At 37.9% G+C, this 72,089-nt stretch overlaps 4 pseudogenes; all 4 read left to right on the top strand.

Annotated features, from left to right (window-relative positions):
• The first annotated feature begins 38,310 nt into the window (after positions 1-38,310).
• LOC137235029 (probable elongation factor 1-beta) lies at positions 38,311-44,038 on the top strand (annotated as a pseudogene).
• A 71-nt stretch (positions 44,039-44,109) lies between these two features.
• On the top strand, positions 44,110-44,973 carry LOC137235028 (nuclear pore complex protein Nup205-like; annotated as a pseudogene).
• Positions 44,974-44,999: 26 nt separating this feature from the next.
• LOC137235027 (nuclear pore complex protein Nup205-like) lies at positions 45,000-46,002 on the top strand (annotated as a pseudogene).
• A 6-nt stretch (positions 46,003-46,008) lies between these two features.
• LOC137235026 (nuclear pore complex protein Nup205-like) lies at positions 46,009-46,785 on the top strand (annotated as a pseudogene).
• Positions 46,786-72,089: the final 25,304 nt, after the last annotated feature.

Raw genomic sequence — 72,089 nt, 5'->3', positions numbered from 1 at the left:
GAGAAAATGCAGCTTCGATAAATTACTAAATAAAAGTGGGAGTATACACTTTGGCCTGGGCCCGTATTAACTGTTACGATCAATGACTGAAAATCATATTCACTGAAGCGATAACTATGCAACTGTCAAACTATTTGTAATAATTATCAAAAGTTATGAATCTAACGAGCACTATTTGTCGCTATCTCGCATTTATCATTTATCCGATCCACCATTTCAGAGCTATGATGATTTAAAAATGATCACGGATTGTGACACGTAATATGGGCCTTGTCTTTGCTCTGGGCATTCCGCCCAGTATTGTCGGTTTCTCAATAACTTATAGTTTGCCCGAGTGTGTACCTTTGTGAGTCCAAGGCAGGACTCTGGACCATAAAATGTTGCTATAGCAGCCATTGGATTTTACACTAAGTTCTAACTAAAATAATACATTTATAATATGGTGTTTAATCAGTACAATTACTGTTTTCGTGCACTCATTCACCTTTAGTTTGGTAGTGAACAGCGCAATTACCCATCTCGTTTCGTATTTGGTTGTGCCTAGAAAATTTTCCAATCCCGTGATCGCACCCCGTTCATTCGAACCCCTTATTAGCAATGTGCAAAATACCCAACAACGGACTTTTGTTTACATTTATACAAGTCCGAAGGATTTTAAAAGTGTTGGGGGAAAAAATAATATTATAGGGGATATGAAACAGTACGTTTGGGCAATAGAACTTTTAGGTAATTGTCCTACTAACCCATTTTCCTTTAGCTAAGAATTGCAGGTTTCTGCCGCAACAGAAAAATCACTACCGCTAAATATTAAACTAAATAGAACAATACGCAAGTTAGTGCAACAGAAAATACACTACTGTACCGATAACATCATACCATGTATGATATAGAATCAGTAGTTTACATAAAAAGTATGGTCCTCTTAAAACATTGTCTATCTATCTATTAACCATTATCAGAAACCAAAACATTGTAAGCAAAGATAAGATTTCTATTTAAACATAAACCAAATACAAACATAAACAAAACATAAACAAAACCAAATAAAATATTATCAGCGAACAAAAGATTCCTATTCAACCATTGTAAGCATAGATAAGATTTCTACTTAAACATTATCAGCAGCCACTAAACAAAAGAAACCAGAGCATTTAAATAGACGATTAAGCATAGAAATAAGTTAGTCTTCTATTACACTGAAGCATATGAACTTCAGTCTAGAATTCATTAAAGTACATATAGATACAAATAAAGTATATTGTTTTATTTAAAATCGAAAGTACATACTTAACTGGGGGCTCAATAAGTGAATAAGTGAATAATAAAAGGAACTCCCAAAAAATCAAATTCCACACGTCCTGAAAAAGAGGACAAGGAGAACCAGAAAATAAAACTGGACCTCTTCCGCAAATAACGATTACAAGTGTTTGACCAAAGCAGGGGAATCATTATGGAAGCAAGGTTAGTAACCTTGGAACAAGCTCATGCCGCTATAGAAGCACAATTAGCCCAGCTGCGGTAAGCGCAAGTACCTAATATCGAAGAATTCCAAACGATAAGTCCCAGGATAAACAATGCAAATGAAATAAATCTGAGACTATTCGAACGGCTACCAGTGTTCAACGGAGACACATCCAAATACAGGACATGGAGGGCAACCATTATATCGGCAATGAGTCCCATAGAAGCCTTTATTAATACCAAATCATATTACGATGCATTATTTATAATACGTCACACGAAGATCGAAGGAGAACCAGCAACTCTTCTACAGAATCATGGCACAGTGTTCCACTTACAAGCAATACTCAATCGCCTAGATTACAGCTACGCCGATACTAGAAGCTATAACGCCCTCATAGAGGAAATGAAAAGACAAATACAAGGAAAACAGACGCTATCCGAATTCCACAGTGTAGCATTATACGTCACACCCACTGTATTGTATCATTATACGTCACACTTACTGTAACATATTCGCGACATTACGCATAACAAACTCCAAATATATTTTCGTAATAATCATATTACAATATTTTCCAACATAAATTATTGAACTAACCCAGACGGCTAGCCAACATCAATGGAATGCCGAATATGAGACCCATATCCATTCACAGCTCATAAACTATACATACAAACATACAACCCATGGTGGGAAAATATTAAAACACTCAAATTGATCTGCTGACGCTGCTAAATGTACAAAACTACATGTATGGAGTTATGCATAAAAAACTACATGTATACAAAGACTGTATACAAACGTACATGTATGCATAACCCATTTCCTATGTACTTATTTTTAGTTATTAGTATTAAGATATTTATGAATGTATAGGTTAAGTAAATTACTATAAAAGACAAGAATTTATTTAATAAAACAAGATTTGATGTTGGAACATTGAACACTAAACATCTTTTCCTTCTAAACATTTCATGGCGATCCTGCCAGCTCAGATCAAACATCAGCACAACTGCTAAAACGATCTGACTGGAAAAGATCCTGCCAGTTCAACCTTTAAGCATAAAATTTGCTGAATAAGCGGAAAATTGCTAAAGGCGATCATCTTGAAGGAAGAGCCTGCCAGATCCTGCTAAAGATCTGAAAGGCTAAAGTAATTAAAAGTAATTATCAAAATCCCAAAAAGGATTCAAATGAATTTTTTCGAAAACAACTATTTAATTGTGGCAAGAATGCAAGTGACCCCATTTCACAAGAAGTTTGTTTGCAAGGATGCAAGTGATCCCATTTCACAAGAAGTTTATTTGAAAGGATGCAAATGATCCCATTTTACAAAAAGTTTATAACAACGGGCGCATGGCAGCGAATGCATAATCGAGTGGAATATACACTTCGGATCCAAAAGGCACGCATGGCAGCGAACGCATAAGAAGTGGAATAAACCAGGACAGGAGAAACATAGCTACATCTAGAGACGATACATTAACAGTCAACGGAGCATCGGTTATATGAACAAAAACTGGCAGCTTATATTATAAATAGGTATAAAATTTAGAAAACAAATTGGGCGGCTTTTATGGACGCTAAACAATGAGCAAAAACGAAAGTTTTTGCTTAGGATTTTTTTTTGTCTCTCTAAGTAGGAAACAAAATAAATAATATGAAAGAAAACTAGTTGAAAAAAAATTTTTTGTTTTAAACGTTGAACAAAAATTTGTTTGTTGAAAAAAAAAAAGGAAAAAAAATTATAGATAGATTAAAATTAAAAAACAAGATTAGAGAATTGAGAAAGAAAAAATAAAAATTTTTTGAGTAAATTGGAATGTCATCTAATCACAAGAAACACCCCAGTACATGGGAAGATAAAGATATTAGAAATAAAACAGAGGTAGATTATGAAAAACAGCTCCTATGGTTAAAAACATTTTGGAAGAAAATAGGCATGAAAAGGGAACCTACAGTAGAAGATGTAAAAAACCCTACAACAACAGAGGAAGAAATAGCTAGGATGATAAGAACGGTCTTCCCAAATGAAAAATAATTTTTTTTTAGAATTAAAATCTAATACTAAATTATATACTGGTTGACAAATAAATGAATAAATAAATAAATACAAATTTTCTTAGTAAAATTTTTTAAAAAATGGCATGGTGGAAAACTATACTAATAGGTATCGCAGGATACGAAGTTGGTAAGGAAAATACAGAAAAATAGTATAAAAAATTATTTTTAAAATATCGTGTAAAATGAAAAAAAAATTTTTACATTAAAATGCTAAAATTAAACAAATTTTTCCAACGAAATCTTTCTTAAACTTTTATGTCAACTAAATAAGGAAAAATAATAAAAGTAAAATGGAATGCATAGGATACAAGAATAAAATCGAAAAATTTTATTAAAAATTAAAATTTAGTTCATTACTCATAGAAGCAGGAAAATAGCCAAAATGTCTTGGTGGGCAAAAATAACCCAAGGCATTATGATAGCCATAGCTGGCTATGAATTCGGCAAAGAAACCTCTGAAGAGGAAATAGTTGACAATAAATTGGTAAAATATGAGCCACAAGCCCAAGTGGACACAAAAACTACAGACATTTGGCTAGGTGCTTTAATATGCACGATAGGGCTATTAATCATAGCGATAGCCGCTATTCTTAAAAACTACATGAAAATCAAATATAGGCAAACTAATAACGTGCAACAACGCGTATAAAATTTTTTTTTCTTCTTCCCCTTCTACCCAAATTTCCAAACTCAAAGCTGAGAAGAGCAGTAAATAATTGAAGTAAAATCTCAAATAGTAAGTCTCAAAATGTCACAATCGACAGTAAAGGTAGCTCTGCCTAATGCGAACAGCAAATCCAAATTTCGCATAATTCCTTCGCGTGCCCCTCTCAAAGATGGCCAGGAAGCAATAGGAAATTCTAGGACAGTGAAAGTAAGCAAGACCTAAAGAAAAAAAAATATATACTAATATTTTACAACCAGCTCATAACAACAAGCATGAAGAAAAAGTCACAACGAGAACCTATATATATATAGATATATAATAAAGCGCTATATAAATTTGCAAGAAAAGACTAGTCGCACTCGTTTTCATCTTAGGATAGAAAAATGGTAGTGTAGAAAAATTTTCAAGCAACCAGATTGTTGAGGAAGTTATTGACTTAGGACAATATTCGACCAGGCATAAAAGAAATGCCGGCAATCCAGAACTTGAAATTTATAAGGAAAACACATTTGTCCTGAGGGACAAATTGGTGAAAATAATTGAATATTTACTGCAGTAGGCGAATTTATAAAATAATAATTGGTACCCAAGTTCTCTAAGATCAAATAATTGCACTAACCAAAGAGGTTGTGCCTGTGACAATCCCGGTATAAAAATAAAAATAATTCTTCATAAAAGTCATGACGATTCTGTCTTGGTGGCCGCCGCAGAAATCGCATGACTCATAAGATCAAAGATGTTGCTGGAAAATAGGGAAATTATCGAAAATATAAAAAATAACATTTAAAAGATACGAGACATTCTTCTTTGCACCCACTGTACCTTCCGCTTATCCATAACAGAACTACTATCAATACATAGCTACCCCGCTCTTCCGTCAGCAACCCCTCTATTGTATTTACCTTATTATGAATGAAAAAATAAAAAAAAAAATGACAAGTGAAAAAAAAATCTTTTTCCTTGAATAATAAACAGAATTAGTTTAATAAAATAAAATAAATACAATCATTTATTGCCTAGGTCTAAGGTCATATTTTTACATATTAGGAAAATACTTCACTTTAACCCCAATAGATAGAATAGGAAAATAGTTTGCATAATTTACTACATAATGATAGGAACAAAAAAGATATGGAATTAATAATCCATAAGAATAGGCTTAAACGCATATGAAATAAGCATTTCATGTTACTCATTGCACATTAAATATCTAAAAAATCGAAAAAAAGAATTTTTTTTTCTTTCTCAATTTCACATTTACATAAATTATTATAAATATATAAACATTAGGGAATATATACCGACAAGCGGATTTTAATTGGGTGCACACATTTAAAATCCGACTATAAAAATGTATAAAATAAATAAAATAAATAAAATAAGAATAATAATCATTACACAAAAAAAAAAACTTTTTCTTTTTAAAATAATAATAATGTAAACAATAAATATAGAAGTAATAAATATATCAAGGTCAGCAAATCAAAAACAAAAAGCAAAATATCAAAATATTAACAATACGACAAAGAGTCTTATACAATTTGTTCACACAACAAATGTATAACACTCTTTTTTCTAAGGTGGATGGTGTAGCATTATACGTCACACCCACTGTATTGTATCATTATACGTCACACTCACTGTAACATATTCGCGACATTACGCATAACAAACTCCAAATATATTTTAGTAATAATCATATACAATATTTTCCAACATAAATTATTGAACTAACCCAGACGGCTAGCCAACATCAATGGAATGCCGAATATGAGACCCATATCCATTCACAGCTCATAAACTATACATACAAACATACAACCCATAGTGGGAAAATATTAAAACACTCAAATTGATCTGCTTACGCTGCTAAATGTACAAAACTACATGTATGGAGTTATGCATACAAAACTACATGTATACAAAGACTGTATACAAACGTACATGTATGCATAACCCATTTCCTATGTACTTATTTTTAGTTATTAGTATTAAGATATTTATGAATGTATAGGTTAAGTAAATTACTATAAAAGACAAGAATTTATTTAATAAAACAAGATTTAATGTTGGAACATTGAACACTAAACATCTTTTCCTTCTTAACATTTCAACAGCAAGATCTGTCAAATCTTTAATTTAGCAATGACTAAATGTGAAATTGATTACCCAGGGAATACTCACTCTCTACAGCAGGTCACAAAAGAAATGGCCATAGATTGCTTCCGCAATGGCATAAATGATGAATTTACTCAACACACATTATATGCAGCAAAACCAAGAGATTTAGAAAGTGCATACGCAATTGCCACGGAGATTCTTTATAAAAAGCAGAATAATCCGATACGACGAGAAGCGTATAACTACCCTAAACAGCCACAAAATGAAAGGAGGTATCAACCAGGAGTTCAACCTATTCCCCATATGGGAAGATCAAACCCGACACCAATGGACGTGGATACATCAATAGGAAGATTCCGGCAATCCACGAATAATCAGCATCAACAACAGCAATCGTATCAACAGAATCCTTTCAGAAACAACTATGAACGACAAAGAGCAGGATATGCACCTTTTAATCCCAATAGAGGAGAACCATTTAAACGAAACCACCAACCAACGTCATCAAGATATAATATAGTATCGCAGAAACTACAAAGGATCAATCAAATAACGGATAATAATAGTGATCAGTCATTAAAGGTAAATATAGATGAAAGTGAATTTGAAAATAGAGCTACTTTTTTAGACGAGTAAATAATCTGCCGTGTCTTCAGATTATTTTACATGATAATAAAAAACTTTTAGTTTTAATAGACACAGGCTCGACATTAAATTATATTAGGAAAAATATTCCAAATGGAAAGACCTTTCCAGTTAAACAATTTGTTAGTAGAACTCTGAATGGTTCAAACACAATAAACTCAGCTAAGAAGATAAGAATGCTAGGACAAGAATTAGTATTTTTTGAAATCGAAGAATTGAAAGAATTTGATATGATATTAGGAGAACAATCCTTGAGAGAAATGAAGGCTAAGATAGATCTGTTCGAATATAAAATGATGTATGTCAGGAGAACAGAGCAGAAGAAAAAAGAAATGGATGTCAGTCAAGTAAATTTCACAATAGATGAGAGCAAATATAAAAAAGAGGTTGAAGAAATTATGAGAATTAATGAGGAAACAAATCCTATTTTACCATTTACAACAACAATTGAAGCCACGATTCGCACTAAAACTGAAGAGCCAATATGGACGAAACAGTACCCTTACCCCTTTTCAGACAATAATTTCATAAATAAAGAAATAAATAAAATGCTAGAGAATAATATAATTAAACCCAGTAAGAGTCCCTGTAACTCACCCGTTTGGACTGTACCAAAGAAAGGAACTGACGAGTTAGGAAACCCTAAGAGAAGAATGGTCATAGACTTCCAGAAATTGAATAGCGAAACCATTACCGATAGATATCCCATACCTGATGTCAACATGACAATACAGAATTTAGGTAAAGCAACTGTTTTTACAACCCTAGATTTGGAAGCAGGTTTCCATCAGATAAAAATCAAGGAGTCAGACACCGAAAAGACAGCCTTTAGCATAAACGGAGCAAAATATGAATTCTTAAGGCTGCCGTTTGGACTAAAGAATGCACCTTCAATATTTCAAAGATGCGTAGATGACATATTAAGAAATTACATAGGAAAATTCGTACATGTATATATAGACGATGTGTTAATATATTCATCCTCACATGATGAACATATGGAACACATAAGAATTGTTATAAATGCACTGCGTCAAGCAAATATGAAGATTTCATATGAAAAATCTCATTTTTTCAAAGACAGCACTGAATATTTAGGACATATTATTAAACATAACAGCATAACTGTAGACCCACAAATAATTGAGACCATAAAAAACTACCCTGTGCCTATGAATCTGAAAGAATTAAGATAATTTTTAGGGCTAGCAGGATATTATAGAAAATTCATCAAAGACTACGCCAAGATTACCAAACCCCTAACATTGTTTTTAAGAGGAGAAAACGGTATCGTAAAGAAAAAGCAAAGTGAAAGAATGCAAATAAAATTAGATGAGGAAGCCATAAAAGCGATGAATATATTAAAAAAGGAATTACAAGCACAAGTCGAACTCTTTCAACCCGATTTCAATAAACCCTTTGATTTATCCCAAGGTAGAACTCCCATTTGTTTTATATCCAGAACACTAAGCGAGACGGAACAAAAATATAGCACAAACGAAAAAGAGTTATTAGCCATAATTTGGGCACTACAAAAACTCAGAAACTATTTATATGGACGATCAGACCTTACAATCTATACGGATCATCAGTCCTTAACCTACTCTATTTCAGAGAAGAACCCTAATAATAAACTAAAAAGGTGGAAAAACCAAATAGAAGAATACGGTGCCAAATTGGTATACAAACCAGGTTCTCAAAACATCGTTGCGGATGCACTAAGTCGGCAACAAATTAATCAGTTAACCGACTCAGAATCGCAGCACTCTCAACTCAGCTCACCCACTGAAACCATAAGAAGAGTAGGCACTAGCTTAAACCATTTTAATAATCAAATTATTATCCAAACTAACAATGGATTAGTAAGAATAGAAAGTAAAAATATATTCGGAAAATTTAGACATACCATATACTTCACAACTATAGAACAATTGATAAGTGATATTAAAGGCGTACTACACCCAAACAATATTAACGCCATAATCACTACCGAAGAAATTCTATACAAAATAAAAACTACACTAGTACAAACTTTCCCAACCACTACTTTTGTAATAACAAATGCATTAGTCAGAGACATCACTGACGAAAATGAACAGAATGAGATAGTTGAACAAATACACAGAAGAGCACATAGAAATTATAGAAATAATATAAAAGAACTGTCTGAGAGCTATTACTGGCCTAACATGCGAGATATGGCAAAGAAGGCAGCACAAATATGTGAGATATGTAAAAAATGTAAATACGACAGACGTCCTAATAAATTATTTTACGGAAATACACCAATACCAAATGAAGTAGGTACACATCTGCACATGGATACATTTTTTATGGACAACCAAATATATATAACTATAGTAGATAGATACTCAAAATTCTGCTATATAAGAAAAATACCAGATAAGAAAAACTCATACATATATTTGAATGAAATACTATCCCAAATATTCCCATACGCAACGAACCTAACAACTGATAACGACCCGACATATGTTAATGTAGTAGCAAAATCCTTATACGATCGACTACATATACAGCACACAGCAGTGCCACCACAACATTCGACAACGAACGGTCAAGTAGAGCGGACGCACAGCACAATAGTGGAGCTAACTAACTTACTAGTAAAGGTAAACAGGAAGAGGTAATATTCGAAGCAGTACGACAGTACAATAAAACCATTCACTCGGTCACAGGACATAAACCCGAGGACGTTTTTTTCAACAGGGGAGGATACGACTATACAGTCATCAGAAACAGAATTCGTTATAAGAAAAAAGAGATATCACCCATCAGAAGGCACCGAACAAACAAATTATTTACGAGAAAGGTGATATTATTTACGTTAAGAGAAGCCGAAGAAATAAAAAACACGATAGATTTATGAAAAAAATAATTGAACAGGATAACGGTAAAACAGTCACAACAACTGATAAAAGAATAATACACAAAGATAACATCCGTACGAACTAGAAATGAATCTCACAATAATAATAATCTTGCTGTGCATAAACAGAATTAGTTCAGACACAAGTATTACAGACCTGAAAGGAAAAGATTATATATTAATAGAAACGAATCCAGCTTTTATATTTGATAGCTATGATTATTTATATCATATTACAAATTTAACTAGAATATTAACATCTTACCAAAAAATATATTAAACTCAAAATATAATTTAGATTCAAATCCTGAAGTGAAAATATTACACCGAAAAATTGAAATAGTAATAAAACAAATTAATCCAGTTAATAGATTTAAAAGAGGATTAAACGCTTTAGGGACAATATTAAAATGGATAACAGGTACACCAGACCACGATGATGAAGTAGAGATACAGACAAGAATCAATCAACTAATTGAGGGACACAATAAACAAAAAATAATAAATAGTAATTTCGAAAAAATTGTAAACAAATTAAACCCCAAGGATTTCTCTGAAAAATTAATACTCACAGAAGTCTACAATGAACTTAATACTCTCCTAACTACAATTAATTTAGCAAAAAATAACAACTTCCTGTCAACTTCATTGGACTTAGAAGAAATTACAGAAATCATTGCGAAAGAAAAAACAAATGTTTTAACCATAAATATTTTAGAATATGCAGAAATTAAAATTGTTAAATTCAAACAAAACTTTGTAACAGTTTACAAATACCCAAAAATCAAAGAAAAATGTGAACAATTCTACATCCACTCATTAGCTTCAAAAAAAGGAAAATTAGTTGTGGATAAAAATATTGCTTTATGTAAAGGAAATCAATACATAAGAATCAATAAATGTAAAGATTTTATAGATCAAACTATATGTAAGCAGAATAAAAAGGACGGATGTACAATACAAATATTAGAGAATAATAATGCTCAATGTAAAATGATAAAAGAAAAGAATCCACCCTTTATTAATTATGGTAACGGAAACATTATTATTAGCGGATTGAATATATTAAACAACGAGATTTTAGATGGAGATTTTTCAATTTATTTCAAAACCAATATAACATTAAATAACGAAGTATATGTAAACATTAGGGAAACTATGGTAAAAATACTCCATAAAAAGCATAAAGAAAATCTAGATATATTAGAATACTTAGAATCTCAATCAGAATACAAGTTCAATAATCTAGAGGAAATATTATCCATATTTGTACCAATTGAACAAAATCCAATCAAGACTACATTTATAACTATATTAATTATAACCCTACCAATCACAAAAACCTAACTATTATTAGAATTTAGAGTAAGGAGAAGGAATATACTTTATCAAAGAGCACCAATACTATGTCAAAAAGACCATGAAGAAAGAAACCAAAAATTACTAGAGTCCAAATTGTAAATGAGGATATTTAATTTTAAGAGGGAGGAGAGTTAGTGCAACAGAAAATACACTACTGTACCGATAACATCATCCCATGTATGATATAGAATCATTAGTTTACATAAAAAGTATGGTCCTCTTTAAACATTGTCTATCTATCTATTAACCATTATCAGAAACCAAAACATTGTGAGCAAAGATAAGATTTCTATTTAAACATAAACCAAATACAAACATAAACAAAACATAAACAAAACCAAATAAAATATTATCAGCGAACAAAAGATTCCTATTCAACCATTGTAAGCATAGATAAGATTTCTACTTAAACATTATCAGCAGCCACTAAACAAAAGAAACCAGAGCATATAAATAGACGATTAAGCATAGAAATAAGTTAGTCTTCTATTACACTGAAGCATATGAACTTCAGTTTAGAATTCATTAAAGTACATATAGATACAAATAAAGTATATTGTTTTATTTAAAATCGAAAGTACATACTTAACTCGCAGCTGGCGTGCTGTTTGCACGGATGGCCCTATCGACGCCCACAACAGCCGATAAACCAGATGGGGAAGTATTATATGCCAGGGTGAATAAAGCCAGTAAAAAGCCCAGATCGCTATATTCATCACCACCGGTACCAGCGACACCGATTGCATTGGGCAAAGAATTGCACGATTCACAACGTAGCTTTAATTCCGCCTTCATATCTATCTCAATTGCTAACTTTACCGGAGCTATCTGGCAGCGATGCTTCGCAGATGTCACCGCCACAATCGCACCCAACCGATTCATCAATGACCCTATCGCCCTGCCAATCGTGAAATAATGCATGACCCTATAGCACTGGCAACCGTGGAGCACCCTGCACGACATTAAATAAAAGCCGGTACCGTCTCGATATTAGAATTCCGAAATTATTTATTCGAACGACACATTTGCCGCATCAAAACAATGAAACACCAGAAATACTAAATACTAAACGCATGCTAAACCTTCTCTTTTCTACACTGCGGGAAATTGAATTGGTCAAATTGGACACACAAAGGGTGCACTATCTTGCTGGAGTTCGTTTGCGCTTTAGAAGTACTACAAACATGTGAAATTGCAATGGAACCAAACGAGTTAGTGTGCTTTCAACACTGTGGGCCAATCTAGATTTTAGCCCAAGATCAATTGTACACCCACTTCTGAACAATTGCATATTGTGGTACAACTCTCTGCTGGCATTGGTAATACACCGCTGGAGCAGTCATAGATCTTAAATCCAACACCGCAAATTTCCGAGCAAAACTTAATCGTTCACCCAATCGTCGTCGGAAGAAATCTGCTACAGGACAATTCGAAAAAGCATTAGGCTCCAATCAGGCAGTTCAAACCCTTATTTAGAACTGGCAGAATTGGTAACAAGCACATACGAACATGTCCCACGTCATCGTTCAGCATGTCTCATGTATAACATTTATTGTGCTCTTAATGAACCACATAAAGCTCTTGGTTTCTTCACTGATTTACTACGCGAACTAAAATCTAAAATTTGACATACACTATGCCCACAAACTCGACTGGAACTAGCCATCGCAATGGGTGATTCGCTGGCCGATACTAAAACATGTAGTGCTATTTCATGTTGTCAAAAATTGGAATTATCGGTGCGTTCATCTTACTTCGACGAATTTCTTAAATCAATAAAAACCTTACAACTACGTTATAAGTGCAATTCCACAGTGGCCTACCTTTGAAAACAGTATTTCAATCTATACCGAATGACAGCTATACATCAAATAATGGCTCCAACTAAAAATACGCCAAATATGATTTTTCTTGCATTTGAATCTCAACGCTTCGGTATGCACACGAAATGTAGTTTGGAAGTATGCACTGAACGAGGGCAGTGGTGGGCGATGTCCACGATGTAGAATATCATTATCTTGCAGCCGGTGCTACTAATTCTTCGGTTAGTGGAACGTCAGCCGCAGAGTTGCCCGAAAAAAAAAAAAACAAATGATTAGTTCTGTTTCTTTTCAAGCTGTATTTCAATCAAAATAACTTGTTCATTTTGCGAGTTATAAGGACATGGTACACGTCTCTTTACGTACATATGCCTGTATACAAGAAAAAAAGTAGAAATCCAAAACACCAACAGTAACCTAAGAAATGATGCCATAGTTTGTAAGAGCATGCATATTAAAGCTGAATATTTATAGTTATTTATTTACTGTTCACCATTGTAACATTTATGTTCTGCTTTCATTTACATAAAGTTTTAAATATTCCTTTTCATTCTTGTAATGTTCTGGACTATTCAGTCTATGTGCGTTGCGCACATAGCTTAGTTCACTTACATACAAAACACGTTTGTTTGAAATCTTTGACTACATACCAAGAATAAATCGAAGCCAAATTACCGTCTTCGTGTAAATGAGAACAAAACCGAAATCTCATCGGGATCATGAGCAATGTGATCAATCCGAAGTTGTAAACGGCGCCAACGCATTTTTGTTTTTCTTCATTCACCACGATTGTCGATGGCGTCAGAACGTATATTTGGATTATACGTTTTTTGTATAAATGTACGGAACGCAGGGTTCCCGCTTTGGTCCTCCAAATTTGATAAAAGTTGTCATAAATAAAGCATTATCTGTGTAACGAACTGTCTCATACATGCCGAGAAACGATTGCGAGAAACCCACGTAGCTATGACGATCACCCGATCATTCATAGCTATCGCTCTTACAGCGATTGTACGAATCGATGCAGGGGGCGCCTCCATTTGGTGCGCACACTCCTTGATCCCTGCGCGCCAACGTCCGTGATTGACGCACACTTATCCCACGATCTCCGACTCGAATGTAAGACATACGAAGTGTACCTTAGTGTTGCGCGGCAAATATGGAGTTACGGCTAGAATCACGACACAGGCTACCGTAGTAGTCCGGCATACTCGTCTGAACCCAACCGCGACGATTGACTCCTCGGTCGCTGCACCGTTCCAATTCATGAAGCTCGCTGGCCCGACGTTTTATCGATCCGCGCCGGTTCTACCCACACTCGGTGCCGACGTCTACGCCACCATTATGGTCAGTGGCACAACCCCGGCAACGGTCAATGGGCTTCTCATGCAGCCCACTGTCTTCGCACTGGTAATATCCGGAGCATCCAGCAAAGATGTTTTGGCATCGCTCTAATTTACAGTTATTTTTAATTTCTTACCAATTTCAAAATTACATCTAATTAACCAGGTGCATAAAAAAGCAAGCAACCGCACGTACTTGAACACTAACGCTTTTCTCTTTCATCCACAATGCCGTTCAGACAGGCTGCATCATTGGAGACAGGGATGTCCACCGGAGATCGTACTTAGCATACATCCATACATATATATCATACTTGCAGCATTTAGTATCTCGTGCCAGGGGACGGTTCCTGGCGCAACCGACGGGTTCTTTGTTGCTCGTCGCAAGGGGACCGTCATGTTCAGGCCACCAGCCTTAATATTTTGGGCCACGCTAACGCACACATTAATTATCTTATTATTACCGTTAACGGTTAATACCTGCCGTGCGCTCACTTCGAAGGGGAAAAACTCGACGAAAGTTAGCTATCGGCAGGTGCAGCAGGCTTTTTCGCGAGTTGAGTTTTTCTTCTCTTTTTTTGGACGTTCGAGCGCAAGCAGCTATCCCACAGGTGAGTTTCCTAATATCTTCTCCATTTATTAATTTTACCGATTTCACAAGTGTATTTTTATACTCAGTTGAGCGGAGCTCACAGAGTATATTAACTTTGATTGGATAACGGTTGGTTGTACAGGTATAAAGGAATCGAGATATATATAGACTTCCATATATCAAAACCATCAGTATCGAAAAAAAATTGATTGAGCCATGTCCGTCCGTCCGTCTGTCCGTTAACACGATAACTTCAGTAAATTTTGAGGTATCTTCATGAAATTTGGTATGTAGGTTCCTGGGCACTCATCTCAGATCGCTATTTAAAATGAACGATATCGGACTATAACCACGCCCACTTTTTCGATATGGAAATTTCGAAAAACCGAAATAGTGCGATAATTCATTACCAAAGACGGATAAAGCGATGAAACTTGGTAGGTGAGTTGAACTTATGACGCAAAAAAATCAATATATCTTTACTAAACTTAGTTCACGTACTTATCTGAATTCACTTTGTATTGGTATAAAAAATGGCCGAAATCCGACTATTACCACGCCCACTTTTTCGATATCGAAAATTACGAAAAATGAAAAAAATGCTATAATTCTATACCAAATACGAAAAAAGGGATGAAGCATGGTAATTGGATGGGTTTTTGACGCAAAATATAACTTTAGAAAAAAACTTTGTAAAATGTGTGTGACACCTACCATATTAAGTAGAAGAAAATGAAAAAGTTCTGCAGGGCGAAATCAAAAGCCCTTGGAATCTTGGCAGGAATACTGTTCGTGGTATTACATATATAAATAAATTAGGGGTACCTGACAAATGATGTTCTGGGTCACCCTGGTCCACATTTTGGTCGATATCTCGAAAACGCTTTCACATATATAACTACAACCACAACCTTTTAAAACCCACATTAATCAGGCCTGTTCTGAATTCCGACTCGGAATGAAAAGTAAAACGACATTGATTCCGACTCGGTTTCTATTTGGTGTTCTCAATTCCGATTGTAAAAAACCGATTCGAAGTCGATTTCGAATCGTTTTCATTCCGATTCGGTAACCAGTTTAATTAGCTGTTTTTGTTTATGTGTTTTGGTTTAAGTATCATAAAATTTTATTTTAATTAAAAAATGCCTGCAGATATTGTTTTTGATGCGCAGACGCAAGAATACGTGCTATTGTGCGTGCGAATCGTAAAAATGCGCTGGATCGGAATTCAGAACAGGTCGACTTCATTTCGATCAGCATCGATTTGTTTGCCTAATAGATTTCTTGATAGAAGTTTTTAAAGAAAGATTTATTATGCCAATTTAACTCAAATTTAAACCAAAAACACACACAACTCTTCCAAATAAAATGAAGAATTAAAAAAAAATTATTTGAAAGACAAATATCGCAACATTTGTGTATAATCTGCCAATTAATTTTCATTCCGACTGCTCAGAGGCAATACTTTTCAAACCGATAATTTTTGGTCGGAATCGAAATTGAGAACACCAATCCATTTCGATTCCGAAAAAATTGATCGGAATCGGAATCCAGAACAGGCCTGAATATCTACCTTTAATTTGATACCCACATCGTACAAACGCATTACAGAGTCACCCCTGGTCCATGTTTATGGCGATTACTCGAAAAGGCGTCCACCTATAGAACTAAGGCCCAATCCCTTTTTAAATATTCATTATCACCTTTCGTTTGATACCCATATTATACAAACGCATTATAGAGTCAACCCTGGTCCACCTTTATAACAATATCTCGAAAAGGCGTCCACCTATAGAACTAAGGCCCACGCGCTTTTAAAATACTCATTAACACTTTCATTTGATACACGTATCGTACAAACAAATTCTAGAGTAACGCCTGGTCCACCTTTATGGCGATATCTCGAAAAGGCGTCCACCTATAGAACTAAGGCCCACGAGCTTCGAGCTTTTAAAATACTCATTAACACCTTTCATTCGATACCCATATCGTACAAACATATTCTAGAGTCAGCTCTGGTCCACCTTTATGGCGATATCCCTAAATGGCGTCCACGTATAGAACTATGGCCCATTCCCTCTTAAAATACTCATTAAATCTTTCATTTGATACCCATATCGTACAAACAAATTCTAGAGTCACCCCTGGTCCACCTTTATAGCGATATTTCGAAAAGGCGTCCACCTATAGAACTAAGGCCCACGCCATTTTAAAATACTCATTAACACCTTTCATTTAATACCCATATCGTACAAACAAGTTCTAGAATCAACTCTGGTCCACCTTTATGACAATATCTCGAAAAGGCGTCCACCTATATAACTAAGACCCACGCCCTTTTAAATTACTCATTTACACCTTTCATTCGATGCCCATATCATACAAACAAATTCTAGAGTCACCGCTGGTCCACTTTTATGGCGATATCTCGAAAAGGCGTCCACCTATAGAACTAACGCCCACGCCCTTTTAAAACACTCATTAACACCTTTCATTTAATACCCATATCGTACAAACAAATTCGAGAGTCACCCCTGGTCCACCTTTATAGCGATATCTCGAAAAGGCGTCCACCTATAGAACTAAGGCCCACTCCCTTTTAAAATACTCATTAACACCTTTTATTTGATACCCATATCGTACAAACAAATTCTAGAGTCAGCCCTGGTCCACCTTTATGCCGATATCCCTAAATGGCGTCCACCTATAGAACTATGGCCCACTCGCTCTTAAAATATTATTTAATACCTTCCATTTGATAAGCATGTCATACAAACACATTCCAGGGTTACCCTAGTTTCATTTTCCTACATGGTGATTTTCCCTTATTTTGTCTCCATAGCTCTCAGCTGAGTATGTAATGTTCGGTTACACCCGAACTTAGCCTTCCTTACTTTTTGAACTTTGTATTGCCCATTTGGTAATGTGGAATTAATTATTCTTCCTTTAAGTACAGCAATTAATCTCTCTTGTTTTTATACAGTGAATAAAACTATTGTTATTAGTTACTAATTCTGTTTTCTATTTCTTTTTATTTGCGTGCACCGCGCCCGACTACCCGGGTGCCACATCCCCCGCAAACAATTATAATCCGTGGATGTGTGCACGATTTTCTGGCTTGTTGGCTTCGCATAAATCATTCTCGAGCCTTTGAAACTGATCAGTAAGAAATTTAAGACCATAAAGCGAAAACCCTGAAAAGAAAAGGAAAATTAATTAATGAAAAGATAACCAAACCTTCAACTAGTTTACTCACCACCGCGTGTTTTAAATTAATGACATTTTTTCCATTCAGGAAGTGAAAAAGCGTAGCAAACGCCAAATTGCATTGTGGTGGCAGGCCACTTGTGGTACAACAAAACACACCACAAATTATTTACTGCGAGACCCATCGACATCTACCGACCAAAGGCCGAATTATGTAATGTAGAATACCTAACGCACCATGTAGATGTGCGGGTATTATAATCAAGACTTTCACCTTTTTCGGCTAATTCGATAAAATGATTATTTTTGTTGTTGGAAGGGGGCAGGAAATTTGTTGGCATTTTACCACCAACACCAAAGTCATAACTCACCCATTAGGGATTGGCACATACCCCCACTCACACTTTTACCTGTTCCACCCGGTACCGAGTAAGCACAATTTGCCCGCGCAATCTGTCCACGAAACATATAATTAAAACATATTATTCACCACCACACAGGCCGTCCGAACGTGGTCAAGTTTCTAACTTAGGTCGCAGTCCTATAGTACCTTTTACAAGTAGCTTTACGTTGGCGCTTTTGACAGCGTAGTAAATTAACAGCCTCAATATGTATCGTTTTATTTACCACATTATGGCCGTAACTCTGAAAAAGGCGGCAAAAGAGGAGGATATACCTCACCTTATCAAAAATGACCACTCGCCCTGCACTTAGAGAATTACTCGACCAAGTCAAACATATTGCACTTCTTTCAGGAAAATTGGTCGTTTTGCCGCTATGCAAAGAAATGCTGCCAAGAACGTCATGCGTTATACGTCGGAATGCCGTGTGTTTAGGCCACAGGCCTAAATATATCTCCCCCCCCCCCCCCCTCGTTACATAATTTTCTGTAGTTTATTTTCTTTCGTTTACTACCACCCACATATACTTGTGATCACTAATACACACAGGCATCTGTGAGTGGTAGTACGTATGCGTATTAGATTTTTACCGCTGTGAGCCCGCGGTATAGCAACTTTATTGCCGGAAAACCCAACGAAGGAGCTGTATCGTGGGTTCATCGGCTTATGTTGCAAAGAGGCTCGTCCTCTTTGTATCCAGCAGCCAGCGAAGGAACACGTCATCTCACGTTCACGTAAGTGCAAATTTGCAGAATTGTTATCATATACCATTTTCCACAACATTTGTTAAACCATTTCTTAATATTTGTTGTGTTTCCATTTGTTAATAAAAACTATTGTATTTCCTTTCACTAATAAGAAATTTTTGGTGTTTTCTTATTTCCTCCTTTTCCCGCCTAATCCTATTCTTATACAATTCCGTGGTCGCGCGCCGTTGCAACCACGCTTTTGTACATGGTCCTTACCATGCCGGTAAGGAGAACCAGTCACCTATAACTACAGTTCACTCAACTCCCGAGGCATTAAATCAAGAAATCATCTAAACAAATCTAGTGATAATACACCGAGGAGAAGACATCCCATATCAACAACAATTGGTACACGTTCTTGGAGATACAAGCAGTTTTATCTTGGAAACATACAACAACGACATCCACAAACAGATGTTCACTCCGGATCAACAATTAATTAAAAGGTACGTGGTTAATCCGTGCGAGGTTGTGTTTTTTTGGTATTAATAAATACTTCAAAATAAAATTATAAATAGTTTATTTCCCATCAAAAGAGCAAGTGAGTGTTAAAAATTCATATTTCGTGCAAAAATATAAAAAAAGCGCTTAACGCAGTTATTTAAAGTTTGTACATCACGCCTTGTGACTATCCGGAATAATCCCCCACCCGCGGTAAGATTTTCCGGACACAGCGCAAGGTAGCACAACACTGCTCTAAAAGGTTAACATAACCTCAACACCGCTTAGCGCCACTTTTACTTTCGCTTTTGCATAATTTTCATTTACAAAATATTCACATAATTAAATTTTGATTTGTTAAGGTTATTTAAACAAAAAATTTAATTGTAATTTGCGCGCACATTCTACATAAAAATTACTTGCGGTTATTAACACGGGCAATACGATGGCAATTTATCTTGTTGCTATAATACAAAGTGCACATATTGTTGTTGTTGTTTGGGTGGCCAATAGGCTCATTTCTTGTCGAATTTTTTAAAATTGCAATATTTTTTTTTTTTGTTTTTACTTGCGGCAATACGCAAATCAGTTTGACTGATCTATTTTTGGTGATATAAAAACACTGATCACTTTAAAGTCTTAATACAGTCCTTGGTTAGGCTCTCTAAAAGTCCATAACGAGCGTTCATACATATTTTTTTATTTTTTCACTAACACCACTTTTCACTAGCCATTACTTATTGGCTTACACAATTCATTAACAATTACGTGGGTGCGCGCCATTGCCACCACGCAATTGGACCTTCCTTTAAACTACTAGCTTTCTCGCAAGCTTCGAGGCCACTTCACCGAGAAATCTCTCTCGAATACAGTCCTGTTGGGAGTGAATGCGGTAGCTCCATCAAGGAACTGCAGCGTGAAATAAATAATTGCATCTCGGCGCTCCAATGTCATCATATAGACATATCAAACTTGGATGCAATTATAACGTATCTCTGTTCAACAAAATTGCCAGAAACCACGCTGGAACTCTGGGAGCAAACAATCGAAAACAAAACAGAAATTTCAAAATGAGCTGATATGGATAAATTCTTATCCAATCGTTTCCAAACCCTAGAAACCGTGAGTGATTTGAGAGGGGACACAGTTTCCAAACCCTCAAAACCACAAGTATCTCGTTCGACAACAGATACATCTGCCAAAAAATTAGGGTCCTATCAGGCAAGTGTAGCCAAACCTACGTGTAAGATGTGCAAAAGTCCTGCACATCGAATTTCAAAGTATGAAAAGTTCTTACGTTTAACACCCAATAAACGGTTTGAATAAATTAAGAGCAGCCGTGGGTGTATAAACTGCCTTTCTGCTGGCCATTCGGTAACAAAGTGCACCAGTCAAATGAACTGTGCTACATGTCACTTAAGACATTATACGCTGCTTCATATTTCGAATCAGCCAAAACCCAAGACTACTTCTGATGCGACCGGAGCATCAACGTCACGATAAGATCAATTACGACGCAATGCTGAAAAAGAAAATGCTCCGATTAATAATGTGAACCCATGTTTTGCTAATACAAGTAAAGGGGTATTACTAGGAACAGCTCAGGTTAATATTCATTTTAATGGTGTTGACTATTCGGCGAGAGCCCTAATAGACTCGGAATTTCAATGATCATTCATTACTGGGAAGCCCAAGCGCAGAATTAATCTGCCATCCAAATCCCTGCATGCCCAAATTTCGGGCATCAATAATACAATGTTTGCACAAGTAAAAGAAGCGTACAACATACAACTGCGGTCACCAACCGACCCATTAATCGAGATCAATACGATCATGCTGGTTTTACCACAATTAACAGGGAATCTTCCAGCCTGCCAAATAAACGCAATGACTAGGCAAGTATTCTCTGACTTAGTACTGGCTGACAAAAGATTCTTTGTCAATGAGCCAGTCGATCTAATTCTGGGCGGAGACATATACACCCAAATTATGTTAGACGGTATTAGGAAAGATGTGCTAAACACATTACACTCAGAGAAAGAACGCATTGTAAAATTAAGTATTATCATACTTAATCCTACAATGCTCAATTTTAACTAAAACAATGTTGTTTTAACTATGAAGAACTTTGAATTAAAACTGGCAATTTTGATTTAAAAATGCATTTTTAATTCAAAGTTGTAGCCATCTTAAATTAAGGTTGAGCTATTTTGATTTACTAGTGCGCAATCTTAGATCAAGTAGATCGTGCTTGATTTAAAATTACCATGCTCAAGCTTGCTATGTTTTGGATAACGGGACATTCTGTGCAATTGTCATGTTACTGATAACACGCAAACAAACCATACGGAGTGAAATATTTTAATTATTTAATATTTGAATATAAAAATGGCAGAAATACAAAATATTGATGATATTGTATACAAAAGTGAAGTACTGGAAATTGATACCGAAAATTTGGTCGCTGAGGAAAGCGTAATAAATGAGGATGACCAAAAATTGGCACGTCTACTTAACGAAATCGACATGGAGTTGGCAACTATTATAAAGGTTAATTAGATATACATATTATAAAGCTTTACTAATCACTTTATGTATATTTTTTATATGTTTTAATTGTATAGCGACACAGACAACTTATAGAATCCTCAAATATTTAAGCGTCGATGACATAAAGGAGGAAAAAGTAGGTAGGTATTGATCATATGGATTATTCCGTCGCCAGAAACATGAATGTGTAAAAATTAAAATGTGGAGACTTTAAACTTAACACAGGAATACTATTACATTCCACGGAATGGAAAAAAATCCTAACGGTAAGCTTTATGAAAAGTACGTCAACTGTCGTGCAAAGCTACGGAAAAAATCTGGTTATATTACTAATACATCAGCCGCTTCACCAATATCAAATCAAAACAAAAATTTAAAAGAGGTCGAGTTTTTAAATGCTTGGCCCAAATACTCAGACGCCCGAGCGTCGGAATTGGTAATAAACAGTAAACAATTATACTTTTACTAGAAGACCCGGCAGACGTCTTGCCCTAAATTTGGCCTATCTGCATATATTTTAATAAGATTTTTCCGTCTGATTCTGCCCTCCCCCCCTCTTCACTTTTTCCTAATCCTTTTATTCACTCCTCCCTCCGTCTTTTTCGTGTCATCTATCTCCATCTTCGTCTCATTCTATCTCTTTCTCAATCTCCTTCTCTCTTTTCTCTTTTCTCAATTTCTTCTCATTTTTATGCATCCCTTATTGCCTGTCCCAGAGGCTGGTATGTATTATATTCCAGTCCCAGTCCCACTCCGAGTCTCAGTCCCAGTCCTAGTCCTAATCACAGTCCCAGACCTTACTTACTTACTTAATTGGCGCTTAACCGTCTAAACGGTTATGGCCGTCCAACAAGGCGCGCCAGTCGCTCCTTCGCTCCGCCAACCGGCACCAATTGGTCACACCAAGGGAGTTTAAATCGTTTTCCACCTGGTCCTTCCAACGGAGTAGGAGCCGCCCTCTACCTCTGCTTCCATAGGCGGGTTCCGATAGAAACACTTTCTTGGCCGGAGCATCATCTTTCATTCGCATAACATGACCTAGCCAGCGCAGCCGCTGCGTTTTAATTCGCTGGACTATATTGATGTATGCGTATAGCTCGTACAGCTCATCATTAAATCTTCTTCGGTACTCGCCATCGCCAACGCGTAGAGGTCCATAAATCTTTCGAAAAACTTTTCTCTCGAACACTCCCAAAGCCGCTTCATCTGCTGTTGTCATGGTCCATGCTTCTGCCCCATATAGCAGGACGGGTACGATAAGTGACTTGTAGAGTATGATTTTCGTTCGCCGAGAGAGGACTTTACTTTTCAATTGCCTACCTAGTCAAAAGTAGCATTTATTGGCAAGATTGATTCTTCGCTGGATTTCAGTGCTGATGTTGTTGCTAGCGTTGATGCTGGTTCCCAAATAAACGAAGTCTTTTACTATTTCGAAATTATGGCTGCCAAGAGTAGCGTGGTTGCCAAGGCGCATATGCGCTGACTCTTTGCTCGATGACAGCAGGTACTTCGTTTTGTCCTTACTCACCATCAAACCCATCTTTACCACTTCTTTTTCCAGTTTGGAGTAAGCAGAACTAACAGCGCGGGTGTTTAGGCCGATGATATCAATGTCATCAGCATATGCCAGTAATAATATATTACTCTGTACTAAAGCACTCATCAACTGCTTTTATTTGATATCCATATTGTATAAACACTGTCTAGGCTTTCACTGGCCCAAGTTTTGGCCTATATCTCGAGACCCTAGTGTAAAGAAGGTTAAACAAAATGATTGAGTGACGAACGCAGATGAGTAGCGTTGGATAGCAATTGTTAATTGTCCTTTATTGACGAAATTCTTTACTATTTATACAAAAGTTCTTAACCTATACATATATACTAAGTTACATTAATATTTACATACTAAAGATGCATGACTGAATAGTGAGGAATGGTTTGTCAGAAAATTATTATATTGACCTACATATTGTCAATATGATTCCCGCTTGAGCAGTTTGGTATGACGTATCAATATATTGGGCGACTTGGCGAATGCGAATGAACTCATGGTAGCTATCTGGGTCAATGAATGTATATTTGTAATGTTAAGCGTGTTTGAAGTGAGGTGAATTCCACGCGATACTACACCATCGACCTTTTAAGTGAGCGTATATAATTTTATGCTTAATCATAGACGGTCACTCTTATGTCACTGTAATATGTGTGCCGTGTTGTCTCATTTTACCTTGAATGACCCAGTCAACTTGCTTGGTGTTACCAAATAAAATTGTTTGAATTTAATTGTAATTATTAATTATGTCATAGTGGTAACTTGATATTATGAGTTTATGTGTTTTATTTTTGGTTTTTATTCGTTTGTATTTGCTTTACATACAGTGCCTGTTATGCTTAATCTTGCTTCATAATATGCTGATTTTCGCTTTTTCGTAATAAGCAGACTTTTGCTATTTTTTTTTTTTTTCGTATATTTACTATGATGAGTAATGCTTTGCACAGCCGACCCTTAAGAGCGTCGACTCACTTAAAAATCGGAATGTGTTTACAAATTAACGTTTGTGAATTAATGGTAACTGGATACCAATATGAAATTTCTGGTTTTGTTTGATTATTGACGAGTAAATTGGAAAGTTATTGTTGAAACTGTTTTTTATTTTTTTTATTAAATAATTGTGAGTCATTGGCATATTTTTATACTGCGTAAGCCTATTCTTATGGACTATTATTTCCTTATTTATTAGGTAGGTTAAAGTAGAAATGTTTCCTCTTACTATTTTCTAAACTATTGGGGTTAAAGTAAAGTATTTTTCCAAATATGTAAAATTATGACCTCTTGGATTGTGAGGTTTTCTCAAATGAAACCCGGGCAATAAATGTTCGTATTTATTTTATTTTCTTAAATTAATTCCGCATATTATTCAAAAAAAAAAAAAAACATTTTGAGTTAACCGGGGATTGCCCATATCGCTTTAAATGAAAACGTTTATTTCAAGCAATTTTTAATTTTTTTATAATTTATTTAAAAATTTTGGGAAAAATTTAAACAACGTGACATCAGGACTGACAAGGCGACAGCTGTTTCCATTATACCTTGTAAATCTCTTCAAAGCCTTTTCTCCCGGGAGTGGGAGGCGAACCCGCACTCCTACGATAGTTGAAATGGTTACAAACGCATTCAGCTACGTCATGCCTTAGTTGTTGTAAAGTTTTTCCCAATTGACTTCTTTCGCATATATTATCTTCTACACATCACATAATTCGTATGTAGTTACGTGTTGAAGTTATGCATGTTTGTAAGGCGGTTTTCAGAGAAACTTGGTATTTGTTGTTGTTTTTGTTCTATTTATAGAACTACAACGAATTAAGTTATGTTGTCTACTTATATGAGTTAACCGGGGATTGCCCGTATCGCTTTAAATGTATGAAAACATTTATTTCAAGCAATTTTTAATTTTTTTATAATTTATTTAATAATTTTGGGAAAAATTTAAACAACGTGACATCAGGACGGACAAGGCGACAGCTGTTTCGATTATACCTTGTAAATCTCTTCAAAGCCTTTTCTCCCGGGAGTGGGAGTCGAACCCGCACTCCTACGATAGTTGAAATGGTTACAACCGCATTCAGCTACGTCATGCCTTAGTTGTTGTAAAGTTTTTCCCAATTGCCTTTTTTGGCATATATTATCTTCTACACAATTCGTATGTAGTTATGTGGTGAAGCTATGCATGTTTGTAAGGCGGTTTTCAGAGAAACTTGATATTTGTTGTTGTTTTTGTTCTATTTATAGAACTAAACGAATTAATCAAATGTTGTCTACTTGTATGAGCTGACCGGAGATTGCCCGTATCGCTTTAAATGTATGAAAACACTTATTTCAAGCATTTTTTAATTTTTTTATAATTTATTTAATAATTTTAGAAAAATTTAAACAACGTTATATCAGTATATCAGGACGGACAAGGCGACAGCTGTTTCGATTATACCTTGCAAATCTCTTCAAAACCCTTTCTCCCGGGAGTGGGAGTCGAACCCGCACTCCTACGATAGTTGAAATGGTTACAAACGCATTAAGCTACGTCATGCCTTAGTTGTTGTAAAGTTTTTCCCAATTGCCTTCTTTCGCATATATTATCTTCTACACATCACATAATTCGTGTGTATTTATGTGTTGAAGTTATGCATGTTTGTAAGGCGGTTTTCAGAGAAACTTGGTATTTGTTGTTGTTTTTGTTCTATTTATAGAACTACAACGAATTAACCAAATGCTGTCTACTTATGTGAGTTAACCGGGGATTGCCCGTGTCGCTTTAAATGTATGAAAACATTTATTTCAAGCAATTTTAAATTTTTTTATAATTTATTTAATAATTTTGGGAAAATTTTAAACAACGTGACATCAGGACGGACAAGGCGACAGCTGTTTCGATTATACCTTGTAAATCTCTTCAAAGCCTTTTCTCCCGGGAGTGGGACTCGAACCCGCACTCCTACCATAGTTGAAATGGTTACAAACGCATTCAGCTACGTCGTGCCTCAGTTGTTGTAAATTTTTTGGTTAATTCGTTGTAGTTCTATAAATAGAACAAAAACAACAACAAATACCAAGTTTCTCTGAAAACCGCCTTACAAACATGCAAAACTTGACCACATAACTACATACGAATTATGTGATGTGTAGAAGATAATATATGCCAAAGAAGGCAATTGGGAAAAACTTTACAACAACTAAGGCATGACGTATCTGAATGCGTTTGTAACCATTTCAACTATCGTAGGAGTGAGGGTTCGACTCCCACTCCCGGGAGAAAAGGCTTTGAAGAGATTTACAAGGTATATTCGAAACATCTGTCGCCTTGTCCGTCCTGATGTCACATTGTTTAAATTTTTCCCAAAATTATTAAATAAATTATAAAAAAATTTTAAATTGCTTGAAATAAATGTTTTCTTACATATAAAGCGATACGGGCAATCCCCGGTTAACTCATATAAGTAGACAACATTTGGTTAATTCGTTGTAGTTCTATAAATAGAACAAAAACAACATCAAATACCAAGTTTCTCTGAAAACCGCCTTACAAACATGCATAACTTCAGCTGTCGCCTTGTCCGTCCTGATGTCACGTTGTTTAAATTTTTCCCAAAATTATTAAAAAAACATTTTTTTTCACTTGACATTTTTTCATTGATAATAAGGTAAATCTGTAATAAATTGCATAGACAATTGAGGGTTTGCTGACAGAAGAGCGGGGTAGCTATGTATTGGTAGTAGTTCTATTAATGGGTAAGTGGAAGTTACAGTGGATGCAAAATTTTTCATATCTTTATACTTTTTGTTTTTTTTTTTTGTTGTATTTTCCAGCAGAATCGTCATGACTTTTGTGAAGAATTATTGTTATTTTTAACCGGGATGTGTCACATGCACAACCTCTTTGTTTAGAGCAATTAATTGATCTTAGAGAACTTGGGTACCTACTTTTATTATTTTAAATTTGCCAACTCGAGTATATATTCAATTATTTTTCACCAATTTGTTCCTCAGGACAACTGTGTTTTCCTTATAAATTTCAAGTCACGGATTGGCGGCATTTGTACAACGTGTGTACATCGTGATAAGTAATTGGCCTAAATCAATTTTATCATCTACAATGAGGTTGCTTGTATTTCTTACGCTACCATTTTAGGAGCGCGACATGTGTTATTGCTGCGAATTTATATAGCGCTTCACGTATATTTTTATATGTTCTCTTTATGAATTTTCTTCATTCTTGTTGTTATGGGCTGGTTTTTTAGTATTTTTTTTTTTTTTTTCGTTCTTAGGTTTTGCTTATTTCCACTGTCCTAAAATTTTCTGTTGCTTCATGGCCATTTTTGTCAGGAGCATTCAAAGGAATTATGCAAATTTTTGATTTGCTGTTCACTTTAGGGAGGGCTGCCTTTACTGTATATTGCGACATTTTAAGAGTTATTATTTGAATTATTTTTTGCTCTTCCTCAGCTTTGGGGTTGGTTTTAAAATGGTAGGGTGTAAGTTTGGTAGGGTACCAAAAATAGAATTCCTTAGATACGAGATTGAGCGGGTTTAATTGCATATATTTAAATTTCATATAACTTTTGAGTATCAAGGCCATTGAAATGATCAATAGCCCGATTACGCAGATTAAAACTGCTATCCAAACATCTGGAATGTTTGGAGCAGCTTTTTTTTTCTGGTTCAGCTGGTGGTTCATATTTAACTACCCTGTCTTCTGTTTCTGAATTTCCTGAATTTTATTTCCCTAATTCATAACCGACTCATGCTATCATTATGCCGTCGAATCGAGCTCAAGACCTAACAATAATTATTTTATCATTATTATTGTTATGATAAGTTTTTTCTTAATTGAAAAAATTATTAAATTAGAATAGAAGAAAGAAAAAATTTCGACAACTGCCAAAGCTCGCTGTACTGCTAAATTCCTTCATCGGCAACGTTTAGGCGCCGCAGCTATAACCATTCAGCCATCACAGCTGTTTTTTGTTTATCTTCATTATTCCTACTTCTATTCTGGTTCTTGCCAATTCATATTCACATCACTGCGACATCTGTTGCAGAATGAATGTGAAAATTGGACTTGTTTAATGGCAATGCTGCCATAGTGTCATATTTTATTGACACTTTTTCCCCGTGCTCTGGGATGTATTAACAATTTTTGTTGTTATATCGGCCTACTGATTTGTAAGGTCGCGGGTTCGAATCGCCGTCAAGGCCTAACAATAATTATTTTATCATTATTATTTTTATGATAAATTTTTTCTTAATTGAAAATTAGAATAGAAGAAAGAAAAAATTTAGACAACTGCCAAAGCTCGTTGTATAGATCCATTTCGGGAACTGCTAAATTCCTTCATCGACAACGTTTAGGCGCCGCTGCTACTTCTATTCTGGTTCTTGCCAATTGATATTCACAACACTGCGACATCTGTTGCAGAATGAATGTGAAAATTGGACTTGTTTGATGGCAATGCTGCCATAGTGTCATATTTTATTGACATATTTTCCCCGTGCTCTGGGATGTATTAACAATTTTTGTTGTTATATCGGCCTACTGATTTGTAAGATCGCGGGTTCGAATCGAGCTCAAGTCTTAACCATAATTATTTAATCATTATTATTGTAATGATAAATTTTTTCTTAATTGAAAAAATTGTTAAATTGGAATAGAAAAAAGGCAAAATTTAGACAACTGTCAAACCTCGTTGTATAGATCCATTTCGGAAACTGCTAAATTCCTTCATCGCCAACGTTTAAGCACCGCTGCTTTAACCATTCAGCCATCACAGCGGTTTTTTGTTTGGCTTCATTATTCCTACTACTTTCAATTAAGAAAAAATTTACCATAACAATAATAATGATAAAATATTTATTGTTAGGCCTTGAGCTCGATTCGAACCCGCGATCCTACTAATCAGTAGGCCCATATAACAACAAAAATTGTTCATACATCCCAGAGCACGGGGAAAAGGTGTCAATAAAATACGACACTATGGCAGCATTGCCATCAAAAAAGTCCACTTTTCACATTCATTCTGCAACAGATGTCGCATTGTTGTGAATATCAATTGGCAAGAACCACAATAAAAGTAGGAATAATGAAGACAAACAAAAAACCGCTGTGATGGCTGAATGGTTATAGCAGCGGCGCCTAAACGTTGCCGATGAAGGATTGTAGCAGTTCCCGAAATGGATCTATACAACGAGCTTTGGCAGTTGTCTAAATTTTTTCTTTCTTCTATTCAAATTTAATAATTTTTTCAATTAAGAAAAAATTTATCATAACAATAATAATGATAAAATAATTATTGTTAGGCCTTGAGCTCGATTCGAACCCGCGATCTTACAAATCAGTAGGCCGATATAACAACAAAAATTGTTAATTCATCCCAGAGCACGGGGAAAAAGTGTCAATAAAATAAGACACTATGGCAGCATTGTCATCAAACAAGTCCAATTTTCACATTCATTCTGCAACAGATGTCGCAGTGTTGTGAATATCAATTGGCAAGAACCAGAATAGAAGTAGGAATAGTGAAGACAAAGAAAAAACCGCTGTGCTGGCTGAATGGTTATAGCAGCGGCACTTAAACGTTGCCGATGAAGGAATTTAGTAGTTCCCGAAATGGATCTATACAACGAGCTTTGGCAGTTGTCGAAATTTTTTCTTTCTTCTATTCTAATTTAATAATTTTTTCAATTAAGAAAAAATTTATCATAACAATAATAATGATAAAATAATTATTTTTAGGCCTTGAACTCGATTCGAACCCGCGATCTTACAAATCAGAAGGCCGATGTAACAAAAAAAATCGTTAATACATCCCAGAGCACGGGGAAAAATTGTCAATAAAATATGACTGTATGGCAGCATTGCCATCAAACAAGTCCAATTTTCACATTCATTCTGCAACAGATGTCGCAGTGTTGTGAATATCAATTGGCAAGAACCAGAATAGAAGTAGGAATAATGAAGATAAACAAAAAACAGCTGTGATGGCTGAATGGTTATAGCTGCGGCACTTAAACGTTGCCGATGAAGGAATTTAGTAGTTCCCGAAATGGATCTATACAACGAGCTTTGGCAGTTGTCGAAATTTTTTCTTTCTTCTATTCTAATTTTATAATTTTTTCAATTAAGAAAAAATTTATCATAACAATAATAATGATAAAATAATTATTTTTAGGCCTTGAACTCGATTCGAACCCGCGATCTTACAAATCAGAAGGCCGATGTAACAAAAAAAATCGTTAATACATCCCAGAGCACGGGGAAAAAGTGTCAATAAAATATGACACTATGGCAGCATTGCCATCAAACAAGTCCAATTTTCACATTCATTCTGCAACAGATGTCGCAGTGTTGTGAATATCAATTGGCAAGAACCAGAATAGAAGTAGGAATAATGAAGACAAACAAAAAACCGCTGTAACGGCTGAATGGTTATAGTAGCGGCGCCTAAATGTTGCCGATGAAGGAATTTAGCAGTTCTGAAATGGATCTATACAACGAACTTTGGCAGTTGTCTAAATTTTTTCTTTCTTCTATTCTAATTTAATAATTTTTTCAATTAAGAAAAATTTATCATAAAAATAATAATGATAAAATAATTATTGTTAGGCCTTGAGCTCGATTCGAACCCGCGATCTTATAAATCGGTAGGCCGATATAACAACAAAAATTGTTAATACATCCCAGAGCACGGGGAAAAAGTGTGAATAAAATGTGACACTATGGTAGCATTGCCATCAAACAAGTCCAATTTTCACATTCATTCTGCAACAGATGTCGCCGTGTTGTGAAAATCTATTGGCAACAACCAGAATAGAAGTAGGAATAATGAAGACAAACAAAAAACTGCTGTGATGGCTAAATGGTTATAGCAGCGGCAGTTCCCGAAATGGATCTATACAACGAGATTTGGCAGTTGTCTAAATTTTTTCTTTCTTCTATTCTAATTTACTAATTTTTTCAATTAAGAAAAAAGGTATCATAACAATAATAATGATAATATAATTGTTGTTAGGCCTTGAGCTCGATTCGAACCCGCGATCATAAAAATCAGTAGGCCGATATAACAACAAAAATTGTTAATACATCCCAGAGCACGGGGAAAAAGTGTCAATAAAATATGACACTATGGTAGCATTGCCATCAAACAAGTCCAATTTTCACATTCATTCTGCAACAGATGTCGCCGTGTTGTGAATATCTATTGGCAAGAACCAGAATAGAAGTACGAATAATAAAGACAAACAAAACACCGCTGTGATGGCTGAATGGTTATAGCAGCGGCAATTCCCGAAATTGATCTATACAACGAGATTTGGCAGTTGTCTAAATTTTTTCTTTTTCTATTCTAATTTAATAATTTTTTCAATTAAGAAAAAATTTATCATAACAATAATAATGGTAAAATAATTATTGTTAGGCCTTGAGCTCGATTCGAACCCGCGATCTTACAAATCAGTAGGCCGATAACACAACAAAAATTGTTAATACATCCCAGAGCACGGGGAAAAATTGTCAATAAAATATGACTGTATGGCAGCATTGCCATCAAACAAGTCCAATTTTCACATTCATTCTGCAACAGATATCGCAGTGTTGTGAATATCAATTGGCAAGAACCAGAATAGAAGTAGGAATAATGAAGATAAACAAAAAACAGCTGTGATGGCTGAATGGTTATAGCTGCGGCGCCTAAACTTTGCCGATGAAGGAATTTAACAGTTCCCGAAATGGATCTGTACAGCGAGCTTTGGCAGTTGTCTAAATTTTTTCTTTCTTCTATTCTAATTTAATAATTTTTTCAATTAAGAAAAAAATTATCATAACAATAATAATGATAAAATAATAATTATTAGGCCTTGAGCTTGATTCGAACCCGCGATCTTACAAATCAGTAGGCCGATATAACAAGAAAAATTGTTAATACATCCCAGAGCACGTGGAAAAAGTATCAATAAAATATGACAGAATAGAAGTAGGAATAATGAAGACAAACAAAAAACCGCTGTGATGGCTGAATGGTTATAGCAGCGGCGCCTAAACGTTGCCGATGAAGGAATTTGGCAGTTTCCGAAATGGATCTATACAACGAGCATTGGCAGTTGTCTAAGTTTTTTATTTCTTCTATTCTAATTTAATAATTTTTTCAATTAAGAAAAAATTTATCATAACAATAATAATAATAAAATAATTATTGTTAGGCCTTCAGCTCGATTCGAACCCGCGATCTTACAAATCAGTAGGCCGATATAACAACAAAAATTGTTAATACATGTAAAGTTATGCAATTAATAACGTTTATTATTCAATTCCAAGTTGAGTATTCAAAAATAAGTACAATTATAGTGGATTACAATTAAAGTAGGTTGGTACAGCGAATAACTATAGTAATGACGGCGGCTTTGGTCGACGGCTGATTACGACTGCCTGTCCGCTCGCTATTAGTTTTTTCTCCGAGCTACTTTACTCAGGCTGCGCGCTCTTTATTCGCCTTGAGTGTTTTACGTTTGCGCTGCCATATGTGTTGGTATATGCGTGCTGTCACAGTGCCTCCTCTCCCGACTTACATTCGGCCATCCTGATTAGTCATCTGCATCAGATGACAAAAGCTCATCGTTGTTGACTGTATACTTCCACAGTTTCATATTATCGCAACTCGTGGACGTATTACAGGGCCCCTCTACATCTGCCGCCTTTCTAACGTTGAATCAGCCATTTCGTTTAACTTGTGTGATTTCGTACGGGCCAAGATATTCGCTAGCCAGCTTTCGTCCGGCTACAAACTGCGTGCGTCGTACTGCTACTAAATCGCCGATCTTGTACCCGTATTCCTTCTTTCGTTTGATATCAAACTGCTTTTTGAATTGATTCTGAGCGTGCTCGATTTCGTTCCTTGCCTCTTGCCGCAAATTGTGCCGCCCTTCGTCTTATGTATCATATAGCTCCTGCTCGAGTAAAAGTTGTATCTGATCACTGCATATGTGGTTCATTTTGACGGCCGCTTTGTAAACGCATGAGTATGTGAATTAATAGCTTGCTGTACTTTTGGAACTAACTTGAACCATTTTGCAGGTTCTTCTGCCGAGAGCTTTGCAATAATCGACAGAACCGTTCGATTAACTCTTTTGATCTGTCCGTTTCCACGTGGGACCCCGGTAGTGCTCCAGATGTGATCAATACCCCTCTCCTTTACGTGCTCGGAAAACATATGTGCCGTGAACGCGGCACCTCTACCTGTAACTATGCGTGCTGGGTTTCCAAAAACCGCAGACCATGACTCCAGCTTCTGAACCGCTTCTTTGCAACCTGTGGTCTTTGTGGGGTACAGCCACACAAATTTGGTAAACGCGTCGACGATTGCCAAGATATATTTATACCGCTTTGAGGTAGCGTCCATTGGTCCCAGATGGTCAATATGCAACGTATGCAATGGTTGGTCACCTTTATCAATTACGTGCAGATAACCCTCTTTTTTACGCAGCTTCTTATTATAAATGATACATTTTACACAATTGTTGATTACCTGCGTAACTTTTTTTTCCAGGTGTGGTATCCAATAATTTTGTTGTATAGCATGCATAGTTTTCTGCACCGCAAAGTGACCAACATTATGAGCATCGACAATAATTTCTTTTTCCATCTGCTTTGGAACCACCAAAAGATCGTTACCCTCAATATTTTTATATAACAGACCACCTTTTATTTTAAAAGCTTCGTATGGTCGGCTATCAAGTAGATCTGCGATTGCTCTAGTCATTGTATCCTCTTGCTGCGCTTTTTAATACGAGCTGCCAACTCCGACGCTACTATCATAACCTACTGTGGGTATCGACTGAGGCAATCAATGTGCTTTAACCTTTCGCCTGCTCGGTGTTCTACACGAAAGTCGAAGTCTTGCAAATAAACCACCCACGAAGCAACTTCTCGGGGTACATCCTTTTTACTTAACGTTTGTTTGAACGCCGCGCAATCAGTCACCAGCTGAAAATAAATGCCCAACAGGTAGTGACGAAACTTTTTAGAAGCGAGGTTTACCACCTTCGCTTCCAAAACATAACTGTGCTGTCGCGCCTCTGCCTCCGTCGACCTTTTGCTCCAGAAGTACACTGGGTATAGCTGGCCGCTATACCACTGCAATAGTATTGCACCGAAACCATCCTTCGACGCATCTATATGTACCTCGGTCTTTGCATTTCTGTTGTACAACCTTAGCACTGGCTCTTTAGTCAAACAATTTTTCAGTATTTGGACGGCTTCGACTTCAGCTGGACGGATAGCAAATACAGAGTCTTTACGTAGTAGATTTGTTAATGGCCTGGCGATGTGTGAGTATCCCTTAATGAACTTTCGAAAAACCCCCGTTAGGCCTAAAAACGACTGCACGGCCTTAACATTTTTTGGGATTACAAACTTGTTAACCGCATCCGTTTTCTCTTTGCCTGGCCACACGCATCCATCTTTAACAAAGTGACCCAGGAAACTTACAGACGCCTGCATAAAATGGCGTTTTGGCCATTTGATTTTAAAACCGTGTTCTGTTGCCGTTGCAAAAACCAGCTTTGTTTTACGAAGACAATCATCAGCTGTTTCTGCATGAATGATAATATCGTCCATATATAAGTCTAATACGTTATTATTTATTAGATTCTGGAAGACGTAGTTAACGAAACGTACAAAAACGGAGGGAGAGTTGCAGAAGCCAAACGGAGCCCGATTAAGTTCGTAAAGCCCCCTTGTTGTTGTGAAAGCGGTGTATTTTTTGCTACTCTCTTCAATGGGGACGTGGAAAAACCTATTTTCCAAATCCAAAACCGTAAAAAATTTCGACTTATGCAACTTTTCGAGTACGTCCTCAATTATAGGGACCGGAAAACAATCTTTTAGTACAGCCGAGTTAAGTTTTCGAAAATCCACACAAATGCGGCACGTACCGTCCTTTTTCTTCACGATAACCATGCGGCTGGCGAAGTTGGGCGTCGACTGTCTTATGATTCCAGCTCTAAGCCACTCATTAATTTGCCTGTTGACTGCTTCAACTTCGTGGAATGGTATGCGGCTTGGAGCGTGCCTGAACGGGACAATGTTACCATCCGGAATGATCTTCAATACAACTGGACATTCCCCAACATAATCGACTGGCTTGTAGTTGGTAATCAAGGAGCGAATTTCGGCTTCGTACTGCGGAGGAACATCAACATGAGAATTTGTGTCGGTTACATTATAAATACTTATCTGATTAAGATCCTCATAAGTTTCCCCCACGTTTAGCGGAGAAAACTTATATCCATCTGCCGTCGCCGCCAAGCTGAACTTCGAAATAAAATCGTAGCCCAGTAGCGCATCATACATAACGTCTTTTTCGGATACTATAATGAATTTTTGCTGCGTCAGTAAGTCGTCAACACCAACTTCAGCAACGAAACACCCAATTGGTTTTGTAGATTTAGTACCGAGGCCGCGAAGCTGTTGCATATATGTTTGCAGCACACCTCCACCAACTTTGTCGAATGTACTTTTTTTCATAATAGTTATATATGCGCCCGTGTCTACTAACCCGCTTACATCGACGTTGTTAATCTTTATGTTTTTACAGCGTATCGAATTATGGACCAGGTTTACAGCGGCAGCTACATTTGGACAGTCTTTCGACATATGCCCAATTTTATTGCAACGAAAATACTTTGCTTTTGCTTGGCAATTTTTCCGCGTATGATCCGTAGCGCCACAGTTAAAGCAATGTGTTTTCTTTTTGAATTGTGTGAACGCTTCTTGTTTACGTGTACTTGCCCTTTATGCTCTTTGTTGCTTTTTCCCCCAACACTATTTTCTCGTAAACTTCGTATTGATCTTGCAATTACTTATATGACTTACAACTGCAAAGGTTGTATTTAAATTCGTCTTTTAAATGCAGCCCACCAACTATATAACGAATCACCTACTGCGTGTCTATACAACTACGTGTAGCCAATTTCTTCATCTGCAGCACATATTCGTGGAAACTTTCATTCTTCTGCTTTTTCCGTTCTCGTAGCTCTGCGTGAACATAAGCACTAAACATCTTTGAGTTGTCAAATTCGTCTTCCAACATTGTGCGCATTGCACCATATTCGTAAACAGCTACTGATTCAAGAAAGATTTTCGCATTTTTCGTCATTTTCGCCCTTGCTTGCACGTACTTCTGTACATTGTTCAAACCGTATGCAGCTGCGTTTAATTCAAAGTTAGTAAGCCAGTGTTTCACTGGCATATTTCCTCCATCAAATTCGTGTATAATTTTGCCAAAACTTTCTGCCGTAATTTTGTTTTCGGCCTGCTTTGTTTCGTCTGCTTGGATTTTCAATGTAAGCAATTGCACCAATTGTTGTAGCAATTCATTATTCTTACATTCCACTGTTTTGTTTTGTTCTGCCATTGCCGCTGTTTCTTTTACTACTTTCTGCTTGGACAAATGCGTGGTGGCAACGGCGCGCACCCACGTATTTGTTAAATATTAGTTAAGGCGAAAAAAAGGAAGAAAATAAAAACACCAAAAGGGTTTCGTATTAGTAAAAAGGAATTCACAGTGTGCTTTTATTTATATAAATACAACAATTGTTAAGAAATGGTTTAACAAATGTTGTGGAAAATGATATATATGTAATAACAATTATGAAAATTTGCACTTACGTGAACGTGTGATTACATGTACCTTTGCTGGCTGCTGGATTTAAAGAGGACGATCCTCTTTGCGACATGAGCCGATGAACCCGCGATACAGCTCCTTCGTTGGGTTTCCCGGTAACAAAGTTGCTATACCGCGGGCTCACAGCGGTAAAAATCTAAGATACATGCGTACTACCACTCACACATGCCTGTGTATATTAGTGACCACAAGCATATGTGGGTGGTAGTAAACGAAGGAAAATAACTAAGAAAATTATCTTACGAGGGAGGGGAGATATATTTATATAAACATACCGGCCCCCTTGCCGTAAGCAACAAGAAAAAATTAAAAAAAAGGGATGCCACGTGATCGCACGTCCAGTAAGGCGCTGTATCGAAATAAGGCAGTGCAAATGCGGACTGCAAGCACTGCACGCCAGATGGTTGACCTCACGTTTCGCTCTCCTGTGGAAAAAGAAAAGAAGTTATTAGATATACATACGTGGTTTTAAATTCCGTGCATATTTACTTAAATATATATAAGATGGCCCATGTGTGAGGCGTGAAATTCGGATATCTATTTTTGGCAGGCTCCCGAGACCACCAACCCGAACACGGTCGGTTGGGTTAGGAGACCGCCAACTGTCGATGCCGGTGTACCGCTCACCATCATTTCGGCGTAAATTTCAGCGCCGAGTGTAAGCCGTATCGGTGATGAGCGGTAGAATTGTGGATCCGCCAGCCGCATGAATTCAAAGGGCGCGGCAATCTTGGGGTCCACATTGGACGGTGGACTCAAGCGGTAATGGCTTTCGACGACGGCTGCTTGGGTTGTTATGCGCGTCGACGCTCCGAGTTTGCCGCGCAGTATGAGGGTGCATTGTCCATGTCCTTGGCGCTCCAATTGTAAGTCGCGTACCAGCTCCGCATCGACGATCGTGCTGGTGGCGCAGGTATCAATAATGGCCCGAACCAGGTGTAAATGCCCACGCGATTCGTTTCGTACGATGGCCGTCGGCGCAATGTGCACGAAAGGCCGCATGATAGGCGATGGTGTAGCCTGGAGCAGCCGCCCTGTCCGGAAGCCTTCCGGCGTGTCGCGCGTTAGCGTCCTTGTACTTTGGGCTTCAAGAGAGTATGGGGTCGATTTTTTTTACCGCTGCTGTCTCTCGCGTTTGGATGGCTTGGTGGGGCCTCGTTGGAGCCCGACGTCACGGCGCCGCCAATTATTTTGATGGTTTCGAGCTTTATTTACTTACTCCGCCCTTCGTTCGTGCTGCAATAGCGGTCGGAAACTGCGCATCCCGTTCCTGCTCGTTGACGGTCTCAGTTCTGTTTTTGCGTGCTCTTCCTCCATTTTCGCTCTATCTTCCTCCTTTTCCTCTTCCTCCACCTGCTGAGACCAGGCTTTAGCCGGCCCCGAGAGGTTGATTGACAACGCGTCGTCGGACGTGCTGTCTTCGCCGTTTGTGGTCGTCTCGTCGCATACCGGTCGACGCTCATCTAAATGAAGCGTGGTGTGGTGCCTCTCTTGGCACCTCTTGCAGCTATACTTGCGGTTACCTTTGTCCACGCGGTGAAAGGGCAACAGACAGTTTGGACAGTACTTATGCAGAAGTACTGCCCGCAACCTCTCTTCTGGGGATTTTTTACGGTATTCGGCACAGATCCTAAGGCTATGATCCCTGCCGCAGAGCTGGCAAGCAACGTCGAAACGCTTTGCGCCTCCCTCTGACTTGGCCAATAACGTTTGGTAGCGGGTCATGATCTGAAAGAATATTGGTATCATTGATCATGCCCAAATTGAGGTTGGCGGAATGTTGTTTGGGTGGCGTAAACAAAAAAAGTATCTCTAATATATTTTCGCAAGAAAAAAAAACATTTTATTGAAATAAAAAATTAAAGGCCATAAGTGAATACTTATACGCGCAAAGAAACGAAGAAAAAACGGATCTAGCACGCATCCATTTGATGTGGCTGGTGCTTTAGTGCCTTTAGTGCATTTCATAATTTATTTTGTCGGTAGATGTCGCCGAAGTAGTCCTAAAATTTATTTTTGATTTATGGTGAACTTTGTTTTCACAACAAGTGGCCTGCCACCACACGGAACGGTTCGAAACCTGGCTGAAAAGGTTTTACAAAGTTACACTCCACCATTCAACATTATTTTTGACGTGTATTGTCGATAATGTTGAGATTCGTGGAATAGGGTATTTTAAATCTCGACCAAATGAATGACAGTCAGACATTAAATGTAGAGATTTTGACATCTGCTACGCTTTGCCATTTCCTGAATGGAAAAAAGTCATTGATATAAAACACGCGGTGAGTATGGAGGCTAGAAGTTGTAATCTCCTTTTCATTAATTAATTTTTTCTCTTTTATTTCCAGGTATACATTATAATATGTCCCCTTATGTGTAAATTTTTATCACCACGTACTTTTAAGAAACTTATGCACAATCTACCATTTTAAACGTTACGCTTTGTTAAAATTATATATTTGAGGGCCAATCAATGCAAATGACGTACGGGAGTAGCGCTGGGAAACGAGTACGAAACGTTAGCTCATATGGAACGGGTAGAAGAGCATGTTCCGGCAGATACATGCGATACCTATTTTTTACCCCATCACGCAGTAATTAAGGAAGAAAGCACCACCACTAAAGTGAGAGTTGTTTTTAACGCCTCCTGTCCCACTGCTAATGGAATAAGTTTAAATGATGTCCTTCATTCAGGCCCAGTCCTTCAGAGTGATCTAACAATTCTCATACTCCGTTGGAGATTGTTCCGATACGTATTCAACAGTGACATCGAAAAGATGTACCGGCAGATATTGCTAGAGCCCAGGGACACCAGGTATCAACGCATCGTCTTCAGGTCATCCACCAGCGAAACCATCGGCATATACGAATTGAAGACGGTGACCTTCGGAGTAAACTGCTCGCCCTACCTGAACATAAGGACCCTTCTTCAATTAGCAGAGGACGTAGAGGAAACCTATCCCATCGCATTGGACGTCCTACGACATTTTATGTATGTCGACGACGTTTTAGCGGGCGGACACACAATTGCCACCGCCACGAAGGCAAGGGACGAAATCCAAGCGGCATTACAATCAGCCGGCTTCTCCCTCAGGAATTGGACTTCCAATTGCGACCAACTACTGGAAGGTATTCCAAGATCGCATTTATTAAACGAAAACTTTTTAAATTTTGAAGATGCTAGCATGGTTAAAGCGTTAGGGATCAGGTGGAATGCCCACTCTGACTATTTCTATTTTTCTGCGAAACCCATCGATAACCAAGTCGTGTTCACAAAGAGAACAATATTATCTGCTAAAGCAAAATTATTTGATCCACTAGGTTGGCTAGGGCCATTTATTATTACCTCGAAAATCATTATGCAAGTTATTTGGCTGGAAGGCACGGGCTGGGACGAAGTCGTGTCTCCCGCGATATTAGATAGATGGCATGATTTTTTAGAAAGCTACATACATATTGAAAGCATTCGTATACCACGTTGGGTACAGTTTTCCCCGGTAGCGAGCAGCGAACTACATGGCTTCTGCGATGCTTCCGAGAAAGCATACGCAGCCGCAATATACCTGAGGGTACAAGTTGATAATCATGTTTTCGTAAATCTGTTCTACGCAAAAACCTGTGTAGCCCCGGTGAAGACTATATCTATGCCCCGCCTTGAACTATGTGGTGCGGTCCTGCTAGCAGAAATAGTACAGTCAGTCGCGAAAAATCTTAATTTTAACAACCCTACAACCTATCTATGGACGGATTCGACAATCGTCCTTGCATGGATTCGCAAGCCCCCATGCTCGTGGTCCACTTTCATTGCCCATAGGGTGACAAAAATAATTGACAAAGTAGGGAAAGAAAACTGGCTTCATGTCGGCTCGGCATCAAACCCGGCAGATCTCGCAAGTAGAGGTATACCCGCTGAAGATCTTATCAACAAAGCCCTGTGGTGGGAGGGCCCTTCTTGGCTTCATGAAGATAGCTCAAATTGGCCTACCCAAGAAACAGAATATACCACCACGTCAGAAGAAAAGCGGGTCAAGGTACACTCGTCAATAGTAGACACAGACTCTGATATCCCAACAAGATTTTCTGACCTCTCGAGAGCTTAGAAAGTACTATCCTACGTCTGGAGATTCTTTCAAAGAACTAACCCAAAAACAAGAGCCTCAGTTCAGGCGAATTCTTGCGCAATTTCGTCGAGCGAAATAAAAGCAACGACCCAACGTCTGATTGTTATTTACCAAAGGAGGCATTATGGGGAGGAGTATTCAGCTCTAAAATCTAAAAAACTTATAGGAGCAAAGAGCGAGGTACTACCACTGAACCCATTCTTAGATGAAAGGGGGGTTATGAGGGCAGGCGGCCGCCTCGAAGCTTCCGAAGATATCCCGTACAACGAGCGACATCCAGTCATTTTGCCGTATAATTGCCAGTTGTCGCGTCTTATTGTAAAGTTTACCCATAGGATCTCACTCCATGGGGAAAACCAACTTATGCTACGCCTCATCCGTACGCATTATTGGATACCACGGGTCAAGAACATGATAAAAACGACAATCCACAATTGCAAGGAATGCACGATTTACCGAAAACGTGTTCGAACCCAGCTAATGGGAATTTTACCCAAGGAGAGAACTACGTACTCACGGGCATTCACAAACACAGGAGTTGATTTTGCGGCAAATTCACCTTTGAGGAGCTTGCGACTTTGCTATGCAGGATCGCAGCCTGCCTCAACTCCAGACCATTGAGCCCTGCGTCAAACAATGCATCAGACCTGGAGCCACTAACCCCAGGTCACTTTCTGGTAGGAGGACATCTCTTATCTCCACCAGAACCTGACGCCAGCGAAAACTCTGCCTCAATCATAAATCGATGGCAAAAGTTAAAATCCCTACATCACTCCTTCTGCAAGAGGTGGAAATCGGAATACCTCTCTGAACTGCAGAAGAGAAATAAATGGAGATCTCCCAAAACGAACCTAAAAATCGGGGACCTTGTCGTAATCAAGGAGGATAATTTGTCTCCAAACAAATGGAGACTCGGACGGGTGGTCAAATTACACCCAGGACCTGACGATCGCGTCAGAGTGGTCGATATCATGACGATGAAAGCCCAGATAACCCGACCCTCGGTAAAGCTCATCATCTTACCAGACAATCGTGATGAGGCAGAAGAATCTGCTGCATCCAATTAAAACCTTTGCCGATAGTATTCCACCTCACGAAATCCCACAACATAAATTTACCTATTAAAAAAAAAAAAAAAACAAAAAAAAAACTCGTTTCCTAACAAGCCAACGTAATAAAACCGCACTGCGTTTTTCCTTTTTTGCGTACGCAAACAACCGGCGTTTTTTGCCCGAACCCAAATAAGCAGGCATCTAAATGTCACGCAGAACAAAAATTGGAAATCGATTTCGGTTTTTCCGCAGCAAATTCTATTTGGGTTGTTCTCATACAAGTTGTATGTGCATGAGACAGTTTTGACAGAAAATGACTTGCGTGAGTTTATAGAAAGTTGGCTTGTAATTGCCTGCAGTTACTAGACTGGGGTACGTATCATCGATCAAATAGTTACATTCGCTTTGCTCGCATTACCATGGTGTATATTGTTGTTTGTTGCAACACACCACCGTATTTCATGTACCACATGTATTACGTTTAGCAACGATAACTTTGTAATTTCGCCCTCACAGAAATTTTAGCGCGTTTGAAAATTAGAAAATGTTCATTGTTACCATGTACATACATCAGTTAACTCACCAGGAAGTGCGAGACAAAGGCGAATAGAACTTCTTACGGCTCGCAGCACTGCTTGCTGCTTGCTGCTTTTTTGCATTGGAGTAGGAGAGCTGGTTTTATAAAAAATAGGGCTTGCGGTGATTTAAAAACCCCGCAAGGTCTAAAGGAGTTGGACAAATTCCTTACGGACAACAGTTACATTAGCGGCTACACGCCCAGCAAAGCTGATTTATCAGTATTCGATGCTTTAGGCAAGGAGCCAACTGGTAACTTCCCACGTGTACATCGTTGGTACCGTCATATTGCTTCCTATCAGGCCTGTGAAAGTGCTGCCGGGGTCGGTTCCCCATTATCACAGGCTGCCGGTGGTAAACCTGCAGTTGCGGCTCCTGCTGCTGCGGATGACGACGTCGATGTGGATCTCTTCGGTTCTGACGATGATGAAGAGGATGCAGAAGCAGCACGTATTCGTGAGGAACGTGTTGCGCCATATTCTGCGAAAAAAATCTAAAAAACCCGCGCTAATCGCTAAGTCGTCAGTGCTGTTGGATATTAAGCCATGGGATGATGAGACCGAAATAAAGGAAATGGAAAAACTGGTACGCAGTTTTTGAGATGGAGGGGGTGCCTCCAAGTTGGTGGCAGTTGGTTATGGAGGATGAGAAAGTTTCAATTGAGTTGTTGACTGAAACCATTCAGGTAAAATTCAAGAACTTGTTCAATCCGTCGACATTGCTACCTTCAATAATACCTAAGCTAGGAGACTTCTTAAAGCTCGCGGCGCTGCGAATGGCAGCTGTTCTAATTACAATTCTTATAGCTTGCCTTTTGTTTGGCCTTGACTGGTTTGCAACATTCATCCCAGCCAGTACCGAATTCTTCGTCTAAAATTATATCATATGATGGGCTACTAATTGACGCAGGTATAAGCAATAGAGTATTGGATTTTTATTTCAATAGTTTTGTGTTTTTTCATTGGTTACCAACCAGCACATGTCATTTGTTTTTCGCTTTTCTAAACTATAATTATATCTGTTTAATGTTAGGAGAGAAAACATTATGTCGGCATGAGTTTTCTACCGTCGTATCCATATGCTAATTGCTGACTTCACTGAGTTTATGCATAACAGAATTAAGGGGAAAGGCGGATGAAACCGCTCGAACGGTTATGGGATTTTCAAAAGAGGGCTTGGAACCACCACATAACACAGAACATAACTTTTAAATGAGATTCTAGATATTGCCTATTAAAAATGAGAGCTGGTTTGACAAGTTGTGAGAGGTCTGCGCGGAATACTCTCAATCTTTTGAAACAAGCCTCTGGGCTGACTGGCATCACTACTTTATCTTGGGAACATTTCTTTGGATCCATAATTCAATACTATTCGAATTTGCGACAGGAACATTGTGTTGGTAGTGACACATCTTACAAAAGCCATTAAACCGCGGTATTAATCCTCAAGAAATAGAAGCCCTACAAACAGTACTCGAAGTGACAAGATGTGTGGCTAATTATGATGAATTATCACGTATAGCAATTTGTGGAAACCCGAATTGGGCAGCGTTGAGTTGCCCAGTGCCATTTGTGGCGGAAGGACATATTTTGGAAACACTGTCCGCGCTGGGCAAATCTAAAGAAATAGCAACAGTCCTATGGAACATGATGGCATCAGCTCAAATTATGCCAACTTTTCCGCCTCAGGGATCCCACTGTGCATGCAATCCTCAAACAGAAATCAGACGGAGAAATGGGAAATCGGCTTAAAAATGCTTCGAGGATAATTAATTATTTAGTAAGGATTTATGAACCAAAACCTAGCGTTGGGACACCATATACTGTTGCAGATGCGAAAGGAAATCTCATTGTTTTTTTTGCCTTTTGATAATCGAAGAAGGTCAAAAAAACAAAGGTTGTTTCTAGACTTAATCTGACTGCAAATTGTCCAAACATATTGGTTGGTTTGAATAAAAATCCTTTGGATATTCATCCACGCAGCCAGAGTCCCGATCATCTGCTGAGTATTACGCAATTTGTAATTTTTTGCAGCTCTTTACCGAATTATTCTTAAGCTGCTGTAAATATACTCCATATGGTGTCTAATGCACCGAACATCTCTACCCAAATACTGGGTGTCTCTATTTCAAATAGCCATATGTAGGATGAGATCTGATAAGGTTTTGTAGACAGCTTAGATATAGAGGTAAGCCCAACATCGTCCACTTTGTACGAAAAGGCGAACGATTTAAGTATTTTACGAAGATATATTCAGAAATGAAAGCATCAAAAATAGAGCTACTACGGAATTGTATAACACAGCATCAGCCAAATATTGGGCTTCACGTTTTTGGATGTGACTCTCCAAACAATGCTATAGAAAAACGAAAACTAAACATATCCGATTCAACTAATCACTGGCTTAAGTTCTTACTTATGTTGTTGGAAAATCACTTGTAGATAAAGAAAACGTCAAATACATATGATGTTGAATTGGAACAATAATTCAACGAACGTGTTTGCTTCGGTATTTTACTGTGTTCTTCTGGCCGCACATCAAAAGGAATTTTGCGATATTTGCGTCCCTCGAATGATTTTATATACTGACCTCTTCGGGCGCTTCCATTTAAGCATGCAAAGCATTCGAACATTCCGTACCACACAAATTATTTGCTGGGATGTACGGCAATAGAGCTAGAATTAGCGAGTTTCCATTACACATAAAGGTAAATTCAACAAATCTCTGAAATTTTGTTTATTTATGATTCGTAAACAACTTTGTCATATGACATAAAACAGGAGCTTCTATTTGAAATGCTACTGAAACTTCTCTACAAATCAATATCAAAGCAACCCGCTTTTGAGGTAACCCTTTTAGCATCGGAAGTAATTTGTGTAACTATCGTTGTTTAAGGCAGTGGTTTTCCCGAAAACCAGGATGTTCAGGAATTGGAACAATGCAACATACCACTTTGAGAATATTGTTCGCTCAGGCTCAAACATCTTGAACTTAAAACGACTATTGGCATGGGTTGTTATAAGCAACTCTCAAAAAAAAGGTTAGAATCAACTTGTATGAGGCAATGTTGGCCTGCCTTGGAATATTTAATTGACAATACAAATACAACACGCAATGGCAAACTTACATTTGTGTCCCGATTGAAAACATACATTTATAGGGTCAACTTATGCAGGTGGTAACTGGACTGCTTTCTTCATTGGGAGACAAATTAATTGAAATAATGAGCCGGGATTGCGTTGATGTATGTATGTAAAATGCTTGCAATGTCATGGGTCGTATCCATGTTGGAATTTAATACCATTCTCAGTGCCATGCAATAGTTGGCATACCGCGGATATTTGGCGAATATTATCGAGAACTTGGAGCAATTAGATGAATATTTACGAATCGTGGCCAATGATTACATGTCTTCTGAGGATAACCTGAAATTAAAAGGGAAGGATAATTTAATTGATGGTAATAAGAAATTACAATCAATTTACTAACCTTACCGCTGCTATGCCACCGTACAACCGCGTGGATTTTTTCACAATGACATTTCTCATTCAGGAAATGCCTTTAATAACTAAACAACAAGCAGTGATGCCTACACCTATGGCCGCAATTAATGAGCACTTGACTCACCTGCACCATTTTAGGCCAAAAAGCTAAATGTACCAAATACTCTGGTAGGTCTTTAATAGCAAATAAGACGTTGCTATTCAATGAAATACCAATTACAAAAGTATACCGAATCTTTTACGAACGTATGAGGAGAAAGAGTAGTATTGTCACATACAAGGGAGGGGCAATAACCGATCTAGCCACCAGTGTAATAACCCTGCAAAACGCTCGCGTCAATCCACGTCATTTGACTAGTCATTTTAGAGTCATAGGTTATATTCATATTCACATTTGTATGAGCGTGGGTAAGTTTTGTGACCAAATTTTTTGTAGGAATGTCCACACAATAATCCAGCAAAGTTTTGCACCTTGTTGGTGGAAGCCCAGGGTGGTTTATAGTAAACATCACCACAATTTATAGCAAGTTACTGCAAGTTAAAATACATTAGGGGACACAAAGATAACCCCAAATCTGGAACTTTGTTTCTAGATTTTGTATACCTAATTTTGTATAGCTAAATTTATATACTTTTTTTCTAAATTTTGTATACCTAAATTTGTATACCTGTTTCTAAATTTTGTATACATAATTTTGTATACCTAAATTTGTATATCTGTTTCTAAATTTTGTATACCTGAATTAATTTGTATACCTGGTTCCGAAAAATTTTATAATTCAAAATTTTGAGGTAATCTCGTCACTCAGCCACAACCAGATATTTTTTTTGAAAAATAATCAATACAGACACGTATATAATATGACTTAATGAGTCTAATTGCAGGCATCATGACCCGCTACGGCCAATTGCGCAAGGCATATGAAAAAAAGGCCAGCTATTTCAAGGTCCCATGCCATTTGCGTTCGGCTAGGCATCCGATCCGTTTATGCCCAGTCTACCGTTCAAAGACGCCTGAGGAACGGATGCGCGAAGCTCTTCTGAGCAATTATTGTGGCAATTGCCTCTCCATGGCGCATCGCACGGCTGGTTGCACAAGCAACGGGAGATGTCGACGATGTGGCGAGAAACACCACACCACCCTTCACGTGGATAAGCAAACCAAAGCCTCACGTGAGCCGTACAAGCCGTGGAGCGTACAGGTAGAGGAGGAAGAACGCGATAACCTCGAAGGGGCGTTATCACTATACGCCTCCGATATTGAGGCGGAGGAAATGGGACGAGAAACCACGGAGAGGGAGGGAGATCAGAACTACTGCCCTTCCGACACTCCGATAGACCGGAACCACTGCCCTTCCGACTATCAGGGGGATCGGAACCACGGCTCTTCCGACCCCTGCTACAACATGAGCGCCAACAGTCGAACAGAACTCCTCACCGTCGTCGCCGACAACGAAAACGCCCCCAGCTGGCCAACAACAACACAAATGGCCGTCACGAAGCCATCACGACTAAACTGCTTCGCTCTACGTCGACCGCCGCCGATTCTCGAGGAGTCATTGCCACTCTCCAGCTAAGGACGCCGCAAACGTTCCGCAGTGGACGTACAGGGCTGGACCCCGTCGCCGGACCGGCAGTGCGGCCCATGATATCGATTCCGCCGACTGCTATCGTGAAAATTGAAGCTGGAGGACGACTTCACCTGGTTCGAGCACTAATCGACGTTTGTTCGCCGTCAACTGTTATATCGGCCGACTTGGTCCGGGATCTGCGACTGGACGAAAACCGAGTGGGTAGCCAGACAGGCTGTGTGGTGTGTCTGCGGGGAAGCACGGCGATAACAAACGCATTGCGACCCATGCCGTCGTCACACCACATTTCCACCGAGTGGCGCCTAGTCTCAGCCTGGATCCAGCCATCGCGACGGTGTACACACACATATGTCTCGCCGATCCAAAATTTTACGTCGCGTCGCCAGTTCACCTCATTCTCGGGGCAGACGTATATGCCGATATCATGCTCGACCAAGTGCTGCCAGCGTCATTCGGTCCACTCTTGGCGCAAAGCACAATCTTCGGATTTGTGCTCTCTGGAGTATCCCGCGCCTAAAATGTCGTAGATAGACATAAATATCCAACAAAAAGGAATTAATTTCGAATTTGAATTTAAATTATGAATTTTGTAATAATGAATATTTTGTACTGTTGAACTCATGCGTACAGTTTTTCCATCCCCAAATCTCTTATCTTTCTTCCTCTAGATATTGTCTACTCTAGCAGCAGGACAAGACGAGGTTGCGTACCGCAAGGGGGCCGGCATGTTTAGGCCAGCAGGCTAACCCCAAGGGAAAATTAAGGGTCGGCCACCCTAATGCAATCTAATACAAAACCGCTTATTTGTTACGGCCGTTAGCACTTATACTAAAAGAAAAAGTGATGGTTCGTTAAGTTACCCCGCCAAAGGCCTGTTAGTTTTGGGGGTAAACGGAATGCGTGGAAAGGAAACTCTTTCACTTGGATTAAAACCGCAGCAGTTTACGCACGCTCGAACGTCTTGAAGCCGCAAGTTTAAGCGACATCAAACGTCACACCGCCAGAAAGTAGAGTTCCTGAATATATTAAAGGTAACATTGTAGCAATTGCATGCTTGCTCCTTTAAACTCTCTCTCTGTTAATTTCCACTACGTATTTTATGAAATAAAGTCTATTGAAATTTTAATATTAATCACTGCCTTTCCATCCTAACCTCCATCGAGAGAAACTAGTCTGGAATCCGCCAGCTCAAGTTTTCATTAGTTAAGGCGAAAAAAGAGGAAGAAAATAAAAACACCAAAAGGGTTTCGTATTAGTAAAAAGGAATTCACAGTGTGCTTTTATTTATATAAATACAACAAGTGTTAAGAAATGGTTTAACAAATGTTGTGTAAAATGATATATATGTAATAATAATTATGAAAATTTGCACTTACGTGAACGTGTGATTACGTGTACCTTTGCTGGCTGCTGGATTTAAAGAGGACGATCCTCTTTGCGACATGAGCCGATGAACCCGCGATACAGCTCCTTCGTTGGGTTTCCCGGCAACAAAGTTGCTATACCGCGGGCTCACAGCGGTAAAAATCTAAGATACATGCGTACTACCACTCACACGTGCCTGTGTGTATTAGTGATCACAAGCATATGTGGGTGATAGTAAACGAAGGAAAATAACTAGGAAAATTATGTTACGAGGGAAGGGAGATATATTTAGGCCTGTGGCCTAAACACTGCTGCTCTGCTTCGGCCATGACTTTCTTAGAAGCTGCCTGAGCGTATTCTCTCCACCTCGCTGCCTGCTTTGTCTGCTTTTTGACTTTGGCGGTGTTTTTTGAATCGCCTGCGCTTTGGCGACTAGCACGAGTCATATGCGTTGAACGGAATTTTTTTTTTTGACCGATCAACGACCCTTTTTTTTGCGACTGAACTGCAACTGTAGAAGTACTGTTTTGCCAACTTCACTTTATTGCACGGCTTGCCTATTGTTCTTCAATTCGGCTGCAACTTACATAAGCTTGATTCAATTTGTATTAAGGTTCGGCAGGTTGAGCCCCCAAATGTAAAGATATGCAATTAATAACGTTTATTATTCAATTCCAAGTTGAGTATTCAAAAATAAGTACAATTAAAGTGGATTACAATTAAAGTAGGTTGGTACAGCGAATAACTATAGTAATGATGGCTGCTTTGGTCGACGGCTGATTGCGACTGCCTGTCCGCTCGCTATTAGTTTTTTCTCCGAGCTACTTTACTCAGGCTGCGCGCTCTTTATTCGCCTTGAGTGTTTTACGTTTGCGGTGCCATATGTGTTGGTATATGCGTGCTGTCACAGTGCCTCCTCACCCGGCTTACATACATTTCAGAGCAAGGGGAAAAAGTGTCAATAAAATATGACACTATGGCAGCATTGCCTCAAACAAGTCCAATTTTCACATTCATTCTGTAACAGATGTCGCAGTGTTGTGAATATCAATTGGCAAGAACCAGAATAGAAGTATGAATAATGAAGACAAACAAAAAACCGCTGTGATGACTGAATGGTTATAGCAGCGGCGCCTAAACGTTGCCGATGAAGGAATTTAGCAGTTCCGAAATGGATCTATACAACGAGCTTTGGCAGCTGTCTAAATTTTTTCTTTCTTCTATTCTAATTTAATAATTTTTTCAATTAAGAAAAAATTTATCATAACAATAATAATGATAAAATAATTATTGTTAGGCCTTGAGCTCGATTCGAACCCGCGATCTTACAAATCAGTAGGCCGATATAACGACAAAAATTGTTAATACATCTCAGAGCACGGAGAAAGTGTCAATAAAATATGACACTATGGCAGCATTGCAATCAAACAAGTCCAATTTTCACATTCATTCTGCAACAGATGTCGCAGTGTTGTGAATATCAATTGGCAAGAACCAGAATAGAAGTAGGAATAATGAAGACAAACAAAAAACCGATGTGATGGCTGCATGGTTATAGCAGCGGCGCCTAAACGTTGCCGATGAAGGAATTTAGCAGTTCCGAAATGGATCTATACAACGAGCTTTGGCAGCTGTCTAAATTTTTTCCTTCTTCTATTCTAATTTAATAAGTTTTTCAATTAAGAAAAAATTTATCATAGCAATAATAATGATAAAATAATTATTGTTAGGCCTTGAGCTCGATTCGAACCCGCGATCTTACAAATCAGTAGGCCGATATAACGACAAAAATTGTTAATACATCTCAGAGCACGGAGAAAAAGTGTCAATAAAATATGACACTATGGCAGAATTGCGATCAAACAAGTCCAATTTTCACATTCATTCTGCAACAGATGTCGCAGTGTTGTGAATATCAATTGGCAAGAACCAGAATAGAAGTATGAATAATGAAGACAAACAAAAAACCGCTGTGATGACTGAATGGTTATAGCAGCGGCGCCTAAACATTGCCGATGAAGGAATTTAGCAGTTCCCGAAATGGATCTATACAACGAGCTTTGGCAGTTGTCTAAATTTTTTCTTTCTTCTATTCTAATTTAATAAAATAATTATTGTTAGGCCTTGAGCTCGATTCGAACCCGCGATCTTACAAATCAGTAGGCCGATATAACAACAAAAATTGTTAATACATCCCAGAGCACAGGGAAAAGTGTCAATAAAATATGACACTATGGCAGCATTGCCATCAAACAAGTCCTATTTTCACATTCATTCTGCAACAGATGTCGCAGTGTTTGTGAAAATCAATTGGCAAGAACAAGAATAGAAGTAGGAATAATGACGACAAACAAAAAACCGCTGTGATGGCTGAATGGTTATAGCAGCGGCGCCTAAACGTTGCCGATGAAGGAATTTAGCAGTTCCCGAAATGGATCTATACAACGAGCTTCGGCAGTTGTCTAAATTTTTTCTTTCTTCTATTCTAATTTAATAATTCTTTCAATTAAGAAAAAATTTATCATAATAATAAAATAATCATTGTTAGGCCTTGCGCTCGATTCGAACCTCTTACAAATCAGTAGGCCGATATAACAATAAAAATTGGTAAAATTTTTATTCTTTATCCTATGCATTCAATTTTACTCTTGACATTTATTAATTGTTTCGAGGAGGTGCTGTTTTGCACCACCTGTTTTGAAATAAAATAAAACAAGTATAATGTAGAGCACTTTATTGTTTCGTGATCACAGCAGAAGTGACGTCCAAAGTTTTACAATATTTTGTCTTAGCTATGAATTTGATCTCATAGCAGGAATGAAAATGAATAAATGTTACAACAAATATTTAATGCATTGTGTTAAGAGTAACAGTTATACATATTAGAAAAGGTTTAAAATATATTATGTGTTGTGCTGAGGGAATAACCGTTAGGTATGCATATTATCATCCCATTTAGTGATGTAAACGAAATAAGAAATTAGTGCTGCTTCGAATATCGGGACTGCTCGGAACATCCTCCCCCCGTTGGCAGGTTTAGGCTTTCAACTGCTTCAGTCTCAATCGGAAGCACAGCAACTTTTCTTACTCCTCGCTTAACTAGTCCATTGGAAGTTTTGATCGTTATAACACGAACCACACCATCAGCGCCGCGAATCAGATTTTCCACACGCCCTAGTCGCCATTTCATGGATGGAAGGTTTTCGTCTTTTAAAATTACCATGTTTCCAGCCTGAATGCCTCCTTTTGACCTTTGCCACTTGACCCTCTCCTGCAACAGTGACAGGTATGAGGTACTCCATTTTTTCCAAAATACCTGTTGCATATGGCATATGCGCTGCCATCGGTTTAAATGACTGATTTCAACACCGGTAACGTCTGGTTCAATTAGGTTCGTAAATGGAGCGCCTATGAGGAAATGAGCTGGCGTGAGCACGTTCAAATCTTCTGGATTTTTTGAAATGGGACAAAGTGGACGAGAATTAATTATCGCTCCGATTTCACACACAAGGGTTCGGAGCTCTTCAAATGTTAAAATTGATAAACCAACGGTACGTAGAAAGTGGAATTTCGCTGACTTAACTGCAGCCTCCCATAGTCCGCCGAAATACGGAGATCGAGCTGGAATAAATTTCCAAGCGATGCCTTCTGAGATGCATTGATTCATTATTTCTGTCTTATGTGAGTTGCTTGAAAACAGTTGTCTTAATTCTTGCAGCTCGTTTTTGGCACCAACAAAGTTCGTTGCATTATCTGACCAAATGGTGTGTGGTTTGCCTCTTGTGCAAATGAAGCGTTTGAGGGATGCCAGAAATGATGACGTGGTAAGATCTGGAACAAGCTCTAAGTGGCAAGCCTTCTTGCTAAAACAAATGAAAATGCATTTTATCGGTGCCCTTGTGCGAACTTCCGATTTGTAATAGAATGGCCCACAATAGTCGACGCCAGTTGTGAAAAGTGTTCGGTTTGCTTGCAGTCGGTCGGATGGTAGGTTGCCCATAATATTCTCATAGATCTTGGGTTTCAAACGGAAACAGCGAATGCATTTGTTTATGACGCTGGACACAGCCTTTCGACCGCCAATTGGCCAATACTGCTGTCGAATCGAAGCTAATACGCTTTGAGGGCCTGCATGTAGATATTTTTGGTGCAAATATTCGATCATTGCGTTTGTTACTGGGTGATTCTTTGGCATCAAAATTGGGTGTTTTGCTTCAAAATTTAATGATGAGTTTTGCAAACGCCCACCAACTCGAAGAAGCCCAAATGTATCAACGAATGGATTTAATGACTTGAGCTTGCTTGATGAATTGAGTTCCTCATTGGATCGTAGCGCCTTGAACTCAGCTGCAACATGAATTTGTTGAATGTTACGAATGAGCATGTGCGTACCCATTTTGATATTTAGCGGAGTCAGTGGTTGATTATCAAGGGGAATATTCCGCGATCGGGGAAAGTAGAAGTAAACGTATGCAAATATACGCTGCAATTTATCAAAGGAGTTGTGGTACTTGCAGTCGAGTGCCACCTCCCGCAGTTTGCAAGTAAGTAAAGATCTGCGCCGTCGTTCAGGCAAATCGGTTAGAAAAACCATGTTGTTTGGCCAAAACGAAACCTCTCTCTTGTAAGAAATGTTGGACCACTGCTCGACAGTTTAGATGCCATTAGTTCATTGGGGGTGCATCCCCTTGAAAGTATGTCTGCCGGATTTAAAGAAGTAGGCACGTGATGCCAAGCAATACCTTCTGTTAAACCTTGTATCTGGCTTTCTCTATTCGATACAAAAACGTTAAAATTTGAAGGTTGCTCTCGCAGCCAGAATAGAGTAACCATTGAGTCTGACCAGCAATGAACCCTATGAGGATGTGGAAAATCTTGCGATATGGGTACCACGAGTTCCGCAAGCAATAAGGCTGCACACAATTCTAACTTAGGAACAGTTATACTCTTTAGGGGTGAGACTCTCGACTTTGCACAAAGCAAGTAAGATTTCAAAACACCATCACATTTTGAACGAATATAAACCCAGACACCAAACGCTGCTAATCTCGCGTCACAGAATGCGTGAATCTTCCAAGTTGACTAAGGAGTTAGTACATAACGAGGAAATTTAATGCTGCTGACTAGGGCGAATTTTGCTTGAAAATCAGTCCAAGAAGTTTGTAATGATTGGGGCAAGGCTTCGTCCCAATGTAACTTTGCTTTCCAAAGGGTTTGCATAAAAATTTTTGCCTTTGTAATGACTGGCGAAACTAAACCAAGCGGATCATAAAATTTAGCAATATACGAAAGTATTGCACGTTTCGTAGTGCGTGAGCTGCATATTATAGGCGAAAAGGAGAATAAGAAATATTCTGTCTTTGGATCCCAGACAAGGCCAAGGGTTTTTGCAATATAAGTTCCATCATGGATCTTGAGTAGGCTTTCACGCTCTGAGTCATTTACATCATGCAGTGTACCAGTTTCGTTTGAGCACCATTTACGAATATTGAATCCTCCGCGTTGAAGTAAACCCTTTACTTGATGCCTTATTTCAATTACTTCTTGTATGGTATTTCCACCTGATAAAAGATCATCAACATAAAAATCTCTTCTAAGTATTTTCGCACCTTATGGATATGACTCTTCTTCATCATATGAAAGTTGATGCATAGCGCGTATTGCTAAAAAGGCAGCAGATTTTGTACCATAAGTGACAGTGTCTAACTTATATATCTGCAGTTCATCGAGTGGATGCTCGCGCCATAAAATACATTGAAGATATTCGTCCGGAGGTGTCACTCGTACACATCGGTACATTTTACAAATATCTCCACACAAAGCGAATTTACGAAAACGAAATTGTAAAAGGGTTTTGAAAAGTGTCGGCTGAATAGTTGGGCCAGTTAACAGTAAATCATTAAGAGAATAGCCTGTGGTAATTTTTTCAGAACCATCGAATACGACGCGAAGTTTTGTCGTAGTGCTGCTTAGCTTCTGCACGCAATTATGTAGAAGAAAAAATGTTGGTGTTGTTGTTGTACGCGATTTTGCTAGCGACATATTGTTTAACGATGCATACTGATTCATAAAGGAATTATACTGAATTCTCAAGTCATGATTTTTTTCCAATTTTTTTTCTAAGTTTTTGAATCTGTAGAAAGCATGATTGTAGGAATCGCCAAGAGCATTAAGGTTTGTTTTTGCTGGCAAGCGTACTGAATACTCTCCAGATTCTAAACGAGAAAAGTTGTCCTTGAAATGGCGCTCACACCACTCATCATCTTCATCTGGTGGGGCAGCGGAATCGAATCGATTCTCTATTTCCCAGAATCGTTTCACAATGTCGTTCAAAGAGTTGTTGGGTTGTTGTTCTTCAGCTATGTTTTTGCTGCAAGCAGCTAGAGTTGCTGGTTTTTTATTGACATATGAAACGCCACCAGAGACAACCCAACCCAATTGAGTTTTTTGGAGTATGGGCAAATTCGCAGCTAGGCGAATTTGGCCAACGCACATCAGACCAAAAAATAAACCCGCTCCAATAAGCAAATCTATTCGCTGTGGTCTAAAGAACAAAGGGTCAGCCAGGTTAATATTCGATGGTATTTTTCATTCGGAAGAAAGACTGAAGTTTGGGTGGTAATCTGTTATGCTGGAAGTTACCACAGCAGTGAACGAAGTATTGTAGGTTTTATGTTGCGACTGTGCGAAAATGTCGATCTCCTTTTCGGCGGCAAAACTGGATTCGCCAATCCCGGAGATTAAAAATGATGGTTTTTTGAATGGAAGTTGCAGCTGATTTGCTAAACGAGTAGTGACGAAATTTATTTGAGAGGCCGAATCGAGAATGGCTCGACATGGTACAAATAGCCCAGAACGATTTTTTACTGACATTATAGCCGTAGCTAGTACCACATTACCTTTGACGCACGATTCCGAGGCCTTGGGCGTTAGATTTGTCGATAACGTTGAAATTAGTGTTTGCTGTGACATGGTTGTGCCTTCAATTACTGACGTATTTGAGGGCGTTGACGACGAAGTAGAATTCAAATGAAGCAGCGAATTATGCCTGGATGAGCAATGACGGCAATTACCGGACTTACATCGTTGTAAACTATGGCCCTTGGGCAGACAGTTTAAGCAAAGTTGTAGCCGTTTGGCTTCTTTATAGCGTAAATTTAGAGACAGGTTCAAAAATTTTAGGCAACTATTTATGTAATGGTCTTTGGAATCACAAAATACGCATGATATAGAACTACTTGAAGATGCAAATAAAACATTTTAGGTGCCTTTATTGGCATTCGAATTTTTGCTCACCTGGTTACTAGTAGATTGTGTTACCTTAGCACTTTGCAAATTTTCCATCATGCGGCATCGCTTCTCCAAAAACGATGTAAATAAAGCCACGTTTGGCAATGCTTGTGTAGGCAAGTCTTCTTCCCACTTTTCCTGCGTTTTTTGATCAAACTTTCTAGCGACAAGATGTATGAGTAATCCATCCGAAATTTCTTGCGGTGTTGCCAAGGTGTTGAGAGCGCGAAGATGTGAATTGAATTTGTCGCTTAATTCACGCAAATCAGTATCAGAGCTTTTATCAACCATCTTGAATCCAAACATCGCCTTTATATGCTCCTGAAAAATAAGCAATTTGTTATCAAACCTGTTTTTTAGAAGCGACAGGGCCTTGTTACAATTTTCTTCCACTGGTTCGAGTGAGGATATTGTTTCTAAAGCAGCTCCTTGCAAGCTAGCGCGTAGATGTTGAAGTTTTTCCACTTTGCTCAATTCAAGATCTTTGTCGATAACGCTGGTAAACATGGCGAAGTAGTTAGGCCAATCGATATATGCCCCACTAAAATTTGGTATTTTCAAATCCGGAAGTCGAGATTTTCGTAAGGATGAGAATAAAGTAGTTGGCGAATCTTCCGTTGGGAAATTTCTCGCTGTAGATGAATATCTTGCGCTTGTTTTTTTGTGCAAATTGAGTTCGCGCGACAGCTTGGCCTTGACTTCTAGGTACACGTTAAAAAATTCTGCTCGGCTTGTTGCTTCGAGTTCGTACGGATCAGCTTCTTCTAGAATCGATTGCACGTGGTTGAATCTGCCGTATATGCTCTCCACGTACTCCATGTGGACAGAAAGTTCAGCTTCATCCAGCTCATTAAGACGATCCGCCGATAAATTTTTGTTTAACTCAATTAGTTGATGTGTTATTGACGTAGCCTTTCTTTTATTGAACGTGATTACTTCAAAGTTGTTCATCATTGCATTCGCTGGCGTTGTGTCAGCACTTTTCTTCAACTTGCTACCCTTTGTCATGGTGGCTGATTGCACGGCAATAATTCCAGCTTTGTACCAAATTTAATTAAATTAAAACGTGAACAAATTTTTACTTGTTCGCAAAGTAACCCGATCACGTCTGGGTCACCAAATGTTTCGAGGAGGTGCTGTTTTGCACCACCTGTTTCGAAATAAAATAAAACAAGTATAATGTAGAGCACTTTATTGTTTCGTGATCACAGCAGAAGTGACGTCCAAAGTTTTACAATATTTTGTCTTAGCTATGAATTTGATCTCATAGCAGGAATGAAAATGAATAGATGTTACAACAAATATTTAATGCATTGTGTTAAGAGTAACAGTTATACATATGAGAAAAGGTTTAAAATATATTATGTGTTGTGCTGAGGGAATAACAGTTAGGTATCCATATTATCATCCCATTTAGTGATGTAAACGAAATAAGAAATTAGTGCTGCTTCGAATATCGGGACTGCTCTGAATTTATAATAAATAAATAAATTTTCCTTATTTAATTAATAGCTATTTTAACAATTTATTTCTAAAATTTTAGTTTTTGTGTTACTTTAGAATTTTTTCATTTCTAATTTAGATATTTAAAATTTGTTCTTAAAAAAAATTCTAATTTTATTTTTTTCAAATTAATAGTTAAGTACACTTTTATTTTCTTTTGTCTAATTATACTTGTTTGTTTAGTTAACATTATTAAAGTCTAAGAAAATGTTTGTTCTTAAAGGAACAATTTGTTTAATTTAAAATATTATTTTTTTTCAACTTACGATATATTTTAAAACTAATTTTTTGCCATTTTCAATGATAGTGTTAATGTCCTTTTTTTCAAAAACAAATTTCGTTAGATTTTAATCATTAAAAGTTTTTTAATAAGACATTTTAATTTTCTTCGTATTTACTTTTTTTTGACATTTTTCTTCTGCTTAAATTATTTTCTAAAATCTCCTATTGTAATAAAAAAAATCCAATACAAAATAGAATTTTTGCCAATGGCGAAGCGTCTCCTGGCCGCTCAATTTATTCTAAAAATGTATACTTAGTTGCTGCTACTCCATCTTGTTGCCGAAAATCAAGATTATCTGTGTTGCTACCATAAATTTCTTTGTTGGTTTGCTAGTCTGCCGGTGTTTAATTCCACTTCACCTGCTCGCCATTCACGCCCAGTGCTGGGGTCTTGTTGCTGTTATTTTCAATTCTCCTTCCGCTGCTAGTCTAAGCTGTGTCCAATATTATTTCACTCAAATATGCATCCAAACCGCCATTAATTAATATAGTATGCTGTGTTTTTTATAGAATTTTTGTTGGCCTTGCCCACAAGTGGGAACATTCGTTGAACTTTTGAGCGTGAAGATCAAAAATTTTTGTTTTCAGGATAAGAAAGGAATTTGTTCCTTTTGCCTTATTGACCGATTCTTAAATTTACTTTTTCAACTATGAAAAGTGAAATAATTAAATTTACTTTTTCCTTAAACTTTGCAGGGTCTCCTCCAGTCAGATCGTTTTAGCAGTTATGCTGATATTTGATCTGAACTGGCAGGATCTTCCTCCAGCTAGATCTTTAGCAGTTTTGCTAATTTCGATCTAGACTGGCAGGATCGCCATGTAAAGAAGGCGAATCCTGCTTGTTTATTAACGCGACAGGTTCCTCTGACCAGCTAGATCTTTAGCAGTTTTCTTAATTCTGATCTAGACTGGCAGGATCGCCATGTAAAGAATGTTAAACAAAATAATTAAGTGACGAACGCAGATGAGTAGCGTTTCATAGAAGTTGTTAATTGTTCTTTATTGACGAAATTCATTACTATTTATACAAAAGTTCTTAACCTATACATATATACATACTTACATTTATATTTACATACTAAAGGTGCATGACTCAATAGTGAGGAATGGTTTGTCAGCAAATTATTATATTGACCTACATATTGTCAATATGATTCCCGCTTGAGCAGTTTGGTATGACGTATCAATATATTGGGCGACTTGGCAAATGCGAATGAACTCATGGTAGTTATCTGGGTCAATGAACGTATATTTGTAATGTTAAGCGTGTTTAAAGTGAGATGAATTCCACACGATACTACACTAGTCACCCAGGGGTATGAAAATTACCCTCTACACAACTAAAGACTCTCCTGAATTAAAAAAAGTCATAGTACTATATTATATAATATTTTTTATTGATAAGCAGGTTGTTTAATTAAACACCAAGCAATTACACGGAAGTATATCCGCACCACCTGAAAATATGAGTGCCACTGCGCATACGTAACATTTTATTATTATGTATAAACAAATAAAAAAATTTGCAATCAAATAATATTGCGACTATAAACTGAGATATAACCTATCCTATCTCTCAAGTTAGATCAAACTACATACGGGGTGAAAAACAAATTCAAAATCGGTTCAGTAGTTTAGGAGTCCATCGCGCACGAAAATGTTGTGACACGTGTTTTTTATATATTAAGATAGTTACTATAATTTTACAAACTAACACAATTATACTTTTAGATAAAGATCGACTTTTATCTGACGTATCCTGGAGAGGATCTACTATTGTAAACTAAATGGGATATATTCAGAAATAAAAATGACTGCACCTGAAACAACGTGCTTCATTCATTTTCTGCTTTTAATCATAGGAGATTTGATACCAGTTGGTAACGAGCACTGGGTCCGTTTTATTCTCTTATCTAAAATAATTAACTTCCTCTTAAAGTCACAGTATTCATGTAATGAATTAACTGAGCTGAAAAGTTTGATTCAGGATCGCCAAGCAATTTATATTAACCTATACGGTAGCTTAAAACCAAAGCACCATTTTCTTGTACATTATGCCGGGGCAAAAATTTATCTTTCTAATACAATGCAAGGGTAAATCCCCCATATTCGCTAACTATAAAATCTGGAATCAAATTTTCTAAATTTTTGCTCGACCATGAAAATTAATTTGAGCCGTTTTAGTTTTAAGAAATCAGAAATATTAGACTTAACAAGCGAAGCGAATTTTCATAAAATAGATGAAAACCCTGCTATTAATTAAAAAGAAGCCGAGATCATTACTGAGCTGAGTTAAAAAGACACACAATACAAAAGTAATTTTTATTTAGCTACTGTTAACAATAACATTGAGTTGTACAAAACTAAGATGTATCTTCATAAAAACAATGAAGTCTTCATTTTATACTATCCGATATGTATACACAAATTTAGCGAACATTTTCAGTCATTCGAAGTAGGCGTTAAGACTGATAAAATTGTAATTTTAAACATTTCATCTTTTGTAACACCTCCCCTACACTTATATTCTGTAAATAGTGGCAAAACTTATGTAAAATTAAAAAAAGTTATAAATTTATGTATAAGCATTGTACCGAATTTATACCTAATTCAAAAGCTATCAAATAAATCCGCAAGTTCATATGCAAGTAATGATGGATGTTTTTTTAGTGGGTGTGATGGTGAAAAACAAATTGGTTGTGGGGAATATAAAAATTATAATGGTTCAATGTTAAATTAAGTACGTTATACCTTAATTCGAACTGTAGACAACCTTAAATTTACAATGCACTATTTTATTTTAAGAGTGTACCCTTTTAAAATAAATACTAATCAATGTTAATTCAAGCATGAATCACCTTAAATTAAAAGTTGTAAATGTTATAATTCCAATATAAAATCAACATTGCCCATACTTCGATTAACAATTTTCCACCTTAACCGGAAATCCTGATGGTTTATTCTTGATTTAACTTTGTTTATGCTTGATTTTACAATGTTTTACCCTGAGTGTAATAGCACAGGAAAAAGTGTTCGGCTGGATTGTGACAGGCCGTACAGATGCGGTTGACTCAAATAAAACCTTAGTTTCCTATTTCAACGAGGTTACTTTAGAAAAACAGCTGGCGGCTTTTTGGGAGATAGAGGAAATTCAACACTGACACTTACTGCGAGGAGTTATACAAATCCACAACTGTTCGGAACAACGATGGCAAATACGTAGTTTCCTTACCTTTCAGGAAAGAATTTAGCCTAGGTGCCTCTCTAAGAAGTGCGTGTTCTCAATTTTATCGCAATGAGACAAGATTAGCTAAAAATGCCGACCTACAAACAGAATACAATAGAGTTGTATCTGAATACGAAACCTTAGGGGATATGAAGGAGGGAAGTACAACAACAAAGGTCAGAGTAGTATTCAATGCATCTTGTCCTACCACGAACGGCAAAAGTCTAAATGATGCCTTATATCCAGGTCCGATTCTTCAATCCGACCTAAAAATTATTATAATACGTTGGCGGCTGTTCAAATACGTATTTAACAGCAACATAGAAAAAATGTACCGCCAGATATGGGTCAATGAAGACCAAACAAAATATCAGCGAATAATTTTTCGCAAATGCCTCAAAAACCCAATTAACATTTACGAATTGAAAACGGTAACCTTTGGAGTTAACTGTTCTCCATACCTTGCGATTCGGACGCTGCACCAACTCGCTGATGACGTGGAGACATCGCATCCAATGGCAGCAGATATCCTGCGAAATTGTATGTACGTTGATGACGTACTCGCCGGTGGACACAGCATCGAAATTGCAATAAAGGCAAGGACGAAATATCACCGGCGTTACAATCGGCAGGTTTCCCATTGCGGAAATGGACGTCCAACTGCAAGAAAATTCTACAGGGTATACCGAAGCAACACTTATTAAGCGAGGATTTTCTTGAGCTTGAAGACACCAGCACGGTAAAAGCACTCGGTATCAGGTGGAACGCCCATTTCGACTACTTCTACTTCACAGCGAAACCCTTTGAAAATAACCATAAAATAAAAAAAATAAATGTAAGGCGCGATAACCTCCGAAGAGATCTAAGGCCGAGCTTCTCTTCCAATTTGCGTCGTGCTCCTCTTGATTTTTCCTACAAATTGGCCGGATGGGACCTACATGATTTTATGCCGACTCCGAACGGCATCTGCAAGGCAGATGAGTTTTCACTGAGAGCTTTTCGTGGCAGAAATACACCCGGAGCGCTTGCCAACCACTGCCGAGGGGCGACCCCGCTTAGAAAAATTGTCGTCTAATTGAAAAACCTTATTTCTAAAATTTTTGATGTTGCTTTTCCCGGGGTTTGAACCCAGGGCATCCGGTGTGGTAGGCGGAGCACGCTACCATCACACCACGGTGGCCGCCAAATGAAAATAACCATGCCGTAACAAAAAGGTCAATATTTCCTGCGATCGCAAAACTGTTTGACCCTCTTGGCTGGCTGGTACCAGTCATAATATCAGCCAAGATGATAATGCAAAATATTTGGTTAGAAGGGACAGGCTGGGATGAAGACGTGTCTGAAACCACGTTACATCGGTGGCAATCGTTCATGGCAGACTACGAGAAAATCAACGATAAACGCATACCGCGATGAATTCATTATAGAAGAAAGGAAAACATCCAAATAAATGGCTTCAGTGACGCCTCGGAAAAGACATACGCGCCACGGTCTTCCTAAGGGTACAAACAAAGGATCAAGTTTTCACCAACCTGCTGATGGCCAAGACGAGAGTAGCCCCGGTCAAAACTATATCCTTGCCTCGACTCGAACTCTGCGGTGCAGTTATACTAGCAGAAATAATAGAAGTTGTGATTGAAAATATGAAACATTCAAAAATGCAAATAACCCTCTGGACAGATTCAACTATAGTGCTGGCATGAATCCGAAAACCACCATGCTCGTGGTCGACGTTCGTGGCACACCGAATAAAAAAAGTAGTGGATAAAGTGGGAAGTTAAGTATGGCGACACGTAGACTCCGCGTCAAATCCGGCAGATTTGGCGAGCAGAGGCCTCCTCGCTTCGGATCTAATCGACAATTCCTTTTGGTGGCAGGGACCTTCTTGGTTACAAGAAGACAGCGAAAATTGGCCAACACAAGAGAAGATTACAACACAAATATTGAGGAAAAGAGGGTAAAGGTTCACGCAACATCTGTTAATAATGATTCTAATATCCTTGAGGTGTTGTCCAACTTTTCAAGGGCCTTTCGGGTTATATCATACATTTTTCGGGTTTTCCATAGAATACACCCGAAAACTAAAGCTTCTTTCAAAAGGCAGTCTCATTTAATAGCATCTGATGAAATAAAAACAACGACAGAAGGATTTATAGCAATATGCCAAAGGCAATACTATCAAGAAGAGTACGCAAATTTGAAGTCAGGGAAATTAATTGATGGGAAGAGTGAGATTTTACCCTTAAACTCATTTATCGATACTGAAGGTATCATCAGAACTAGAGGGCGCGTCGACGCATCCCAAGACATGTCCTACAATGAGCGTCACTCCATTATCCTTCCATACAATTGTAGGTTAACCAGACTCCTAGTCGAATGCATACAAAAGATCTCCCTCCATGGAGAAAACCAGCTGATGCTGTGCCTTATGTGCCGTTTAAGGCATTTCTGCGTGAAGCAAGGGACGACACATTGAATAAATATAGCCATCACACTTTAGAATGGCACTTTATACCGCCAAGCGGTCCTCACATGGGAGGTTTGTGGGAAGCGGCGGTAAAAAGTTTTAAGGCCCATTTTAAAAAGATCGCGACCGATCATAAATATACTCTTGAAGAGTTTACAACCCTCTTATGTCGAATTGAGGCCTGCCTCATCTCTAGGCCTCTCAGTCCCTCATCCGATGACCCCTCCGACCTAGAGCCGCTTACTCCAGGCCACTTTTTCGTGGGTGGACATCTTTTAGCTCCACCTGAACTCGATTTTAGTGAAAATCCTGCCTCAATCGTAAACCGATGGCAAAAGATCAAAGCCCTTCATCAAACATTTTGCAAGAGATGGAAATCGGAATATCTCACCGAAACATCCACAGTCCAACTTAAAACCCGGTGACCTAGTCGTCATAAAGGAGGATAACCTCCAACCAAACGAGTGGAGAATGGAGAGAATCGTCAGCACACATCCAGGTCCTGATAACCGTGTACGTGTTATTGACGTCAATACAATTAAGGGACAAATTAGCAGACCAATCACGAAACTGGTACTACTTCCGCCCAACGACAAGGAAAATTTGCTTTAATAACCCAGCTCTCGTTCCCCCGATCGAGGCCAACAAAACCCTAACGCAGATTCACTATCTGCCACAGAATACTTCTTCCAACAATTGCGTTAGTGCGCCGTTGCCACCACGCAATTGTTCAGAAAATAATTAAATGTAGGAATTGATCTCAGAATTTTAGTCATATCGTCACCGGAACATCCCCGTACTTCTCCCATCTCACCGTGCGTATTCGTCACACAGCTGATGTCACGTTGTTTAAACTCTTTCCACATTATTAAATAAATTATAAATTAAAAATTGCTTCAAATAATTGTTTTCATACATTGAAAGCAATAAGGGCTATGTCCGCTTAAAACTCATACAACCATGCAACATTTGCTAATTCGTTGTGGTTCTATAAATAGAAAGCAAAGCAACAACACCAGTTTCTCTGAAACCGCCCTACCAATGCATAACTTTACCACATGATGACATGCGAAGTATGTACTATGATAAAGGAAAATATGCGAAAGATAGGCAAAACTACCTCACCACCTGGCATATGGCCCATAACCATATATAAGTAGATCGCATCTGGAAAAGCAAAATGTGATTGTACAATCCAATCGGGCTTGGCATGCGCTAGAAGGTGACGTTCTTCCCAAAAGAAAGTCGAGTTGGGTCGTCTCATCATTGCAAAGTTGGAGTCGCTTCATGGCAAAGACCTGTCGTGAGGATTTATGTCGTCCTAAGTGTACTCCACCAAAAGCTCCGACTCTGGTTAATTTCATAAAACCAAATAATACGCAGAATCGGAATCGGCATTAACTATGAAGGTTCAACAATGCATGCTAAATCTCATCCAAATATATTTAATCGTGCCACAGTAACCGACACCAAAGGACAAATATCTAAACATCCAGCTATATGTGTACCAAATTTTACTCGCGTCTGTTCAAAGGTTTTGGCGTTAAGTCACAAAGTCAAAGATCTTGAACATATAGGCAGCCAAAAATAAAAATTCCTACAAGCTTGTTGTCATATAACTCAAAAAAATCATATAAATATGATTGGAACGCACATGCCTAAGAAACACTAAGCGATGTTTCTATACACTAAAAAATTCGCTAACCGTCTCTAGCCTTCATCTTACCCTGAATAAGCGAAAACGCTTAACCTAAGCTACTGACGTTTTTGCTTTAGAAAAATTTCGTTTAAATGACGCATGATTTCTATTGTTTATATTCAACTGCATAAACACCTAACCAACCCATGGGTGTCACCGGATTTATACTCCATTCAAGGGTTTGTGGTAGCAAAACTTCATTTCTTGCAATTCTAAATCACAATTACATTAAGATTGTGTACTTGAATATTACGCGTAGTTATTTTATGAAAATGAGTCATGATGTTAATAAAAAACGTGTATGTTTTATAAAGTGATTGCCTATCTGATGCAGGCATCATACTGATGAGTTTATAGTTTCAATCTTCAACTGAATACTTCAAAAAATTAGTAATGATTGGTTGATTATATTTTGTTTTTGCTTTAATTATAACGAGCGACATGATTTTGCTACCTCCCATGCACTATAGCCAAGATTTCTTTAATTCACTGACGAAGTATTTTATGTAAGTATACTTGCAATTTTCGTTCTAAAAAGCAAAATGGGAATTTATTTCACTTGTGTACAATGTTGTTTCATTTTCTAGACCTAAAGCAATTGCATTATCAAAGAGTATCACCAGCGGATATAATTTCAAGGAAAATGATAACATGATTCTATTGGTCATGAACGTGTGTAACCTTTGTGGACCCTCCCGTATTTGCTCGTTTATAGGCGGCAAGATTGGCAGCCATACCCACAGTCCATGAGCGCCAGAATACAACGACCAGCAGTCACCGATCGGATCCTTCTCCAGTGCATTAGACAACCAAAAGCATCCAACACACGAAGCCAGGCAAGACACCATTTGAGAATTTATAACACTATCACGTGAATCCCTTTGAATAATAAAAATCCGTCCACAAATGTTACCAATAATTGTCTCAGCTGTATCAGGTGAAGTAGATGAAGACTTCATTGGTAAATCATTTCGCAAAGTTGTAACCGGGAGGACACTATACCCGCTGGATGTATACATATACTTTTAACATCTACTTCGTAAGCGCAATTGATACTTAAGGAATAAGAATCCTGCAGTTTTAACTCAAATGGGCTAACAACGCCATCAAAAAAAAAAAAAAAAAACCTGACATCACCTGATTTCCAAACATGTTTAATGAAATTACAGGAGCACGAACCTGAATCTTGGTCCCGAACTGGTTATCCAATTTGTATTCCTCAGGATATCAGCGTATTTCATCGGTGCGATCTAACAGCGATTAGCACCCCAAAACGATAAAAACCTTTCCACCAAAGTAAACCCCCAGACACCACGAAATCTTTTCCTTGTGACTCGTTCCCAACTAATTTCCACCTTTTTGTCACCACTGAGTAATGTGCTAACTCAGCTCGACCAGCAACTGCTAAATGCGAACAAGCAGATTAATTGCTGAATGTCGAATTGGCCAATTACTAGCTGCATAAGTTTGAGGAAGCTGTATTATATTCCATAATTTACCTTCTGATAGAATGCTCGATATATCGACGGACTTCTTTACTTCCATACTATCATCCTCGTTACCATAGATATAGGTTGGTTTCATGCTATTGTTGGCAAATGTGAACTTGAGGCCAAAATATATTTTTGCTAGGTTTTCTCCTTGGTTCGTATATAATGTCACGTCCCCGTGTAATGGGACATGGAAATTTGATGCCATACAGGGGTTCATTGACAAAGTACCTTTAACAAAATTTAATTGTAAAACATCACAAATATCTTCATTTTCTTTAAAAGCCGTATCTGATATATTTTTCTTGCAAATCATAAAGAGATGATAACCTTCCGTATGTCGATTGGATTCACCATAATCCATTGCAAGTCAGCAAAATGGAATGGTCAACGGGTGACTGCTGGCAGCTTTGTTCACACATTGATCCCATCAATTCAATTTCGTGACGCTTCTTAGGTTTGACACACTTATGGAAAACGTGCTTTAGCTTTGAATGGTTTACAATAGGACTGTGTGAAGAACTCAAAGTCAAGTCAGTACCTTTTTGAACTCTTGGGATACACAATTGCCGTAATAGACGATGCAAAGCTAACAGCGTTAAGGGCCAAACACCAGCCCGTCGTAGCGTAGGCTACTCATTGTAATTTAATACTATGTTCAAACAGAAAAATAAATTGAGGAAATTTCGATTTGAATTGAGTGCTGTTCATACAACTCGATTTAGCTTACACAATAGTAATTTGATAGCTGGTTGGCTCATCTCTACAGCAGGAACATACCTTTGTTCAGACTGTCAAAATGAACACGCACATTATTAGGCGAATGAAATGGAATGAAAACATAAAACTTTGAAATTTTTGTGTGTTGTAAGAAAATGTGTTCAATGTTTTGGTTTCATTTTGAGTTTGCCATCTTCTTTTGACAATCCCTACTCCAGTGAAAAGAAAGACATAAAATCAGCTGATGAGATGAGCCAACCACATAGTTCAGCCATGCGTAACTGACGTTAAAATATACTCAATAAACACACTTTACAATGTTGCATTTGCAGTTTGAAACAATTTATTACGCAATTTTTTTTCAATTGGCAATTTATTATTACAATTTATTATATGACAAATTGCGTAATAAATTGCCCAAATAGTATAAATTGCCAATTTGGTGTGTGTTTGAACCTAGTATAATAAGCACTAAGCTGCTTAGGTGGTATATGTTCCAAATGTAACTGCCAACTTTTTGGGAGCTTTTCCCAGTGTTTGTCGATATAAAAATCCAATATATATGCATTTATGAGCCAATCATAATTTCTTACAATTTTCAGGCACATAGATAATTTAACACGCAGACAGTGTGGATATGTTGTGTTTTCCATAGGTAAATATTTCTCATTCCTGGGTACCTTGCCAAAGATGACACCTTAGGCTTTTATAAACTTGTTGTAATCGCACGCTGGAAGGTTAATATTTTTCACGTAGTGACGTGACCTTACATCGCAAATCCTTTTGGAGCGCTGAAACAAGTTTACATCTGCCGTCATGGACAAAAATGAAGCTTTGGAGAGGCGTTTCAGTTTTAAAAATGACACATCTACCTAATCCAATCGTCGAATCAACCTTTTTATACTTGAATGGAAGCGCAAATAGAACCGCTGTTGAGATGAAAAGTGCCGTTGGTGAATTCCGAAGGGGAGGTAGTTCCATAAGTCGTGGCAATTCAAGTATGTGTTGGAACAATACAAGCGTATATAAAAGCAAGAGTACCGCTACTAGCCCACAACGCGGCAGAATAAATCTGAGTAAAATTGACCCAAGATGTTCAAAATCGTGGACTAGTATCACGTATTGTTCAGTATCAAGAAAATGGTGCAAGATTAAATCGCGGCATGTCTGCCAGTAAAATATATAGCAAATCTTGGCAAAATTCAATAGCACAACTGCAAAAAAAAAAAAATTAATTACCCTAATGCGCCACACAACAAACGTGCCAATGACGCGCATATCTGCGCCAATTTATTTTACAGAAAAATCTGCCTTTTACGGCAACACACTCTCAAGTATATTGCGTTCAAATTCTGTGATTATTCTATATATTATATATATATATATTGCATCCGCCGGCAACGGAGAACGAGTTGGTGCCCACATGGAGTCTACTCGATGTACTTAAAGAAATTTCACGAAAACGCATTAACAGTGATGATTCAGATGGTATAAATGATGCTAATGAGAAATACTGCCAATTGCTTCTGAAAATAAAAAGAAAAAAGAGAAACTAATTAATAAAAAATCAGATTACGCATTTCAGAGATATACTCACAACCGCGTGTTTTAAATCAATGACATTTTTTTTCATTCAGGACGTGAAAAAGCGTAGCAAATGTCAAAATGTCTACACTTTACTTCTGACAGTCAATGCATGGCAAGACCGACATTAGACCTCATGCGCAATGCGCATTACACGCGCTACACGCACTTCATGTCGCGCATTACATATATCGACCAATCATTCATTTGGTCGAGATTTTAAGATTCCTAATTCCACGAATTTCAACATTATCGACAATACACTTCAAAATAATGTTTAATGGTGGAAGTTCAACTGTACCGGCAGTCTTTCATCCAGGTTTCGAACCGTTCCGTGTGGTGGCACGTTGTTGTGAAAATAAAGTTCACCACAAATCTAAAATAAATTCTAGAACTACTTCGGCGATATCTACCGACACAAGCCGAATTATAAATGTAATAAAATACTGTAACGAATTTACTTGCAAATCCTCTTATTTGCCCTTTTGCTAAGTTCGTATCACTAAACTGTTGAATAAATAACTCCAATATTGAATAATGGAAAAATGGCCTTTATTAAAGTACTTAACAGTAACACTTATACTTTGCAACCAGCTGGCTTAATAACCAAACTGATAGCTTAAATGAAACTGACTTTCAAAATAATACTGCTATTGCTCGCTAGATAGCGTCTTAATCGAAACTGCCCATAGCGCCTGTACCGCTGATGCTTTTATACTCTGTGATTTCCTCGTGGCATCTTCTAGGCGCTTCCAGAATTTTACTTAGTTAGTTATAAATTTCTCAGCTACAACTACAGATGTATAATTTCTCATTAGAGTAATACTTGCACAAATTATTGCCCTCCCTTGTGACAACTCAGATAAGATATATGCATGTGTTTGTGCATTGCCGCTCCGCTGCTCGTATACGTATATATGTGTAGACGCAATTATTGATTCGTTTATGTAGATACATAATGATAGAATTATTAATGTGAATTCACGTCACTGCTTAGCATCGGCCTAGAGATGGCAGCACCCCTTAGTTTTGCTAATATTCGTAACACTGCCCTCCACCTAAGTCGGATCGTCCCGATCAGACAAATCTCTCGATCTAAACGCTGCTAGCATCGCCAAATGTACCACTCTTCTATTTCGTGATGTCCCAATTGCTTGTATGCGGTAGATGACATCACTGATCGTCTTCACAACTCTGTACGGGCCTTCCCAACTGCACCGATATTTGGATGGAACACCTTTCCGCCGGTGAGGGTTGTATAGCAGTACCAAATCTCCCTCCCGGAAACCTTCCGAATTATTTTCCTTGTCCTACCTGTGTTTCATCTCACTACTCATTATCCTGGATCGTTCCCTCGCACTCTGTTGCTTGGCCAATGAAGAACTACTTCGCAGAGCTTGATCTTGACGGATTGACTTTGCATCATCGGTATCGTCTTGACGTTTCACAACAGTAGTGCGCGCTGGCTTGAAACCACCCTTGCATTCTTTCAGTCGTTTTAGTGCGTCCATTAGGGTTTGCTAATGCTAGTGTTTTTCTGGCAGTTACTTTTGATTTCGCTTTATTTGGCCCATTCGATCCATCAACCTTTGCTCGATCTACTTTCCTTGACTTTCGTGGTCTCTGTCGAATCTCGCTTACTGCTGAACCCTTTTTCCAAACTGAAGTTAAGTGGCACATCTTGGTTCTCATAACGCATCACCATTCTCTGCATATCGATCTTGATGTCATGGTCAACCAAGAAATCCACTCCCAATATAACTTCATCAACAATCTCCGTCACAACGAATTTGTGTAGAACCATGACCTTCCCAATTAGGACTTCACATATTACTTCTCCCTGGACTTGGTTATACTCGCCTGTGACCGTACGTAACCTTGCTCCAGGTAACGGTTTTGCTCTCCTGTTGACTAAATGAGATCGAATCAAGGAATGAGATGCGCCTGTATCTACAGTCAGTACACGCTCCTTGCCACCCACATTCCCTCTGACGGTAAGACTGCTTGATTTCCTTCCAATTTGCGACACAAATATCACAGGACCTTCAATGGCAGGAGCTAGCTCTCGATA

The sequence above is a fragment of the Eurosta solidaginis genome, chromosome X (assembly GCF_040869045.1).
Source record: "Eurosta solidaginis isolate ZX-2024a chromosome X, ASM4086904v1, whole genome shotgun sequence".
NCBI lineage: Eukaryota > Metazoa > Arthropoda > Insecta > Diptera > Tephritidae > Eurosta > Eurosta solidaginis.
Note: the sequence above shows the minus strand (reverse complement) of the source record. Positions and strands in the feature narration are given on the sequence as shown.